The 72,089-nt window shown below is 36.8% G+C and overlaps 3 protein-coding genes across 10 annotated transcripts; 1 reads left to right on the forward strand and 2 right to left on the reverse strand.

Annotated features, from left to right (window-relative positions):
- Window positions 1-7,360: 7,360 nt before the first annotated feature.
- Window positions 7,361-13,886, reverse strand: LOC145799718 (uncharacterized). The gene is made up of 5 exons (XM_082889351.1): window positions 13,232-13,886; window positions 13,109-13,184; window positions 12,400-12,735; window positions 11,997-12,165; window positions 7,361-7,495 (listed from the first exon to the last, which is right to left on the reverse strand). Exons 1-5 carry the CDS (start codon window positions 13,884-13,886, stop codon window positions 7,361-7,363), a joined length of 1,371 nt encoding a protein of 456 aa, XP_082745477.1.
- Window positions 13,887-38,804: 24,918 nt separating this feature from the next.
- LOC114305813 (organic cation/carnitine transporter 3) lies at window positions 38,805-41,080 on the forward strand. The gene has a single exon (XM_082887549.1). It carries the CDS (start codon window positions 39,060-39,062, stop codon window positions 40,791-40,793), a length of 1,734 nt encoding a protein of 577 aa, XP_082743675.1. The 5' UTR covers window positions 38,805-39,059; the 3' UTR covers window positions 40,794-41,080.
- Window positions 41,081-41,720: 640 nt separating this feature from the next.
- Window positions 41,721-58,967, reverse strand: LOC114305814 (hydroxyproline-rich glycoprotein family protein). 8 transcript variants are annotated; one of them, XM_082887550.1, is made up of 8 exons: window positions 58,797-58,967; window positions 58,594-58,647; window positions 55,860-55,956; window positions 55,578-55,621; window positions 48,398-49,622; window positions 48,146-48,295; window positions 43,305-43,490; window positions 41,721-42,139 (listed from the first exon to the last, which is right to left on the reverse strand). In XM_082887550.1, the coding sequence occupies exons 5-8, from the start codon at window positions 49,460-49,462 to the stop codon at window positions 42,059-42,061; spliced, it is 1,482 nt and encodes a 493-aa protein (XP_082743676.1). In that variant the 5' UTR covers window positions 49,463-49,622; window positions 55,578-55,621; window positions 55,860-55,956; window positions 58,594-58,647; window positions 58,797-58,967; the 3' UTR covers window positions 41,721-42,058. The 8 variants fall into 8 exon arrangements, with proteins under 8 accessions (XP_082743676.1, XP_082743678.1, XP_082743681.1 ...); XM_082887552.1 differs by having other exon boundaries at window positions 55,578-55,644; XM_082887555.1 differs by having other exon boundaries at window positions 55,578-55,713.
- Window positions 58,968-72,089: the final 13,122 nt, after the last annotated feature.

Below are 72,089 nucleotides of genomic sequence, written 5' to 3' on the forward strand. Positions count from 1 at the left end.
TCGTGGATATCACGATTGGCTAAACTAAAGTCTTCGGATTCGGAGCCCCCTTTGGTGCATGACACCTTAGGGCCAATTAAGTCTGCGGATTCATAGCGCCCTTCGTGGATATCACGATTGGCCAAACTAAAGTCTCCGGATTCGGAGCCCCCTTTTGGTACATGACACCTTAGGGCCGATTAAGTCTCTGGATTCGGAGCGCCCTTCGTAGATATCACGATTGGCCAAATTAAAGTCTCCGGATTCGGAGCCCCTTTTGGTGCATGACACCTTAGGGCCGATTAAGACTCTGGATTCGGAGCGCCCTTCGTGGATATCACGATTGGCCAAACTAAAGTCTCCGGATTCGGAGCCCCCTTTTGGTGCATGACACCTTAGGGCCGATTAAGTCTCCGGATTCGGAGTGCCCTTCGTGAATATCATGATTGGCCAAATTAAAGTCTCTGGATTCGGAGCCCCCTTTTGGTGCATGACACCTTAGGGCCGATTAAGTATCCGGATTCGGAGCGCCCTTCGTGGATATCATGATTGGCCAAATTAAAGTCTCCGGATTCAGAGCCCCTTTTGGCGCATGAGACCTTAGGGCCGATTAAGCCTCTTAAGGCCGATTGAGACTCCGCATTCGAAGCGCCCTTCGTGGATATCACAATTGGCCAAAATAGTCTCCGGATTCGGAGCCTTTGTGAGAGATGCATTCAGACCACTTAACTCGCCGAGTAAATATTCACTGAGAATTGTTCTTAATTTGAGCCGGTCAATGCATGTTTAGACATTTGCACCACGCAACACAAAACTTGCTAGTAAGTTGAAATAATACGTTTAATTAAGCACATAACATTTCAAGACCAAAGACGAACGTTGAAAATAAAAGAAATTCTATTTGTTCAGCGCGAAGTCTGTTCTCGCATTCCAAAGTCTATTTATTCGGCACCCTCATCGTCGCTATTCTCAATTTCGAAATCGGAATAGGGTAAGTAGTGACGATGATACAGCAGCAAAGCCGAATCAATGCCCATAGCTTCGAGAGCTTTCTCGATTTGAAGGGCTTTGATCCAGCCGTGCTTGAATCCACGATTTTCATATCGGCAGACCTCCTCGGCAAGGTCTCGTTTGGTCTTCTCTATCCCGACTTTCAGGCCGTCTTGAAACCCGTTTTGATAACCCGAGGTTCGTTGGGTCACTCTCTCCTCAACGACCAATTTAGATTGACCGGCCGCCACCGACGCGCTCGTTTGAACATTCTTCAACTCCCGAAGCTCACGCTCAGCCTTTTCCGCGCTAATCTCCAGACTGCCATTCCTTTCGTCCTTTTTCTCACTCTCACGTCGCGCTTCCCACAGACGCATGCCGACTTCGTAAGCAGTATATAGTCCTTTCACGGCCCCATGTATGCCATCTCGAAATGCTTCGAAATCTTGACGTCCGACCATCGATTGTTGGACTTCCGGCGGGAAGATCTGTCGAGCGAACTCGACTGCCACACCTGGCTCTTTGATGATAGAATCCGCCTCCATCAGTGGTCTATTCCTCACAAAAACCACAAAACTCAACGGTCGTGGTGTCGCATCGGGCTCGATTCTCGGTCGCAAGCGTGGAGAACTTCCCCGTTGTTGCGTATCCTTTCGGAGCGATCTGCTTCGACGACTAAGGGGCTGCTGTGTTTCTCGATCCTTGGACGTTCTTCTTCCCGTACGCATAGGCTCGCTACTATGACTCATTGCGGCGTCTAAATTCAACCAATCTTCGTCCCTCCCAAGTTGCCTGAATAGAAATAAGTAGGGCCTCTGGCGTGCACCCGCGCCATTTATCCTTCATTGTATGCAGCTCTCCCGAAGCAACGTCGGTAATCCCAAACATCAAAAGACGGATGAAAATTGTCCAGCTCACGAGTTAGGCCCATTCTCCCCAGCTCGCGTCCTGGCTAAGGCAAGGGCAGATTTACTAATTTGGTCGGCCATGTTTTCAAGCGCAAGCGCCGATCAATCTGTGCCTCAGCCAGCCCACGAGTTAGGCCCATTCGGCTTCCCAAGCTCCCGCCCTGGCTAAGGTAAGGGCAGATTTACTAATCTGGTCGGCCATGTTTTCAAGCGCAAGCACCGATCAATTTGTGCCTCAGCCAGCCCACGAGTTAGGCCCATTCGGCTTCCCAAGCTCGTGCCCTGGCTAAGGCAAGGGCAGATTTACTAATCTGGTCGGCCATGCTTTCAAGCGCGAGTGCCGATCAATCTATGCCTTAGCCAGCCCACGAGTTAGGCCCGTTTGGCTTCGCAAGCTCGCGCCCTGGCTAAGGCAAGGGCTGATTTACTAATCTGGTCGGCCAAATACCTAAGCTAAGCAGCCGATCTAACCATAACAGAAAGCAATATCATTCATCAACAACATTTTCCTTAGCAAGTTGAGCACAACTCATGAAATTTTATATACGCAAATTACTAAACAAAAAGCTACAAGCCCGCATGAAAATGCCTAGCAAAAACAAATGACTGTAGCAACACATGAAAAATACCAAATTAAAAACTGTAAAAATACATTCGACATCCTAAAAACTATGTTAGTCGCCTAGATCAGTCATCGGAATCAGACTCCAATGGCTCAACATCCACTTGCTCATACGGTATTGGCATAATCAATGAAACCTTAGCAGCAGCAAGGGCTTTGTGCCAGCCATGTTTAAATCCCCGATTTTCAAACTTGGGGACTTGGTCCAAATACTCAGCGAGTCCAGCATTTTTCCCGGCCTCGAATACTTTGGAAGCCTTCGAGTCGGCTGTTTCCTTCGCCGCCTTCATTTCAGCCAACTCAGCTTCCAGTTTGGAGACCACCTTCTAGGCCAATTTGAACGCATCTTCGCTCGCGTCCGCCTACTTCTCGACATCCAATCTCAATTGATCCGCGCTACGAGCCCTCTCCACCTTGGCGTCGGCTCTTGAGGCTTCCTTGTCCGCCCTCAAAGCTTCGACCTCGGCCCTTAACTTTCTTTCGTAAACGACCAATCTGTTTAACGACGTCGCGATGGCGACGGCCCATATCGGCTATCCTTCCGACAGTCTGCAAAACAAGAATTTAAAACCATAACTTCAACAGTATTTGGATCAAGTGAAACAAAGTCCGAATATGTACCAAAAGTGCCGATTGGGCGGCTAGTGCTGTCGCATTCAGATCTGGTTCCATCCGGAAAGCCTCCCTGTCAGACGGCAACGACACGGACGTAGCCAAGCTGAATGCGATTTCTGGATCTTTAAGCACCGAAGTGTCAGAAGAAACCGGCATGTTTTTTTATCATCGGCTGAATGACAAAAGGAACGATCACATTCGATCCCTCTAATCGAGGACGCTTGCCGCCTTGTTCTTCTGAGCCGGCCTCAAACTCGGCAAGGCATTTCTCTGCCTCTTCCTCAACTTCTTGGCCGGCCTGTACGATCAGAGTAGATTCGGCATTCCAATTTTTTGCCGTCTCCACCTCAATAACGCGCAAGGACTCTGATTCGCTAATAGACAGGGAGAGTTGAGATTCGGTGGTGGGTGGTACTTCAAACGGAACAGCCTCCGCTCTTCACCGCGTGGCCAACCTTTCCGCATTCACCTTCCTGGCAAGTTTTGTCAGGCTTAACTCGGCCATGTCTTGGGGGCCTGCGGCGGAAAGATCCTCTAAGCCGTGAAAAACACCGTCAAGTGAAAGGTCCCCTCGGCCCGAAGTAGATGGAGGATCGGCCGAATTCAATACCTCGTCAGACTCGGTTTCATAATGATCTGATTCGGTAACATTAGCCACATCCCGCTCCGAATCAGACCCTTTAAAACCAACCTGCCTCAAGTTTTTGAAGTCGGACAAAATAAGAGCGATAAGAGAATCTTCACCCTCCAAAACTGTGATATTTTCTGCCGTCGGGAAGGTCGTATATGTCGGCTCGTAATGAAGCAGAACGTGGGCCGCCCTCCCGTGTTTCTGAAGACTTCAACGGCCGAAATACGTGAGTGTGACTTTGATATCTGAAAGAACGGCGTCGTCAGTCGAAGACAGGACTTTCTTCAAATTGCTCCCTGCATAAGCCAAGCCGTAACATTTCAAAGAAGAGGCTTTACAACAAAAATGAACAAATAATAAAAGCGTGAAGGCAACTGGCCACCTGGCTCGCCCCTCCGTCTAGGTATAGGGTTGACGTGATCCTCCCCTTCGCCAAATTCCCAGTTACCTTGGACAACGACCATAACATCATCAACTCATTTCCCGGAACTGGAAAGTATAGTAATTAGCTGATGGTCGATATCCTTGGCCCTAAGGAAGAAACGCCCGTGCTGACCAGAAGACTTAGCCAAGGCGTAGCAATGCCGGATGGCTGGAATGCCGAGGTTAATTCTAAGGCGACGGTTGAGCGCTATAACCCCCATTATAATTCTAAAGAAATTCGCATTGAATTGGGAAGAGATTAAACCCCAATGGCGAAGCACAGTCCTAAGAAACAGGTGAAGGGGAAAACAGACTCCACCCTCTGCGATTGACAAAAGAGGGAAGACAATTGTGGTTTTGTCCTCCTTCTCCATATCAAGAGTGCCGTTTGCCACAAACAACAGACGGACATCATCAGAAATGGAGAAATGGCATTTAAAGCCGGTAATTCGATCTGACGAGAGAAGGTTTGTTAAATGTTTCGCCATACCCTACGGTTTATAAGAATATGCCAAAGAAGGAATAAACCAGAAAGAGTCTTCGAAGCAAGGAATGAGAGAACTTACAAAGGACGCAGAGGATATCGGAGAAGAGAGTTGCAAAGGACGATTCAAAAGGCAATCCAACGACGAGCGTCATAAATTACATACTCGAAAGGACATCAAAATTTTAAATTGCAATAAACAGACACGTACGAGGGGATGGGAAGTCGACACGACAATCGAAAGGGGTGCCCTAAGATATCCGCATGAGGATGAGGCCAACCGCTGAATTTTGGCTCTGACTTTTCAAAATCCGGAACCAAGCACTCCAGCCAAACTGTCGTTGGTAAAGTGCTTGGGGGGCAATTGTCGGAGCCGAATAAATAGAAAAGTCAGAAGGTGCGTACCCCAGAAATCAGATATTATTTGGCTCCATATTGCGTGACTAGGATGCCGAATACGTTAGGAAGGTCGAATAGCCGAAGATCAGTAACAAGAAGAGATCCCTGTCAGAGTAAAGAGGTTTACCGCCACTCACTCGATGAGGTGCTTTCTAAAGTGCCGCTTTGTCTGTTTATTGCATTCCCTAAACATTATGCTCTACATTGCTTATAACATGTACTGTATCATCGCACTTAGTGCGTTTATTTGCATCTTGTGTTATCTTGTATCATTTATCCTTTTACGTCGAGCTGCGTTTAGGATCGTTGTCCTCCGGGACTTTCTTAGGTTGCACCGAGCACGCACCTGATAGTTTGTTTCGGACCACTTCTCACGATTTCAGCGTGGTTTGAGCGTCTCATTCCTTATGCAATTTCAGCGTGTTTGGAATTTATCTCAGGATGCCTGATGTGCGGGCCTGGGCAGGTTTTATCTCAGGTTGCGTTGTAGACGCACTGGGCGCGTTATTGGACCTCCTCTCACGATTTCAGCGTGGTTTGAGTGTCCCGTTCCTTACGCGATTTCAGCGTGTTTGGAATTTATCTCAAGACGCCTGATGTGCGGGCCTGGGCGGATTATATCTCAGGTTGCGTTGTAGATGCGCTGGGCGGGTTGTTGGACCTCCTCTCACGATTTCAGCGTGGTTTGAGTGTCCCTTTCCTCACACGATTTCAGCGTGTTTGGAATTTATCTCAAGTTGCGTTGTGTACACACCTGGGCGGTTGTTTTCGGACCTTGTCTCACGATTTCAGTGTGGTTTGAGTGTCCCTTTCCTCACACGATTTTAGCGTGTTTGGAATTTATCTTAGGTTGTGTCGTGTATGCACCTAGGTGGTTTGTTTCGGATCTCCTCCCACGATTTCAGCGTGGTTAAGTGTCCCTTTCCTCACACGATTTCAGCGTGTTTGGAATTCATCTCAGGTTGCGTTATGTATGCACCTAGGCGGTCATTTTCAGGCCTCTTCTCACGATTTCAGCGTGGTTAGAGTGTCCCCCTTTCTCACATAATTTCAGCGTGTTTGAAATTTATCTCCGATTGCGTGAAACGCGCTCCTGATTAGTTTTCTTTGTTCTTCTTCCTCTCACGATTCTAGCATGGTTGGAGTGCGTTACCCCATTTGCATCTATTGCTCTATCCGTTACATCCATTGCATCATATCTGTTTTATGCTGGTCTAGGAGACCTTAAATCCTGCATCTTTATTCGCACTGTCTTTTGCACTTTCCGGTCTAGGAGACCTTAAATCTTCTAAAGGTGCAATTTCTTTGGTGTTTGTCGTGCCCGAACGACTTCTAGTGGTCTGGTATAGCCACCTGCCAATGTTAGCGGTGAGTTCCTAGGAGACCCACTGAGACGGTGGAAACTAGAGTTCGAATGGCTCATGTCTAGAACGCAAAGGTTCGGGATTTTCGAGACTAAAGTCTGGTTTAAATACCCAGGGGTATATCCTCGGCTTGAAATCTGTATGGCAACCCCATAGGTTGAGATAGCATGTGTATGCGCCTCAATTCTGGATACTGAACCAACCTAATCTGTTACTCTATTAGAGAATAAGGAAAGCTGTGACCATAGTCAAGGAGAAAAGTAGTACCTATGGTCTAACCGAGAAGAAAGGAAAGATCCCCAGCAGCATAGGGTGAGTCATCACCAATTGCCCCTGCAAGGTACTTCCACTTCCCAGCTACATTGCATTTTGTACATCTATTACATCCATTGCATTGTACGTAGCATTTATTGCATGCATTCAGCTGCATTGTCCATCTATCGCTTGTGCCTTTCCATGTTAAGCTTGGTCTGGCATGTGCCCATACTTTTCGTGTTAAAGCATGGTTATGTGATTATGTGTACGCGCCTATTCCACTAAGGGAATTATGGTTTGAGGGTGACGGCACCATTTCTGTGTTAGACGTGGTTTGTTTGTGTCCATGCCTTTTCTAGGCAAGGTATGGTTTGGCCACGTGCCTTATTCAATTCATCCATTGCATCCATTGCATTGTACTTTAGTCTATTGCATCCAGCATTTAGGATCACGATCTTTCCTCAGCAAATCATTCCTCACTTATATCATGTCACCCACTTACTTGTATTTTGTGTTTAGTCTACGACACACATAGTTCTGCATGTGTACGCGCCTATTCCACTAAGGAGATTGTGGCTTGAAGGTGTCGGCATCTTTTCTATGGTAGGCACAAAGTTCAATCTTGCATCTCCATCCCTCCATGATATTTGCGTGGTTTTGTACTGCTTATGGTTTGATCATCTCAAATGCTTACTTGCTAAACTGCTGCTGTTGTTGCTGCTGTTGTCTCAAAGTTTCTGCCATCTCCATAATCATCATTTCCATTCTATCCAACTGTACGGTAGTAGCATCTTCCAGATCATCTATTCTGGTTCTCACCATGATCTACATAACGATTAGTTAATGCATACAAAATGCACAAGTAGACATGAATCATGATCATTACCAATGTAAATATCTCGGATTATTGTATATGCACTGAAAGTCACATGCAAGTATGACTTAAATCTTTACTAGATGCCCTAAAGCTCAATGAACTTGTGCGTAAGATAGCCACTCATGATCTGATACCAACTATCACGACCGAAACCTGCCCCTAAAGGTTTGGGCAAGACCGACCCAACTCGGGGCCTTAACGTAGTTATTTTAAATGTTATTCGAACTTGGGGCCTGAACGGAAGCAAAATAACAGAAGAACAAGCATTCATTTAGCTGTGACTAAATGCCAGGATCATGTTGCATTAGCATTACCATACTTACAATACATTCCATATACCATTCCCATCACTGAAAGCAAAAGGGAATCAACTTAGGAGTTAAGCATCAACAACTTCTATACACATGTCTATTGTTCCCAAACTTACAACAAAACATGTTATCATAGGGATTAACCAAAATGAGACAAAAGAGTCACTTCGAGTGACTAAGCAAAACGGGTTCAGCTACAGGCTTCGGGGTTGACCTAGGGTGGACCCGCCAGCTGGTTACCTACAACACATTCAGAAAAGTAAAGTGAGCAAGGCTCAATGAATGATAGTAGTATAAACAAACTAAAAGCACGAACATAAATTACAGTGCATTTTCTCAAATCATAAGCTTGGTCATATTTCTTTTTTCTGAACGGTCTCGGGTTCACATAAGACAGAACGACCTCAGGCCCAACCGAGTACAGAACGGCCTTAGGCCCATCATAGTAACAAAACGGCCTTAGGCCCAACAAAATACAGAACGGCCTTAGGCCCAATACAATACAGAATGGCCTTAAGCCCAATACAAAACAGAACGACCTCGGGTCCATATCTTGCATGTCTAGGTTCAAACATGTATATATATATCAGACACATTTCATATAACATAAGGTACTCACCCAGTGAATTGGGTCTTAAATAGCATATATAACGCAGAACGCGAACAGAGCATATTAATAGGCTACTATCACTCACTGTGATGTGGGTGAATGTTGGTTCCCTCCTGCGGATGCCCTACACAAAGCACATAAATCATAAGCACATTACCTTTTCTTAATTTCCTTTAATTTCTCATTATTTAATTCGCTATGCCTCACGTAATTAAGTGCATCATTGGAGCATTAAATGGACATAATCACATGTTTAAGAAGTCGAGAAAAGCGACAGAAGATTACAGAATTTTCCAACTTGGGCTGCACGTGCGGAGGTCATTGCACACGTGCGGGAAGGCGCGCCGCACGTGCTGGCCGCACGTGTCTTTTTAGCAAAATGCTCCCAACTTTCTTCCCTATTTTCTGCACGTGCGGCTGTGAGCCCCACACGTGCAATCGTTTACTCTGTTTTTCAGTCCGAAACTTCACAATTCTAGGGCACAAGGGGATAGTCATATAGCTAAATTCAAGGCCAATTTTACCCTAAGAATAGTACATATAACCATGTGAACATGTAGTTTTAGCCAATCAAAATCAAGACTTGCTTCATTTGGGCTTTTACATCTTCAATCCCCCATAATCCCCTCATTCTCACCATGTACCTATATGTATAAGTATACATGCTTATATATCACACCAATTCTAACATACAAAAGAGTATGGAGGGACATATCATAGATACACACTTAAAAGGCACATGATCATTTGTGCAATTGATTACCATCAATCAAACTCTAGTTTTCATGGAGGATATTTCATTTCAAAATTTTATTTAACCAATTGAAGAGGAATAAGAATTAGCTAGGGATAGACACTTACTTTAACTTGTATTCTTTAGCTCCCCTAGCAAGATCTTGAATCCCCAAATTCTTCTCCTCACTCTCTTCCTTTTCTCTTATTTCTCTCTCTTAGGAGCCCTACAGGATTTCCACTCAATGTATATATATCTATAAAGATGAGTTCAAAGGGAGGTGTATATGACATATAAATAGGTCTTTAATTTCTAGATTTGCCAAACGAGCCCTAGCGAATCAGACGAAATAAATTTTCAATTAAACCTCCTTAGTAGCTTTAAAAATTCCCACTAGCATATTCATATGTTCAATTTCAGTTTATCACGCCTCTACAGCTTTTAATTTTGAAGTTAACATTTTAATTTTAACAAATGTATTCCAATAATTAACAGATAGATGAACATAATTCAACAATTCCCACATGTAAGCATAACTTGCATAAAATTTCACATTAATCATATAATTTCTCATAGAACTAGGGATGTAAAGCATATAAGAGGGTCGGGTTATTACACTCTCCCCCCCCCCCTTAAATAAGTTTGGTCCCCAAACTTGATTTACCTTAGGTTGTAAATAACTCTGGGTACCGCTGCCTCATTTCCTCCTCTCGTTCCCAAGTAGCTTCTTTCCCATAATGCTCTTGCCACTCTATTTTTACCATAGGAATCACTTTACTTCGTAATTGTTTCATTTGGCGGTCCAAAATCTGAATTGGTTTCTCTACATAAATCAACTTATCGTCTAAGGAAATTTGCTGATAGTCTATGACCTGAGTTGGATCTTGCAAATAACTTCGTAACATTGAGACATGGAATACATTATGCACTTGCTCCAGATTCAGCGAAAGAGCAACATGATAGGCTATCGGACCTACCCTTTCCAGGATTTGGAATGGGGAGTGCCAACTTTCCCTTTTTACCAAACCGTGAATGCCCTTTTATTGGCGTGACCTTTACAAAAATGTAAGTACCCACTTCGAACTCCAAGTCTCTTTGCCGATGATCTGCAAAGCCCTTTTGTCTACTCTGTGCAGTCTTTCATCTTTCTTGAATAATCTTAATTTTCTCGGTTGTTAGTTGCACAATCGCTGGCCCAATCAACGATTTGTTGCTGACTTCAGTCCAACATACAAGAGAGCGACATTTTCTTCCGTATAGAGCTTCATAGGGTGCCATTTCTATACTTGAGTGGTAACTGTTGCTGTATGCAAATTCCACCAATAGTAGATGAGTTTCCCAACTCCCTTTGAAGTCTAAAGAACACATCCGAAGCATGTCTTCGAATGTTTGTATGGTTCTCTCAGATTGTCCATCAGTTTGAGGGTGGAAGGCTGTACTGAATCTTAATTCTATTCCCAAGGCCTCCTGCAGACTTTGCCAAAATCTCGATACGAACTTCGGATCTCTATCGAACACGATTGAAACCGGAATACCATGTCGTCGTACAATGTCACCCACATATAAGGTGGCCAGCTTATCTGCATTGTATTGAGTCTTTACAGGGAGAAAATGAGCTGACTTGGTTAATCTGTCAACAATAACCCATATGGAGTTCATACCCTAGGGAGTTCGCGGTAAGCCGGCAATAAAATCCATAGTTCAGTGTTCCCACTTCCATTTTGGAATTGGAAGGGGTTGAAGTAGACCTGCCTGTTTGTCTTTGGTGCTCTACTTTTACTTGCTGACACTGTAAACACTTGGAGACGTATTCTGCAATTTCTCTCTTCATACTCGATCACCAAAAACTTTGTTTCAAATCATGGTACATTTTTTGTGTTACCAGGGTGCATTGCAAATTTGGAGCTATGCGTTTCCTCCATAATTCTCCTCTTGATTTCTGGCACATCTGGAACACACCATTTACCCTGGAATTTCAATACCAAATTTTCAATTATGAACCCGGGCCTTGGTTTTGTTTCCATTTCATCACAAATTTTTTGTAGAAATTTATCTGCCAGTTGTCGTTGTTTAATTTCTTCTATAAGTGCCGGTTAGGCTGCTATTGCTGTCATTATGGCATTTTGATCATGTAACTCAACTCCCTCATTCTTTCTTTTCAAATCACGTAGCAATTCCCTCTGCCTCGCAAGCAGAATCGCCAAATTCCCCGTACTCTTTCGGCTGAGGGCATCTGCAACTATGTTAGCTTTACCGAGGTGGTAATGAATTTGCAAGTCATAATCTTTAATAAGCTCTAGCCACCGTCTCTGACGCATATTCAATTCCTTTTGAGTGAAGAAGTACTTAAGGCTCTTATGATTGGTATAAATCTCACATCTAGCCCCATACAGATAGTGACGCCATATTTTTAAAGCGAAAACTGTTGCAACTAGCTCAAGATCACGTGTTGGGTAGTTCTTTTCATGGGGTTTAAGTTGACGAGAGGCATATGCAATAACCTTTCCATTTTGCATAAGTACACAGCCCAAACCTTTATGAGAAGTGTCATTATAAATTTCAAATCCCTCACTACTAGATGGTAAGGCTAGAACAGGTGTTGTAGTTAATCTTGTCTTCAATTCCTGAAAGGCAAATTCCCGTTGCTCCGACCATTCAAAAAAAACACCCTTCTGGGTCAACTGGGTAAGCGGCACCAAAATTTTGGAAAAGTCTTTAACAAATCGTCGGTAGTATCCGGCCAAACCCAAGAAACTACGCACTTCTGACACATTAGTATACATCGGTCAATTCACAATAGCTTCTATCTTGTGTGGATCAACAGCAATACCCTCCTTTGTCACCACATGCCCCAAAAATCGCACTTCTTGTAGCCAAAATTCATATTTCTTCAGCTTTGCATATAGTTTCTTTTCCCGAAGAGTCTGAAGAATTAACCGTAGATGATTCTCATGAGCTTCCACACTTGTCAAATAAATAAGGAATCATCAATAAACACAACTATAAAGTCATCCAGGTAGGGCTTAAAAACTCGATTCATCAAATCCATAAAGGCTACTGGTGCATTAGTGACCCCAAACGGCTTAACTAAAAACTCATAATGTCCATAACAAGGCAGTTTTCTTGATATCTTCAACTTTAACCTTTAGTTGATGGTACCCAGATCGTAAATCTATCTTAGAGAAAACTTGTGCACACTATAATTGATCGAACAAATCATCAATCCGAGGTAAAGGGTATTTATTCTTTATGGTTACTTTATTGAGCTCTCTATAATCCACGCATAACCGAAGGGTTCCGTCTTTCTTTTTCACAAAAAGGATTGGTGCGCCCCATGGGGAAATGCTCGGACGAATAAATCCTTTATCAAGGAGGTCTGGCAACTGGATCTTCAACTCCTTCATTTCGGCGGGTGACATTCTATAAGGGGTTTTGGAGCTAGGCTGTGTTCCTGGCACTATATCAATTGTAAACTCAATTTCACGATCAATTAGCTCCCCCGGTAACTCTTTCTGGAAAAACATCCGGAAAGTCCTGCACAATTGGAATTGCATCTATGCTCCCATTCACTGGTTGTTCATCCAAAACACTACACAAATATCCTTGACACCCCTTTTGTAGTAACTTACACACCTTTATTGAAAAAATCAAATAGGGTGGGGAAACTATTCCCTGGTCCTTAAAAACAACCGCAGATTGTCCTGGGGGTTGGAAGGTGACTTGTTTTGACACACAATCTATAACCGCACGAAACTTGCTTAACCAATCTATCCCCAAAATTATGTCAAAATAAACTATAACAAGAGGCAACAAGTTGGCATCTACCCAAACATCCCCAATTAGGATTTCACATGCAAAATAAATAGACGCACACACCATGGACTCCCCCAAAGGTGTAGATACACACAAAATATAAGATAGTGGCTCCACTGGCCTATTTAAATGTCTAGCAAATGCTTTTGATACAAAAGAATGAGTAAAGCCTGAATCAAATAACACATGTGTGAATGACCATTAACAAAAAGTGTACCTGATACCACAGCATCGGTATTTTGCACGTCACCCGGAATTAGTGCAAATACTCTTCCTTGTTTGGTGGCGTCCTTAGCGTTGGTGGGTTTTGTAGTTGCCTTTGTAGTCGGGGTTGGGGTTAACCTAGCTGAACTTGCGGTGGTTCTGTTCCCATTATGTCTATTCTTTTGTGGACATTCTCTGGCCAAATGACCGGTCTTGCCACACTTGAAGCATGCCCCTATTACCCGGTAACAGATCCCATGGTGTCTCTTTTCACAATCCGGACAAATTGGTGCAGAATCGCAGGTAGAAGCGGATGTGCTAGAAGCTCCTGAATTCAACTTCTTACTTGGTGGTGTCACCGAGCCCTTAGAGGTTTGAGTATTCTGTCGTTTCCCTCTCCATTCCGAGATTCGGCTTTGGGCAGCAACATTACCTTCAACAATCACTGCCATTTCCAACACGTCAACATACGTGGGTAGTTTCAACACATTAATTTGGTCGACGATAGCAGTTTGTAACCCACCTTCAAACTTCCTTGCTTTCTTGTAGTCCGTATCCACCATATGTGGTGCGAAATGAGCCAATTCGGCAAATTGAGCCTCATACTCTGCAAAAGTCTTGTTTCCTTGTCTCAAGGTCTCAAATTCAGTCACCTTCTTATCTTGCATACTTTAGGGAAAATACTTGTCATAGAACAGCTCCAAAAATCTATCCCATGTTGATCCTTGATGTGCAGTTCTCGTGAGCATCCACCACCTCCATGCTTCATCTTTGAGAATAAAGGCAGCAAGTTGTACTTTTTGGGCTTCAATACAAGGAAAAACCTCAAATAACTTTTCTATACCCAACACCCACGCTTCTGCTTTCATTGGTTCAATTCCTCCCTTGAATGAAGGCAGCTTCATCTTTTTGAATTCCTTCGTGAATGTAATTGTCCGATCCTCCGCTTGGTAATCTCATGCCTCTGGCGGTGGTACAGGTATTGGTAGTGGTGGTTGTTGCTGTTGCTACTATTGTCTCAAAGTTTCCGCCATCTCCATAATCATCCTTTCCATTCTATCCAACCGTACGACGGTAGCATCTTCCGGATCATCTATTCTGGTTCTCACCATGATCTACATAACGATTAGTTAATACATACAAAATGCACAAGTAGACATGAATCATGATCATTACCAATGTAAATATCTCGGATTATTGGATATGCACCGAAAGTCACATGCAAGTATGACTTAAATCTTTACTAGATGCCCTAAAGCTCAATGAACTCGTGCGTGAGATAGCCACTCGTGCTCTGATACCAACTGTCACGACCTAAACTTGCCCCTAAAAGTTCGGGCATGACTGGCCCGACTCGGGGCCTTAACGTAGTTATTTTAAATGTTATTCAAACTTGTGGCCTGAACGCAAGCAAAATAACAGAAGAACAAAGATTCATTGAACTGTGACTAAATGCCAGGATCATGTTGCATTAGCATTACCATACTTACAATACATTCCATATACCATTCCCATCACTGAAAGCAAAAGGGAATCAACTTAGGAGTTAGGCATCAACAACTTCTATACACATGTCTATTGTTCCCAAACTTACAACAAAACATGTTATCATAGGGATTAACCAAAATGAGACAAAAGAGTCACTTCGAGTGACTAAGCAAAACGGGTTCAGCAACAGGCTTCGGGGTTGACCTAGGGTGGACCCGCCAACTGGTTACCTACAACACATTCAGAAAAGTAAAGTGAGCATGGCTCAATGAATGATAGTAGTATAAACAAACTAAAAGTACGAACATAAATTACAGTGTATTTTCTCAAATCATAAGCTTGGTCATATTTCTCTTTTCTGAACGGTCTTGAGTTCACATAAGACAGAACGGCCTCAGGCCCAATCGAGTACAGAACGGCATTAGGCCCATCATAGTAACAAAACGACCTTAGACCCAACAAAATACAGAACGGCCTTAGGCCCAATACAATACAGAACAGCCTTAGGCCCAATACATTACCGAACGGCCTTAGGCCCAATACAATACAGAACGACCTCGGGTCCATATCTTTCATGTCTAGGTTCAAACATGTATATATATATATATATATATATATCAGACACATTTCATAAAACATAAGGTACTCACCCAGTGAATTGGGTCTTAAATAGCATATATAACACAGAACGCAAACAGAGCATATTAATAAGCTACTATCACTCATTGTGATGTGGGTGAATGCTGGTTCCCTCCTGCGGATGCCCTACACAAAGCACATAAATCATAAGCACATTACATTTTCTTAATTTCCTTTCATTTCTCATTATTTAATTCGCTATGCCTCACGTAATTAAGTACATCATGGGAGCATTAAACGGACATAATCACATGTTTAAGAAGTCGATAAGAGCGAGAGAAGATTACAGAATTGTCTAGCTTGGGTCGCACGTGCAGAGGTCATTGCCGCACGTGCGGGAAGGTGCGCCGCACGTGCGGGCCGCATGTGCCTTTTTAGCTGAATGCTTCCAACCTTCTCCCCTGTTTTCCGCACTTGCGGCTGTTCCTCCCACTCATTTGCTCTGTTTTTCAGTCCGAAACTTCACAATTCTAGGGCACAAGAGGATAGTCATATAGCTAAATTCAAGGCCAATTTTACCCTAAGAATAGTACATATAACCATGTGAACATGTAGTTTTAGCCAATCAAAATCAAGACTTGCTTTATTTGGGCTTTTACACCTTCAATCCCCCATAATCTCCTCATTCTCACCATGTACCTATATGTATAAGTATGCATGCTTATATATCACACCAATTCTAGCATACAAAAGAGTATGGGGGGACATATCATAGATACACACTTAAAAGACACATGATCATTTGTGCAATTGATTACCATCAATCAAACCCTAGTTTTCATGGAGGATATTTCATTTCAAAATTTTATTCAACCAATTGAAGAGGAATAAGAATTGGCTAGGGATAGATACTTACTTTAACTTGTATTCTTTTGCTCCCCTAGCAAGATCTTGAATCCCCAAATTCTTCTCCTTACTCTCTTCCTTTTCTCTTCTTTCTCTCTCTTAGGAGCCCTCCAGGATTTTCACTCAATGTATATATATATATATATAAAAAGATGAGTTCAAAGGGAGGTGTATATAACATATAAATAGGTCTTTAATTTCTAGATTTGCCAAACGAGCCCTACCGAATCAGACGAAATAAATTTTCAATTAAACCTCCCTAGTAGCTTTAATAATTCCCACTAGCATATTCACATGTTCAATTTCAGTTTATCGCACCTTTACAGCTTTTAATTTCCAAGTTAACATTTTAATTTTAACAGATGTATTCCAATAATTAACAGATAGATGAACATAATTCAACAATTCCCATATGTAAGCATAACTTGTATAAAATTTCCCATTAATCATGTAATTTCTCATAAAACTAGGGATGTAAAGCATATAAGAGGGTCGAGTTATTACATTTGGACTCTTTGATGTTTTTCAATTTCACATTGCACTTGTGAGATTAGATTCAGAACTGAAGAAGTCTGAACTGTAGGGCTTTCTTTTCAAACTCCTGAAAAGGGGCGCGAAAAAGCCGAGCTACAAGTAGGCAAAAGATAATATCTTAATTTCATTGCTGCAAAGTACAATGCCAGGCACAGCTTTTCTACAGTTGAGTATTTATATTTACAAGAATTTAAAAACCTATTAGGGTAGTAAACTACTTATTCCTTGCCTTCTTCATTATCCTAAGCCAAAAAAACTCTCAATGAATCTTCTACTGCAACAATGTATAATTTCATGGGTTTATCCCTCTTCAGTGGCATTAACACTGGAGGCTTAGCCAAGTAGGCTTTGATTCCTTCGAAAGCAGCTTGATACTCAACTTTCCACACAAACTCTTCTTCATTTTTTAACTTTAACAAAGAAGAAAAAACTTTAGTTTTCCCTGCAGTATTAGAAATAAATCTTTGAAGGAAATTAACCTGACCAAGGAATTTTTATAATTCTTTCTTACTTGATGAAGGTTTAGCCTCAATGATGGCTTTGGCTTTATTCTGATCAATCTGTATTCCTTTCTTGTGCACTACGTACCCCCAAGAAGTTTCCAGCTGATGCACCAAAAGCACATTTGAGAGGATTAAGCTTCAACTTGAACTTTCTTATTCTTTCGAAAGCTGCGGTCAAGTGAACCATGTGTTCCTCCATAGACTGAGACTTTATAACAATATCATCAATGTAACACTCAAGGTGTCCTCCGACAAGATCATGAAAGATAGTATTCATTGCCCTCTGATATGTTACCCTAGCATTCTTTAAACCAAATGGCATCTTCACCCATTCGAACGTGCCAATATTCGCAGGACACCTAAATACTGTCCTGTGGACATCCTCCTCTATAATGCAGATTTAGTTGTAACCAAAATGCCTATCCATCATAGAAAAATCCTATGCCCTGCTAAACTGTCTACCAATAAATCAACTATAGGCATGGGGAATTTATCTTTTGGAGTTGCCAAATTCAAATTTCTAAAATCGATGCATATCCTCATCTTGCTATTCTTTTTAACCACAGGCACAATATTAGATAACCATTCAACATACTTGGTTGTTCTAATGAAGCCTGCCTTAAGGAGCGTAAGAATCTCCTCTTTCACTTTTTCAACTACTTTAGGGCTCATCCGTCTTGGTTTCTGCTTGTGTGGCTTGAAATTAGGCTTCATAGGGAACCTATGTTCCACTAATGACCTGTCCAATCCAGGCAGTTCATTATAAGACCACGCAAAACAATCCTTATATTACTTTAGGACTACCAACAACTGGTTCCTATTAATGGGACTTAACCAAGCACTGATGTATGTGGGTTACTGTTCAGAACCTTCCTCTAAGTTGACTTCTTCCAAAGGGTCTCGTACTTGAGCACTTACTGATGCTTCCCCTTTGACTTCCTCTGCCTTCGAGGCAACTTCTTCATTTTGTTTTGCTTCCATCTTCTCTGGCTCAATATCTTTGCTTTCTTCCTCATAGACAAAATATATCCATAAGGCTTCTTCTTCCTGTATTTCCTGAACTTTTGTATCGATGTCCAATGCATAGTACTTATCAAGGGCCAAGGGCCTAGCCTTTTGTTGCTCCTGATTACAGCCAATCACCATGGCTTTCCTCTCTTGTTCTTATACATTCTACACTATTAACTTTACGTCCAATGCTGAAAACTTGATTAAGGCCAAGGATCTGGCTTCTTGGTTCTTATCTTCTTGCCTACAACCAGGCATCATTGTTATCTTTGGTGACGAACTCTTCATCAGCACTCTCCTGCACTGAGTGCTTCAGATGTGCTACTTCTTCATTAGCCATCACTTCAGTTCTTCCATCAGGCTTTCTCAGGACACTGAGCAGTACAACTCCTTTAGTGTATAGCTTGGCCTCAGCAAAATTAGCACAAGCAATAAAAGGTTGTGGATCCGCATTGATTTTCTCTGTTTCCCCATTGCACAAAGCTATCATCATCTTCTGATGTAGAGAGGAAGGCACACACTTGTTGGTGTGGATCCAATCCCTGCCAATAAAAGGTTGTGGATCCGCATTGATTTTCTCTGTTTCCCCATTGCACAAAGCTATCATCATCTTCTGATGTAGAGAGGAAGGCACACACTTGTTGGTATGGATCCAATCCCTACCAAGCAAAGCATTATACTTGGCATTACTATCTATAACAAAGAATGCCATCATACAATCTCTGGTTTCCACAATTAGGTTGATAGGCAAAATACCCTGAGCCATTTGCTTATCCCTAGCAAAACCAACAATGGTTGTGCTGGTTGGAATCAACCTAGGATTTCTTTTCCCCAACTTCTTCAAAGAGGACCTTGGAAGCAAGGTTACTGCTGCACTCTTGTCCACTAATACCCTATTCATTTGTATCCCATCAAAGTAGGCCTTGATGTATAGGGGCTTAACGTGCTGGGCCATAGATATTGTAGGGTACTCGAAGGAATATGAAAGGTTAATGCTCACCTCCTTACTTTCCTCATCAGTTTCCATTAGCGTGGCCACTTCTGACTCATCTTGAACCATGCTGGCATGTGAATCTTCACTAGAAACTGGAATGGGGTCATCTTCCTGACCGTCTTGGTTTTCCCTCTTCAGCCTGGAATTCCTGTGGCAGCATATATACCATATTCACTGGCAATGGGGAGAATGAGCCAAACTGAACTACTGGTTGTACTTGTTTCCCTTCCAAGTTAGCTTTCCCGTTGTTTCAAAAGCATCTTCCATGCTGCATTCTGGTACCTCTATGCTGGCAGGTTCTTTCGAAGCAACCTGTTGGTGATCTGTCTCTGTTGGCTTGTCAACTAAAAAGGTCCGTTTAGCGATGAAGGCCTTAAACATTTCATCTTCAGCCACTGTTCTCTCTTAGCCTAGCTCAATCCCTTCATCTGTCTCTCCATCACTTTCCATTAAGGCCTTCTCGAGGCCTGCTAAACTAGATTTTTCTTTCGCTCTCAGTTCAGCATGAACTTTAGCCAAATGCTCCATGCTGGCACTCATCTTGATCTTAGGAACAGGCTTTGAACCTATCCCCTTATCTGCCTGGTCTTTTTCTTGTGCTATGGAAGTGCTCTCTCTACTTTCTTTCAGATCCCTCTGATACTAGGTGTATCTTCATTAGATCTTCCTCCTTTGAGACTTGGAAATCATAGGAATCACATCTAACTCCCTTGTTTTTGGATTTTTCAATAATACACAATTGTTTGGAGCCACCAAGAGACGTTTGATCATTCTTCCCTGGTCTTCAAAAGCCTTTCTTTGGGTAGGCATTTCTTTAGGTTCGTTCTATATGACAAATCAATCTGGAACTCCTGGGACCCATGAGCCCACTGGTCTGGCTGCTGGATCTGTTGTCCCACTCTTTGAAGCAGTCTTTGAAGCAGTCTTTAGGGGCCAATCAGCAGTCCTGGTCCCATGCCTTACACTGAATCAATGCTTCCTTTCAGGCTAGTTGTCTACCTTGTAATAATTGGGTGGCCTAGCTTCATACAAAGGCCTCTTACCCCTTGATTGTATCCCAATGTCTGGTGGACCAGCCAAAGATGAATGTTGTTTAGGACCAGTTGGATATGGCCTTTTGTTATAGGTGTTGGCTGGTTTTCGATCCTTCTGTACATCTTTATAATATTGTTTCATATCAATTAGGAGCCCCTTCAGCCATTTGTAACTCATCTTACATCTAAGACATATCCTTTGTACTATAACTACTAGTCATCATCCAATTCCTCTTCAGTAGAGTCATCCCTTTGGCCTGCAGAGTTCTGTCCACTTGCTGGTGAACTTATGGTGCCCTTTTTTAAGGCAGCATGGCTAGCTACATGCATTTGCACATTGACTTCCTCGAATTCCTTCAAGGATAGGTTTTGGAAATCTGGAATGCTAACATTGGCTGGAGAGCATGCACATTGACTTCCTCGAATTCCTTCAAGGATAGGTTTTGGAAATCTGGCATGCTAATATTGGCTGCAGCCTCTCCAATCTCTAGAAATGGGTTGGGGTCAATTCCCATAGCTTTCTCAGTCTTGGCTGGAAACTTTAGCCTCTCCTTTCGAATTTGTTCTTAGATCCTGTCTTGAAAAACAATACAGTTTTTAGTTGAATGTGTCCAAGAATTGTGCCATTTACAGTACAGTTTTCCTTTAAGTTCTTCAAGAGTAGGGATCTTAACTCCCTTTGGTAACTTTAGGAAATTTGTTGCAAGCAAATTATCAAAAATGTCATCTTCTTTTGTTAAATCAAAAAAGTAATTCCTATGAACGTCTTTCTTTTTAAACTGTTTGTCTATTGTACTGCCTTTTTTAATTAATGCTTCACAAGTCATAGGTTCTTTTCCTACGATCTCTGTTGCATCAATTTCATAGTTAGGGTCTCTATAATAAGTCCTATATGATGCATTACTTCAATCTTGTTCTTCCTTGAGTAAAGTTTCATATTTGGACACTTTATAGGTTAATTCCACTAAGTCTCGAAACTCAGTTGAATCAAACTTGTTTCAAAGCCTAAACTTCAACCCATTTTGAGCCAATCTCACAAATTTAGGCTCGGGTGGCATGACCCTACATTTGTTTCGTGCCCTTTCAAATCTGGCAATAAAATGAGCAGCCTTCTCATTAGGTCTTTGGCTCAATCTTTCCAAGTCCACCACAGAAACCTCAGGTTCTGTTTGGAAAAATTGGGCATGAAAAACCTCTTCCATTTACCGCCAAGTTTGGATAGAGCCAGGTGTAAGGTTTATATATCATATGAACGCTGCTTTAGTTAAAGAGTTTGAAAAAAGTCTCAGTTTCATGTAATCATTATTGGCGAACTCACCATACTGGCCTGTAAACCTAGCAATGTGTTCCACTGTTGATTGGTTTCCATTCCCATAAAAGAGGGAATAGTATGGTATTCTAAACCCCCTTGGATACTCATGTACTCTATCCACCCACTCTGGGTAAGGTTTTCTGTACACTGGTGTCTGGACTCACCAAGCCATAGGTTTACATATTTCTCTAATGATATCAGCAATTTGGTCCCTTGGAATCATATTTTGTATTGGTTGAACCACTACTGAAGAAACAAACACAGGGTTTGGAGAAACTCCATGTGCTTGAGGGCCTCTTGGTCTATATATAGGTACATTCAAGGCTGGTTGTCCTTGTTGTACTGGTTGTTGTTGGAGGTATGGCTGACCTCTTGGAATCTGTCCTGGGAAAGGCCCTACAAAAAGTGCTACAGGAGAAGGAACATGTGTTGTTTCTCTTCCAACCGCAGGAAATCCCTCCAATCCCCTGGGTGCAAATTCAAACACAGGATTAGTGAAACCCTATGTGCCAGGTGTGGCTTCGAACATAGGATTTGAAGCACAGGATTAGTGAAACCCTATGTGCCAGGTGTGGCTTCGAACATAGGATTTGAAAACATCCTCATACGATTCCCTTGCACTGGCCTAAATCCACCAATTTGCATGGTTTCGCTAGTGGGCAATGGTACATTTTGGTTTGCTAGTGGTCTTAAAGGAGCTTCGTACCATGACTGAGGCATAGGTGACATTCTCTCATGGTTTTGATTACTAGATTGACCATTAGTTTGCCCATTATTTTGCATAGGCTGTTTTTCTCGAGCCAATCTATGCAGAAGGGAATTCTCGCTCTCTTCAGCCTATCTTGCAATAGTTGGTTTATGAGAGTTCATTCGATCCAAAAAGGATGTTGCTCATCTTTCCATTGTATACATTAATTGCTGTCCCATTGCATCTATAAACCTCTCCATGGATTTATTGGTTAGGTAGAAGAGACAGTTAAACGTCCAATTTCATGGCCATGACTAGTATATTGGACATGTGTGTTGTATATTCTGAAGTGTTGGTCTATTCGACCATTTGCGGATGATATGATGGGATAGGTGCATCCATTACATTATCTTCTGGGTTAGGTATTTCTACCTCTCCTTCCACACCCTCTTCTAAGAGTTCGTTTTCTCCTCTTACTCTACGTCTAGCCATTTTTATAGTCCCACCGAGCATGCCAAAAATAGTGTAAATTTAAGCATGCCAGCAAGGATCAATCAGTCCTTGCAGAATTTTAATTGCCAACCAATTATCAGACGATTGTGTTGAAGTTCTTTCAAGCTCAATGAAAAAGACTTTTACTGGTAGCTTGTTTTAGAAGAAATTTATAAGAAATAACAAGTACAGAACAATTCAGAAACTGAATTTCATTGAGTAAATAGGAACTTACAATGAAATGACTCAGTCTTGAAAATGTTTACAGCAACGACTACTTCAGAACTACTCCTAGGAAATGAAGTGCAGTATAGGAATTGAAGTGCTGAAAATGTAAAGAACTGGAAATGTAAATAATATATTATTTATATTATACTAATATTTCACCTGTGCTAATTATGAAATAAAATAATATATTATTTATTAAAAATATAATAATTATATTTAATTTTTTATATTTTATCTTTCATAAATAAAATTTTATATGTAAATTTAAGAGTCTTATTTCAAATATTCTTTTACTATAATATATAGTATAGACGGATTAAAATTATTGTATTGACAATTAACAATTAAAATTATACTTTGTTATAAAGAAATGATATAGTTCTAATACTTCACTATTTTAGATTAAAAATATATAAATTTTAAAAAACTGTTATATTGGTTTTTGAAAGGGAAATAGTTAAAGAAATTTTAAAAACTTAATGAGTAAGAAAAAATTATCGTAACATGTAATTTAAAATATCACAAAAATATGATAAAAAAAATGAATAAAGACTTTAAAAAGATGTTATTACGATTAAAACTAATGCCATATTTATTAATAAGTATAATTTTATTTGGATATCTATTTATACTTTAACATGCTTATTTAAATCAAAATAAAAATATTAATAATTTTGAGTTATAAAATATGATTTTGTAGACTTGCTATATTAACTTTTGGAAAGAATATATGAAATTCTTTTATGAAAATTGAATATTAGTCATTGAGCAAATCTTATAAGATTTAAAATAAAACTTATAATAGAAAGAAATTAAGGGGGATGCACCAATAAATCCCAAATTAATAACTTATACACTGTTTAGTCCTAAAAGTTTTCTTATAGACTGAAAGGTCTCATTACAATGTTTCAAACATCAGATTAATGTTTCGAACATTAGATTTCGAACATCAGATTAATGTTTCGAACATTAGATTTCGAACATCAGATTAATGTTTCAAACATTAGATTGATGTGCAAATAGGACTAAATGGAGCATAAGAAAACTTTTAAGACTAAATGGTTCAACTTTTCAGAAACTAGGACTTATGAGTAAATTTTCCAGAAATTAATGATATTGCAACATATGCATTTTAACAAATTTAAAATTTGAAAAAAAAAAATAGATTAGGACTTTGAACTTTAATTATCGTACAACATTTTTATTTATATAATAATATAAATAGGGATAGGTAATAGATAGATTAAAATTTATTATAAATTTAGCTATATTTAAAAGGATATGGTTTTGTATAGCTATATTTCAAAATTCAAAATTTATTTTTCAACTTCCTATATAAAAAGATTCAAAATTTTAAATTACATATGATTTTTTTTCTAAAAACATATGAACTCACAGTGGAGTAGAGAGAGGAGTACCACAAAGGAAGAGAGAAGTTGCACATATTAAAGATAAATAATTGGCTAACACCTTTAATAATTTTGAAAAAATTGATTAAAATTAATATTTTCTTTTTATAGCTTTGAAAAACTATTATATGCCATTGAAGTAATACTTTGCACCAACTGTAAATTAATACCATGATACCAAAAAAATATTTAAAGGAATTTTTTTTAAAAAAAAATAATGATTTACAAACATAAAATCAATACAAAAAACTTACTAATAATGATTTTGTTTAAATGACCCTATCACGCCATTTTAGTATAAAAATTCTAGTAAAACAATATTAAGCAACAAAAAATACTCATAAAACAAAAAAACAGATAATGGTTGGTAGAGGGAATGGAGAAATGACACACAAAATATAAAATACAAAAACAAAAAAAAAATGATCATAGATCAAAAATAAAAATAAAAAAGAAGAAGCAATAATGTACCTAAAGAATAAAAGAGGATGTTTAAATAACACAATAGATTATATGGGGGTGCACCAATAAATCCCAATTAATAACTTATAAACTGTTTAGTCCTAAAAGTTTTCTTATAGACTGAAAGGTCCCATTACAATGTTTCAAACATCAGATTAATGTTTCGAACATTAAATTTCGAACATCAGATTAATGTTTCGAACATTAGATTTCGAACATCAGATTAATGTTTCGAACATTAGATTGATGTGCAAATGGGACTAAATAGAGCATAAGAAAACTTTTAGGATTAAATGGTTCAACTTTTCAGAAACTATGACTTATGGGTAAATTTTCCTTAAATATAAACTATTTCATAAAAAGAAATTTTAAAAATAATGAGTTTCATCGTTTTATGAATGTAATATTTATAGGGCGAGAAAGACATGAATGACTTGGAAAAAATATAATGAATGATGGTTAGAATTTTTTGATAGATTAAAGAATTGGTTAGAAAAAAAGTACACAATTGCTTGGTTCCATTTTTTCAAAAATACTTTTCAGAAATTTCTACTTTCTTATTTTCTGTATTTTTTTTGTTTTTCTTGAATTTTTTTTAATAATTTAAGAATTTTTTTTTTTACTTTTTAGACATCCCTAACATAAATATACCTAAAAAGTAAAAACAATTTGTGAAAAAAACTTTTTAAAAATTCATTAAATACAAAAAATATAAAAAAAAATAATGATAATACGAGAATGCAGTATATTTTTTTTATATTTTTATGTATTTATTAATTTTTGAAAATATTTTTTTACAAAATTTTTACTTTTTATATACATCTAAGTAAGGTACATCTAAAAAAATTTAAAAAAATATTTAAAATTTTAAAAATATTCACTAAAAACACAAAAAAAAATACGAAAATCAAAAAATTCAATTTTCAGAATACTTAGCCTCCGTTTGGGAAGTGGGTTGACTTTTTGGCTTTTTGACTTTTTTGGCTATTTTAGTCTGGGCTAAAAAGTTTGGTTTGGGAAGGGCTTTTTGGCTTTTTGGCTTTTTTGGCTTTTTTTGTGAGAGAAGAATGTAATGATTATGAGTTTGATGTGATATTTTGTTTTTTTGACTAAAATAGTCTATTTCATCTTTTGTGGCTAAAATAGCCAAAAAAGCCCCGTTTAACTCTTGCCAAACGGAGGCTTAATCCAAAAAACTCAAACCAATCACACTAAGGCCTCGTTTGGCAAGAGGCTATTTTAGCCAATTAGTCAAAAAGTTACTAAATTAGCCAAAAAGCCAACAACTCATACCAAAAAGTCAAAGATTCTATTTTCTCTCTACTTTTTGCACATCTTTTCATAATTAGCCAAAAAGTCATCTCAAACATACAAGTTTTTTTTACCTACTTTTTTAATCAAATAACCAAAAAATTACTAAATTAGCCTGTTCCCAAACGAGTCCTAATAATGTTTTTCATCTTTCATTTTCCAAATCTGTCACCAAGTCCACTCTTTCCATCTCGATCTATTCACTTTCTCTTACCACTTTTCTTCTGCCGTTGCTCCTTCTCCGTCGCTGCTCCTGCTCAGAGATCCAGATCGTCTTCTCTCTCTCTCTCTTCTCAAATTTGATAATGGAAGATTGCAAGTCGGCGGCTGGGTCACAAACGGCGAGCCCATCAAGTACGAGTTTCTGTTGGCGAGTCTGAACGCTATGGGAATTTTGGCGTTGTCATCGGTCTTCGATCTGAGGAAGAAGATGATTGCAAATCTTGAAATCGTCGTCAGTCTTTGATCTTTGGGGTCATCGTCGCCGGTCTTCTTATTCTTCCACTCTCGTTGGTGTTGGATCCAGTCGGGCAGAGTTGCATTTCACGTAGATCATCGAAGAACTGAGGAGAAAATGAAGGTTTTAGAGAAAATCAGAGAGGCTGAAACAGGAGACAAAGTGGTGTTCTCGTTTGAGTTCTTCCCACCGAAGATGGAAGATGGAGTGTACAATCTGTTCGAAAAGATGTAGAGAATGGTGATTCATAACCTATCATTCTGCGACATCACATAGGGTGCTAGTGGATCTACAGCCAATGTCACCCTCGAGATATCCAACATAATGCAAAACATGGTGTGCGTGGAGGCCATGATGCACCCCTTAGACAGAGATATGACTTCTTTTTCTTTTTTTTCTCGAATCTGATCTGTTTTTTTTATTTAGGTTCCTTGGGTTTGAAACGAGTAGATCTGTGTGGTGGTTGTGGTGGTGGTGGTGGTGGTGTTCAGTAGTTTTCTCTTTCATCTTTTTTTTTTTTTTTTTTAATGATAATTGCAACAGATAGTGGCTTGCCCGTTTCTTAGTTCCAAAAAAAAAAAAACAGTTGTTGTATTTCAACGGATCATTCGCTTTTAACAGATAAAATTCAATACATAACAAAATTTCAACGGATTAGGCATTAAATTTCAACATATAAAAAAATTTTAACATATTAGAGCGAGAGAGTGAGAGAGGAGAGAAAAGAGGTATAAAAATTTAACAGATCATGTGGTGAATTTTAACATATAGCAAAATTGAACAGATAATAAAATTTGAACAGATAAAAAGAAAAATTTGAACATATGGTTAAAAAAAATTTAAACTGATAAACATAAATTTGAACAGATAGTTAAAAAAAGTCAACAGATAAATTAAAGGGTAAAATTGAAAATAAAATATTCTTCAAAACTAACAAAATGATTTCTCACCAAACTATTTCACAAAAGGTTACCTCTCATCAATAAAAAAATATCTACTGAATCTAATGCCTTATACTATTTTTTACCTTGAATTTTTCAACAAGTTTTTTTGTTAAAAAATTAAACAAAAATAATGTAATACTAGTATTTTTAAAATTATAAGTCACAATAATAAATTTTTAATTTAAAATAAAATCATCACAAAATGTTATATCATATATTTTGTATGTAAATTCTATATATAAATTATACTTGTATGTTATTATCCACTTTTTTGTCATTGACACCAGTGGAGCACCCACATTGACAAATACGCGTAATCTAATAGCAAAGAAAAAAGTCGGACGACAATCTATATACCTACGGAGAAATGCCATTTATTGAACCAGAATAATATTATATGTATCAATTAATATATTAATTAGTATATATTAATAAATCATGTAATATAATTTTAAAAATATTGAATATTTATAATTTGTATAATAGTTAAGGTCCATAATAGTGACATTACACTAATTAATATACAAGTATATATATTAATTAATACATATAGTACCACCGATCAAACAAAATATGTTGTTCACCATTTTACTTAATTTCTTTTGTGTATTCATTAAATAAATGCCATGTATATATATAAGATGAATCACATTTAATAAATTTAATAAATGGCGAAATCCATTATGTCACCTGAAAAGTCATCATATGAGGTAAAAAGTAAGGGTGCAACTCGGGCGGGTTCGATCGGGTTGGAAGGTTATTCAAGCCCAGTTTAAGTTGTGCTAAAATCTGCCCAAGCCCGCCCAAGACCGAATTGTAACCCGAGGATGTTTGCCCTAGCCCGATCCTATTTAAACCCGAATTGCCTTTGTAAATGAATTTTAATTTTTTTTTTTTGCAGCTACATTATTAAATTATTAAAATTTGACTCTATTTATAATTTTTTTTATTTATAGAAAATCATTAATACCATCAAAATAAATAATTTATATAATATAAGAGAGATGCCACTATAATAGTCCTTACAATTTATAAGTGAAAAAAAAAAGAAAAAAAAAAGTAAGATTTTATGTTATTTGTATATATAATATATATATTCGATATGATTTAATAATATAAATTACTTTAATATCATGTAATGGCTAATAATGTATATGTATATTTAATATTTTTATATATTTATATATATAATTCGGGTTTCGGGTTGCTCGGGTTGTTTGACGTCTTTGCCCAAACCAGCCCAAATTTAATTCGGACTTTTGAATTTTTGCCCAAGCCCGTACTGAATTTGAAAATATTTTGCCCAAGCCTTAAAAAAATTCGGGCTGAGCTCGGGTTGCTCGGGTTGAGCCCGCCCAAGTTGCACCCCTAGTAAAAAGTGTTGGCGAAATATTTACGTGATATAAAAAAAGATTTAATATTTTTTTTTTTAAATTGCCATCTCAACTTAAAATAGTATTTAGACTTGGGAGGGTTATTTTCACATCAATTTTGATGATTTAAATCGTTCACTTTCAAGAACTCGTTGAGTAGAATATTCATATAAAAAATTAAAATGATTAGATATCGACAACTGTATATTTGAATCATTTTTATTTTAAAAAAAATTGACAAAAAATATAATTTTAAGAATAGTCATTTATTTTTTATAAGACAAATATAATTTAAATATATAATTATCGATATCCAGCCATCTTAAGTTTTTTTATAAATATTTTATTTAACAAATTTAAAAAGTAAATGATTCAAATTACTAAAATCGATTCTAAAAATGGGCCTACCAAGTCGAACATATTCTCCCAAACTAAAATGGCCAAGATGAAAAAAACAAAAAAATCAAACCCCATAAAATATTCCTTTCATACCTATAGCATTTTCCTATAAGTTAGGCGGAATTCGACATCTTAACATTAATTTAATGGAAAAAATATTAAAAACTTTCAAACTATTATACAACATTGTCTACATTGCACATTTAGCCAATGAAAAAGGCTCACTAAGTAGGTTATTTTTTATCTCTTCACCATCTTACAAATGTGAGTTAGTTGGTAGGATGAATCCTTCAGATTTGTATGAATTATATCCAGTATTAAGAGTGTGAGTTTGAATTTCCACTTGTATGCGAGTTTGTGACTTACCGTTACATGGTTGAATAGTTCTGTTATATAACAATCCCTTAAGAGTATGTTTGTTTAAACGGACTGGATAAGGGGGGATTGGAATTCATTGAACTGTTAGTCATGGGATACAATGTTCCCGGATTTGTTTAGTCATGTGATTAGATGTCAGAAAATGACTATTTGGTTGGATAAGATATGAATCCAATGTTTGTTTGGAATATTATAGAGAATGATAAATGTTCAAATGACTATTTTACCATTTTCAAATATTTACTAAGTAATAGCATTATTAAATATATTTTTAATATTTTAATTATTTTTAACTAGATTAAATAAAAATTTATTTTATTTTATTTTTTACACAATTAAATAAATTTATTTTTAAAAAATTAAAAAAATAAAATATCAATAAAAATATATGTTATTTTTTTAATTAAAATTTTAAATAAATTTATTTTAAAAAAATAATAATAATTAAATAATGAAATTACATAAAACATCTATTAAAATTTAAATAATGAAATTAAATAAAATATAAACAAAATTTTAAAAGAAAACATCAATAAAATATCTATAAAAAATTATTTTAAAAAATTAAATAAATAAAACATCAATAAAAATTAAATAAAATTATTTTATTTTTAAATTGAGACATTTAAATTTTATTGAATTTTACTAAATATAATACATAATTAAATAATAAGGGGTCAAAATGGTCATTCCACCACTTAATTCCATATTCTCTTATCCCTCCATTTGTGTCTCACCCTCCATGGGATGGAATAGGCCAATAGATTTAGGACTACTAGTCCGGTGCAAAAATTTTGAACCAAATAACAAACTATTAGTCCAGATAGACTAATAGTCTAATCCCACCCCTCAATTCCTCAAAACAAACACTACCTAATAGTGACCTATGAGGTTTCGACACCTTCTAAGGTTTAACTCCTATTACCCTTATGTGGTGGGCCTTTTGAGTCAATATATATTACATAACTAATTTAAAATATAAGATGTATAATATCATATACAACTCCAAAACTAATACATAATTAATCAAGTTATAGGGTCATCATTTTTTATCGAGGTTGGTCCAAATGTCAAAGCAACACGAGATGGGAGAACCAAACTGATAGAAATAGTTAAAAAGTTGCATTTTAGTTGTATCGGGAAGGGGTGGGTGCGAAACGATTGCGGCCACGAAACCTCTAATCTGCTATTCGTTCACCAGATTGGCAGATTAGAGAAAATTAATTTGTATTTATACGTTAATTCGGCAGATATGGATTAAGCGGATTGACAGATTAGCGGAAAGACGTGAATAGGTTTGGTGGTTTAAAATTTTATAAATTTTTAATATAATTCAACTTGTGCACTTCCTATAAATAAGGCTAAGTTTGGCAAGTTCATAAAAAGCCAAAAAGTTAAAAGGTTACTCAAAAAGTTAAAAAGTTATCACTATTCACCAAAAGTTAAAAATTACGGCTGCACAACTCTAAATTCCAATTTTTTCCTACACACTGATTTATACAATTTTTTAATACACATTTTTTCATAAAAAGTCAAAAAAATTAACCCAAATATCCATATTTTTTTCCTCAATTTTTTAGTCCAAAAAGATAAAAAGTGCACTAATTTAGGACACTCCAAACAATCCCTAAATAAAAATATATTATAGTTAATGACTTAAAAACGTATTACAATCATTAGATGTCTCATCCAAAAAAAAAAAGTTTAAAACTTTAGAATATTATAATCACTGAATGTCTCATCCACATATTACAATCACAGCATGTCTCATCTACATAAAGTATTACAATTTGTGGTTCTTAAAATATAAAAATAATTCAAACCACCAAAACCATGAACAGAACAGTAGTAGAGATTGTATACCTCTGTATTATTACATCTATATCTGTTTTTTTTCAAAACTAAAACCATTATTTTTAGAGTTAGATTTAAAAACAAAAAAAATATATATAAATAAATAATACATTTATTTTTTTTCAATTCAAAAAATATATCCAAGTTGAAAGCTCTTTTTCAACTGAATATATTTAACATAATATTTAAACTCTTTTTTAATTGAAAATACAAATAAAATATCTAAATAAATTGAAAATACAAAATCTTATAAAATATTAGGGATACTTGTGATTTGGCGCTTCGGTTACGGCCAAAGGAATCTTAAACCCACCATCTGTCCAAAACTAGGCGGATTGGAAAAAAATCAATCGCAACCGTCCGCTCGTCGTCACGCATCCGTTCAAAATGCGACCGATCGATTCGGTTTGGACAGATCAGTATATGCACTGCTCACCCCTAGTATAGTGAGAAAATACTTTTATTTTTTGGTGGAGGATCCTCTCTTGTCTAAAATCTAAATTAAAAGATTTTTGTTTGAGTCTTTGAAATCCATCACAGATTCAAATTTAATGATTTGAATCCTCTATTTTGTTAGATAATTTACGAGATTAAGAGTATCATTAACCAATTCTGCAGGTCCCTAGAATTGATAAATAAGTTGATCTATGATCCGTTGGGTGGTTTTTGTTTTTTTGTAATAATTAAGTTCATTGACACTGATGTTTAAGTCAATCTATTTTCAGTTGGATAGTTTTTGTTTTTTCGTAATAATCTATTTTCAGTTGGATAGTTTTTGTTTTTTTTAATAATTAAGTTAATTAACACGGATGTTTAAGCTATTCTATGTTCGGATGGATGGTTTTAGCTCGAATGTTTAAACTTTAAATTTTATTTTTTGGTTGTGCTTTATTCAATACCGATCTATTGTCGTCACAGACTAAAGCCCCTGACTTAATATCATTATATTATCAGTAATGTTAGATATTATGAGAAGTCTTTTATAAAAATAATCATAAAAGATTTATGATCTTTACATTATATTTAGAATAAAATATTATACATTAATCAAGATAATTTAAGAATTATAAATTTTTCATTATCATTTTCATAAAAAAAAATTATAATCCCTAATATTTCTCTTATATTATAAGAAAATGATATTATTGTATGATGATCAGTAATGCTGCAGGTCCCAAAACAATGACCGAATGAATGACCAAAGATCTACGTGGACTGCCAGCTTAAAAAAATGGGTCCCACGCTAAACAACTCACCATCTCTCACCAGGCACAAGTTCGGAAAGTGGTTTTGTAATGCCCAAAACGTGTCGTTTTGGGGAAAATTCTCGAACAAAAAAACAAAAAAAAAACACAAAGGCAATCTATTCCTCACGCTCCTCCATAGCCGGCCACCTCTCCACCAGCTTTGGCAAACCGCCAACCCCTCAATTCTGTGTCTTCCTCTTCTTTCTTTCTTTCATTCTTCTTCTGCTTCTTCTAGATCTAGAAGAAACCACACCCAACTTTGCTATTAGAGAAAAAGGTTTCAAATTAACCATTTCCAATCCATACAAGCAATACTGCTTTTCAATTCTAGCCACCTCTAGGAAACTCCAATAGAATATTTCATTCTCTCTCTAACTTCTCTCAATTAAACCCACTTCTTTGTGTATTTAACTTTCATTATTCAAACACATTTTTAATTAAAATTTTAAATAAATTTATTTTAAAAAAATAATAATAATTAAATAATGAAATTAAATAAAACATCTATTAAAATTTAAATAATGAAATTAAATAAAATATAAACAAAATTTTAAAAGAAAACATCAATAAAATATCTATAAAAAATTATTTTAAAAAATTAAATGAATAAAACATCAATAAAAATTAAATAAAATTATTTTATTTTTAAATTGAGACATTTAAATTTTATTGAATTTTACTAAATATAATACATAATTAAATAGTAAGGGGTCAAAATGGTCATTCCACCACCTAATCCCATATACCATCTTTTCTCTCCAGGCAAACCATTAATTAATTTTTTTTTATTACAATTTTAACCTTAAGTGAAATGACTATAGAGGACAAGTTATGTTACACACCATTTGTGTATTTACCATAAAGGACAAGAATGAATATAATATAAATCATCAATTTCAAACTTGTTCGTTACATATCTTTTTTGTCAAGAATACAAAAACCTTAAAATCAAAACCAAAAACTCTTCAACAAATAATCAAAAATATAGTATTATTGAAGATTTTGAATAGATTCAATGAAGGATGCATCTGGCAACTTTGATTGGCAACAATGGAGCAAGGAAGAGGTTATTTTTTTGTTGTTTTTGTTTTCGTTTTCGTTACTTGTTGAGTGGTAAATAGTTGGTACAGTTCGGGTAACCAGAGGTGGATATTATATCATTGTTCAACATACTACGGTCGAACAAAATGCCTTTGTTCAACATACTACGGTCGAACAAAATGGCTTTGTTCAACATACTACCGTCGAACAACATGTCTTTGTTCAACATATTACGGTCGAACAAAATGGCTTTGTTCAACATACTACCGTCGAACAACATGTCTTTGTTCAACATATTACGGTCGAACAAAATGCCTTTGTTCAACATACTACCGTCGAACAAAATACCTTTGTTCAACATACTACGGTCGAACAACGTGTTCAACGTACTACAGTCGAACTTTATTCTTATATTCGGTTAACAAAAATCGAGCAATTTCATTTAATTCGACTCTGTACTACCGAACATTTACAATTTATTTTTTTGTTTTTTTTTTTTTTTTTCAGAACGGATGCTCCGTGGAATGCAGTAATGTTGTGTTTTCAGCAATGGAGATAAGTGCATAAAACCCTAAAATAAATAATAACTCACCTACTAAATCTCCAATGTAAAGTTCCAGCTGTGTTGAGCAACACCACAGACGACACGTATTTTCAGCAATGGTGTTCACCAGTTTGAATAGAGAATGGAGGGGGAGATGAATATCGTGGGTGTGGGGTGTGTGGCTATGTGGAGGCAAAGATGGAACTTTGTGTGTATATTGTTGGGGTTGTTGTGTGAGTATGGATAAATATATAAATTTGTGGTGTGTGATGAGAACAATATTTATTTTTCAAATTATTTTTGGTGTGTGTTTAGAAATGGTTTGCCTTGAGACAACTTATGGTGTGTATATAGAGCCTCCCCCCTTATCTCTCCATTTGTGTCCCACCCCCTATGAGACACAATAGTCCAATGGATTTAGGACTAATAGTCTGGTGCAAAAATTTTGAACTAAATAATAAACTATTAGTTCAGATAGACTAATAGTCTAATCCCACCCCTCAATCCCTCAAAACAAACACCACCTAATAGTGACCTATGAGGTTTCGACTCCTTATAAAGTGTAACTCCTATTACCCCTATGTGTTAGACCTTTTGAGTCAATATATATTACATAACTAATTTAAAATATAAGATGCATAATATCATATACTACTCCAAAACTAATACATAATTAATCAAGTTATAGGGTCATCATTTTTTATCCAGGTTGGTCCAAATGTTAAAGCAACACGAGATGGGAGAACCAAACTGATAGAAATCGTTAAAAAGTTGCATTTTCGTTGTATAGGGTAGGGATGGGTGCGGATCGATTGCGGCCATGACACTTCTAATCTGCTATCCGTTCACTAGATTAGCGGATTAGAGAAAATCAATCCGCATTTGTCCGCCAGTCCGGCGGATGTGGATTGAGCGGATTGCAGATTAGCGAAAAGACGTGAATAGGTTTGGCAGTTTAAAATTTTATAAACTTTTAATATAATTCAACTTGTGCACTTCCTATAAATAAGGCCAAGTTTGGCAAGTTCATAAAAAGCCAAAAAGTTAAAAAGTTACTCAAAAAGTTAAAAAGTTATCACTATTCATCAAAGTTAAAAATTACGGCTGCACAACTCTCAATCCCAATTTTTTCCTACACATTAATTTATATAATTTTTTAATACTCACTTTTTCATAAAAAGTCAAAAAATTAACCCAAACATCCATGTTTTTTTCCTTAATTTTTTAGTCTAAAAAGATAAAAAGTGCACTTATTTAAGACACCCCAAACAACCCCTAAATAAAAATATATTATAGTCAATGACTTAAAAAAGTATTACAATCATTGGATGTCTCATCCAAAAAAAAAAAGTTCAAAATTTTAGAATATTGTAATCATTGAATGTCTCATCCACATATTACATTCACAGCATATCTTATCTACATAACGTATTACAATTTGGGATTCTTAAAATATAAAAATAATTCAAACCACCAAAACCATGAACCGAGTAGTAGTAGAGATTGTATACCTCTGTATTATTACATCCATATCTGTTTTTTTTCCAAAACAAAAATCATTATTTTTAGAGTTAGATTTAAAAATTAAAAAAAAATATATAGATGAATAATACATTAATTTTTTTTCAATTCAAAAAATATATTCAAGTTGAAAGCTCTTTTTCAATTGAATATATTTAACATAATATTTAAACTCTTTTTTAATTGAAAATACAAATAAAATATCTAAATAAATTGAAAATACAAAATCTTATAAAATATTAGGGATACTTGTGATTTGACGCCTCGATTAGGGCCAAAGGAACCTTAAACCCACCATCTGTCCAAAACTAGGCAAATTAGAAAAAAATCAATCGCAACCGTCCACTCGTCATCACGCATCCGTCCAAAATGCGACAGATCGATTCGGTTTGGACGGATGAGTATATCCACTGCTCACCCCTAATATAGTGGAAAAATACTTTTATTTTTTGGTGGAGGATCCTCTCTTGTCTAAAATCTAAATTGAAAGATTTTGTTTGAGTCTTTAAAATCCATCACAGATTCAAATTTAATGATTTAAATCGTCTATTTTATTTGATAATTGACGAGATTAAGAGTATCATTAACCAATTCTGCAGGTCCCCTAGAGAATTGATAAATGAGTTGATCTATGATCCGTTGGGTGGTTTTTGTTTTTTTTGTAATAATTAAGTTCATTGACACTGATGTTTAAGTCTATTTTCAGTTGGATAGTTTTTGTTTTTTCGTAATAATCTATTTTCGGTTGGATAGTTTTTGTTTTTTTTTAATAATTTAGTTAATTAACACGGATATTTAAGCTATGAGCATTGATTGGCACCCGCAGTACGGGGCACCCCCAGCACCCCCCACCTCCACGTGGGGGGCTGTGGACCAAGGGAGAGTAAAAAAAAAAAAAAAATAAAAAAAAAAAAATAAAATAAAATTTCAGCCAATCACATGTTGTCACATCACTGGAGTCACTGGGGATCCTTCAAAATTGGGGTTCCAAAGCATTTTTGTTAAGCTATTCTATGTTCGGATGGATGGTTTTAGCTCGGATGTTAAAACTTTAAATTTTATTTTTTGGTTGTGCTTTATTCAATATCGATCTATTGTCGTCACAGACTAAAGCCTCTGACTTGATATCATTATATTATCAGTAATGTTAAGTATTATAAAAAAAAATTTATAAAAATAATTATGAAAGATTTGTAATTTTTAAATTATATTTTAAATAAAATATTATATACTAATCAAGATAATTTAAGAGTTTTAAATTTTTCATGATAATTTTCATAAAAAAAATTTATGATCCCAATATTTCTCTTATATTATAAGAAAATGATATTATTATATGACGATCAGTAATGCCACAGGTCCCAAAACAAGAGCAAGGATTCTCTAAAGTAGTTTTTCTCTAAAATATCTTAGAGTGTTACATTGTGTGGTTGAGATTTACTGACAAGTCACATCTTAAGAAATTCTCAACCAATGTAACACTCTAAAAAATTTTAAAAAAATTTCACTCTAAAAGGATTCTTGGTGCCAAAATAATGACCGAATGGATGACCAAAGAGTTACGTGGACTGCCACCTTAAAAAAATGGGTCCCACGCTAAACAACTCGCCATCTCTCACCAGGCCCAAGTTGGGAAAGTGGTTTTGTAATGCCCAAACGTGTCGTTTTGGGGAAAATTCTCGAACGAAAAAAAAAAAAACACACGAGGCAATCTGTTCCACACGGCCCTCCATAGCCGGCCACCTCTCCACCAGCTTTGGCAAGCCGCCACCCCCTCCCTTCTTTGTCTTCCTCTTCTTTCTTTCTTTCATTCTTCTACTGCTTCTTCTAGATCTAGAAGAAACCACACCCAACTTTGCTATTAGAGAAAAAGTTTTCAAATTAACCATTTCGAATTCATATAAGCGATACTGCTTTTCAATTCTAGCCACCTCTAGCAAACTCCAATAGAATATTTCATTCTCTCTCTAACTTCTCTCATTTAAACCCACTTCTTTGTGTATTTAACTTTCATTATTCAAACACATTTTTCAGAAGTAAATATCGTTTATGGGATTGAACAAAATAAACATCATTTATGCTGTGAAATATATGGAACAAATGAATTTATTGTATATAATTTGAGTATCATAACAACATCAACAAAGATCAATATTTGGAGAACTATTTCCTCACCGGAACTTGGACAAATCAAGTAAAGAAACCCACATTATTCTATGCTCTGTTTCATGCTTAGGAATTAGAATCATAATAATTCCACAAAAATTAAACCATGATTTCATGTTTTGTTTCATATATTGCTTATTTATGTATTTGTTTGTTTTGATTTATAAATATATACATATATATATATATATATATATAGACACTGAGAGAGAGAGAGAGATATAGAGAGAGAGAGAGTGACGCCAAAGGGGCGAGTGTAGTCCTCTCCCTCTGTTTTTTTCTAGATCTAGAAGAAGAAAGAAAAGAGGAAGCAGGGTTGAGGGAGTCGTCGGAGTTGTTGGGGAAGATGGTCGCCACCGGTGATGATTTTTCCTTTTCTTCGGTGATGATTATTCTACTTTCAATGCACTGAAATGAGTTGAGGGGGTTTTGGCAGCTCTTTCTCCTCTTCTTCTTCTTTTTTTTTTTTTAATTTTTAATTTTTATTTTTTTTTTTCAAAAGTTAATTGATGTTAGAGATACTAAATATTCTATCAAAATTTTAACAAATGTCTCATATGAGTGTGGGACCCACACAATATCTACATCATATAAGACATTTAATAAAATTTTTGATAAAAGACATTTAATAAAATTTTTGATAAAATTTTTAAGATCTCTAACATTTTGTCAAAAGTTTCTTGAGAGGGAAATAAATCAGAGTTGTTTAGTTGTGGGATCCACTCTTCTTAGGTGGCAGTCTAGTAGGTGTTTGGTCATTCATTCGGTCATTGTTTTGGGGCCTGTAGTATTGCTGTTATATGGTTTTGGGGCCTGCAGCATTACTGTTATATGATAAGTTAGAGACCTCTAGTTGTGATCATGCGCTGTCTGTCTGTGTCTGTTTTCAGTATTTAGAGAGGAGGGTAACAAAAGAGAGGGACGCAAGCAAAGCAAAGGAAAGAGTGTAGTTGAGAGAGAGAGAGAGAGATGGCTGATCCAACTCCCCTAATTCTATCACGAACCGAGTCAGAAACTCCGAGTGGTATTAGGAGGGTAGAGGGTGATGAGAAATACATACCCCCCTCATCCTCCTCCTCCACCTTGGATGAGACTATAGAACAGTGTCTAGGAGATTTCGGGTGGGCTCAGTTCTTTCAGGCTGCCCTCGTATCAGTCGCGTGGGTCTTTGACGCACAACAGACCTTCGTCAGTGTGTTCACGGATGCCCAACCGACATGGCACCTTACTACTACTACTGGTGGTGGTGACACGATGATGATGATCTGCCAACTTCCGAGGAATTCATGGGCTTGGGATATGCCCATCGACACCTCCATAATCTCAGAGTGGTCATTGGAGTGTGCCGGTTCGATATTGACAGGGCTGCCGGCGTCATCATTCTTCATGGGTTGCCTTGCCGGTGGATTCATCCTGGCCACACTTGCAGACTCCTCATCACTGGGTCGCAAGAACATGCTACTCCTATCCTGCCTCCTCATGTCACTTGCTGGCCTCTCCACAGTGTTCTTCTCCACCAACATCTGGATCTACTCAGCCCTCAGATTTGTTAGCGGCTTTGGCCGTTCCACCATTGGAACCTGCGCTCTCGTCTTATCCACGGAGCTCGTCGGGAAACGCTGGCGACCCCAGGTCGGTATTATTGGCTTCATTTGCTTCACCCTTGGCTTTCTATCCTTACCAGCCATCGCTTACTTCAATAGGGGCTCTTCATGGAGGTTACTGTATCTGTGGACATGTGTTCCGGCAATCTTCTACTGTGTCTTATTTCATTTCTTAGCCCTCGAGTCTCCCAGATGGCTCTTCCTCCGAGGACGTAAACAAGAATTCCTCGCCACGCTTAAGACTCTTGCAACCCCTGCAAAACGTAGTAGCATGACGACGTCCATTGATGATGATGATGATGATATTGAACAAGTTCAAGTAGTAGAAGAGGAATCATGCAAGGACAAGGACAAGGCCAAGGACAAGGACGACGTCGTGGTGGTGGTTGGCGGCGTCTACTTGTATTCGGCCATGAAGATGCTGCTGGAGAAAAGTTGGGCTTTGAAACGATTGTTGGCAGTTATGGTGATTGGTTTTGGGATCGGGATGGTGTACTATGGGATGCCGCTGGGGGTGGGAAGCTTGGCTTTGAATCTGTACCTGAGCACTACATTTAACGCCCTGTCAGAGCTGCCTGCGTCGCTGGTCACATTCTTATTAGTAGGGAGACTGAACAGGAAAGGCTCCCTATTAGGGTTCACCACGTTGAGCGGCATGTGTAGCGTGATGTGCTCGTTCTTGGTAGTGGTCATGAGGAGCAGCGATGATGATTATAATAATAATAATAATGGACAGGGACAGGGAGACAAGATGATGACGTCTTCGTGGTGTTGGTGGTGGAAAGGGTTCCAGATTGGGTTGGAGATGATATCATTCTTCAGTGCGTGCACTGCGTTTAACGTGCTGCTGATTTACACGATAGAGTTGTTTCCGACGTGCGTGAGGAACTCGGCCATGTCTATGGTGAGGCAGGCGTTGGTTTTGGGTGGGGTGTTCAGCCCTGTTTTGGTCGCAGCTGGAAGGAATAATTCAGGATTGCTGTCATATGGGGTGTTTGGGGTGACGATTGGGTTATGCGGGTTATTCGTCACATTTCTGCCGGAGACAAGGGGCCACACCATTTGTGATACAATGGATGAAGAGGAGCCACAAACTTAAAAAAGAGAGAGAGCGCAAGAGCAAGAGCAAGAGCAAGCATCTACCAGCTGTCCTACTTCAAGCAATTGAGATTGTCTTTTGTCGTACGTGGTGATTTTTTCTTTTTTTCTTTTTTAAAAGAACCAAGGTCACGTTAAGCAGGCCTGTCAATTATTAAAGCCAATAAATATTAGGTAGAAATATCTTTTATGAAAATTCTTCTTTTAATTAGTTTGTAATGTTTTGTTATATATTATGTAATTATCTTTAATTTAGTTTCATAAAATTTTATATGATATTTATTACAAGCATGTATCTACATTTCAAGGATGTGTGAATCCCTCTTTCACGGCCAACCAATTAATTAGTGCCACCTCAGAAAAATTGCAAGTTGTATCAAAGGCTTTAAATCCTCGCACCTAATTATGTCCTCTCTCTCTCTCTCCCCTTACAGATCTGCTCCTCCTTTCCGCCCCCTGTTACAATCCACCGACAACCGTCCCTTGCCCAGCCAGCATAAGCGAGAGAGTGTTTTGGTCCTTTGGAGAATGAAAATGACTTCTGGGCTAAAGAAAATCCCATTTTTACATAATTTTAATACAAAATTCTCCATTAGTAACAATTTTGTAATTCAAAGGCTTTTGAAACTTAAATGCAACGAGTTAATTTTAGTGGGATATTCGGCAATCAATCGTTCCCTAATTATAAATGAACACTTCTACGGAAAAATAAATAACAAAAAATAATAAAGAATACTACTGAATATTAAATGTAATAGTTAATAAAAGATGTATCATCTAAAGAGATATGCAAGTTTTGGCGATTAAAACAAGACAAAAACATGAACAAAAGTAAGTGCTCTGTTGAATTTATTTTTTTTCCACTACTGACATTAGCATACATTTTTAGGGATGAAAGTGCAGAAAACAAAATAGAGCCAGCCACAAAGAAATAAAAATATATGAGTGTATATTATGCACAAGGGTACAAATGAGTATAAAAGTTTTGCACAGCCATAAATAGAGCTAATCCCACAAGCTAAGCATTATTGAAGTAAGAAAGAGGTTAAAAGGAAGGAATTGTTGTTTGTGTGACATTCATGAATACAACTTGATTGACACGGTAATTACCCAACCCCCAGTATTCAACAAAGGAAAAAGTAAGAATGTAATTATTCCTCAATGAACCAGCAGCAGCACTCGAAATTCCCTAATGACAACCACCTCTTCAATGATCAAAATTCAAAATTGTGAATCCATTTCACTCCTGTCTGCAAATTCCAAAGCTTACTTGTAATGCTGTGCGACCTCCCACACCAGCTTATCCATAAACTGGCATTTCCTATCAAATCCCCAGCCTGGGTTGCTCTGCATTATATATATCATATTACAAACAAATTACAAAGTCTTCCCTGTGCAGAATTTCAAATCAAAGAGGAGTCATAAACATCAAGGGAGTTCTTTCAAATTTCTTTTACCCACTCATAATTCCTTTCAGATTCTTTTCTGTAGATTTATGCAAGTTGCTTTAATATTTTTAGCAAGATTTTTTTATATACATATATATAACAATGAAAAAAATGAGGGAGATAAGCATATCAACAAAGAGGAAATTATCCAAACATAATACACTGACATCAACAAACATTCCCTATATACTTTCTTTAGTGTTTCATTGGTAACACTCCCAATTTTACACAGGAATCACAACGAAAATCAAATTTAGTAATACATGTCTCATTTACAAATTAGGGTAAACTACAAATACACCATCTGAGGTTTGCTTAAAATACAAATTGTCTCTTGTGGTTTGAAAAATTACAAATACCTCCATGTCGCAATTTTTTATTTAACAAAATTAATTAAAAAAAGTGAAATTTCTAACCGTTCACCTATACAATAATAAAATTATCGGAATTATTAATTGAAATAAAATTTTAACATTATTAAAAATTGTTAATTAACTTAATGATTTATTAATAAAAAGACCTATTTGTTATGAAATTAGAAACCTTAGGGGACATAATGTAATTTCTAGAACCACAGGGGTAATTTATAATTTAAGTAAACTCAGGGAGTGTGTTTGTAATTTACCCTACCAATTAACATGGGTAGAGATCAGGGCAATCAGATGATTTAGCAAACATCAAAGAGGTATGTGCTAATGCAAGCCATATCTTTTTACCAAGGTTTACAGGTAATTTAGCAAATCACACAGCTTATTCTCTTGCTTCTACATTTCCTATTTTGTTTCCTTTTCTCTGTTAGATGAAATTATTTTGTATTCGGATACTTTCCCCAATATGTGTATATATATATAAAACAATCTCTCACATAGAACCAATGGCACCCATCTTCGTGGTTGACCACAGCAGGTACCACATATCTAGCAATGGTGCCACAAAACCCCCCATACCAGGATTAAAGCTTAAAAAGCCACAGAATCAACAAAATATGTAGAGCCTGTCAAGTTTAGCACCATTATGTAAACCATAATGTAGAATTAACATAAAGCATTACAAAGAAGCCCCACCTGGAGAGAGAGAATAGCACGATCAGTAAAGCGCTTAACTGAAGCAGGTGCACTTTGAGGAAGAGTTTTTGCAACCCTTTCCAGCTCTTCCTGTTGTTTCTTAGCAGTTACTCTGTCCGGTCCACTGTAGTGATCCACAAGCTCTTTTATAACAGGGACTTTCTCCATTGTTTCTTTCACAACTTCCTTGAAAAGTTGAAAAGATAAAAGTTACAAGCAACTGGTGAATGACAACAGAATATTATATATTTAAAAAATTACTGCTATAGTCCCTATCCACAACAAAAAGCAATTTAATGCATTTATCTTTTCAAAGTGCACTAATTTCAATCTTTTTGCATTAGATGAGTATTGCATTGACGATATGATAATTTTTAGAAACATTAGTGAGTTTGCACATTTCTAGAGACAAGGGCTTGATAAACGCTTGAGCCTTCATGCGCACTTGATAAGCACTAGAGCACCCAGTAGAATAACAATCGAGCCCATTTAAAAGTAATCAATCACCATTGTGCAGACATTGATTTTGCTATTGATATTTCCAGATTGGAGCACTCACTTAGGGCTCGCTTAGAGATCAAGCGATTGAGCCTATTTTTTATTGGTTTTTCTTCCAATAAGCAGTGCTCATGCAGAAATTGACCTAATCTGACTTGCTTTAGCTTTCTAATTGCTCTTTTCATATATAGAAGGACCCTATGAAGCATGGACATGGACATGAGACACCGCAATTTTCAAAAAATGGGGACAGAGACACAACATGGGACATGGAAAAAAATTAATAAATAAAATAAAAAATTTCAACATATTTTATTAATACATTTAAATAAATAAATCTAATATATAAATATAATACATATAAATATAAACAAATATGTATTATATAAATAAATACATATATAATATATAAATATAATATAGATTATATATATAGATCGTAACGTGAGAGAGAAAGCCAGACAGAGGGCTAGTGAGAGAGAGAGAGTGACAAGCTCGTCGATGGATCACGAGGTGAGAGAGACAAAACGAGCAAGCGAGAAGTGAGAGAGAGACACTGGATGGAGTTCGTTGATCGATCGCGACTGTAGATGAGAAGACGAGAGGCAAAGAGATTGACGAGAGGCGAGAAGACAGAAAAAGAGAGACGAAAGGCGAGAGGACCAGAGACGAGAGGCTTACCAAGATAGAGATCAACTGAGATGGAGCTTAATGAAGATGGAGATCGACTTCGGACTTCAATCGATGACCAGGTTCAATTTTCTCTTCCCTCTTTTTTTTCTTCTGATTTTAAAATTAGGTCTCTTCTCGTCCCCGCTGTGTCCCACACTAAAAACACAAAAAATAAAAAATAAAAAAAAATAAGGGACACCGCAAATGGCTTGTCCCGTACTTGTCCGTGGCATGTCCCCGGTGTGTCCCTACGTCCAACACCACTACGGCACTGATTTTGCCATGTCTATGCTCATAGAAATGACCTAATATATTTTAAGGCTTATGCCTCTGAGTTTGAGTAGCCCTATGAGTTCTTGAGAGAGTTTCAAGTGTTCTTCAACCTTTATATCCTTAGGAGGGTTTCATCTACTTTAGAGGTTGTAAGGAACCCTATGACGGCTTGTTCAGACAAGGGTGGCAATTTTTCTATTGGAGGGGTTCTTTTAGGAGGTCAAGATGAGGTAAAAGCTTGATAAGATGTTGCGGTTGATGTTGGTTAAAAGGAAGAGGATGTATTAGATTTACATAAAGTGTTGAAGTTGCTTCAGTTGGGTGACATTGGGTTTGTTAAAAGTACTCACATTCCTTGGAGGGAGGTTTAGATTATAAGAAGGTTGTGGTTAAGCTTAATTCTATCGTGGAAATGCAATCTGTGGCGTCTCCTTTGGCTGTGATTCCTCCTTGTGGAGTTGAGGTGGAGAGCCTTGACGATTCAAATGATAATCCATTTTGTAGGTTCCATCAGTGTTTGAGATAGGATCTAGTAAAGGAAGGATTTTGTTTCTAAGGGTTCACTTCAGACTGATGATAATGGGTCTTTAGTTCTCATAACAATTGATAAGAACACTGGTAAATTTAAGAAGTTTACCCTCACTAATGATAAAGGTGGTAACCTAAGTCAAGTACAATTTTGAACTAATGGTTAGGAAGATCTATGATTGTACTTGTCTTGACAATGATAAATCAAGAGCTATACGGTTTAGATGAATAAGGGAAGGGAAAATCATCTGCTAGGAAGAACAAGAAATTTAAAAAGTTTTAATGTATAATTGATTACAATGGAAAGAAGGTAAGGGGAGCTTTGGTGGGGCAGCGCGGAAAGGAGATCAAGGATGGGTGTTTGGTAGGGGATAATAGAGTGGTGAAGCCTCCTAATGTGTTGGAACAGTCCCATTTTGGAGGGAAAATTTTACCGAAGAATCCTCTATTAGTGCTTTATTTAATCTTCATGAGAAGTAGTTCAAATCAGATGCATCCGGAGATTAAATATGTTGTTATTGGTAAAGCGGGTAGAGTCTAATGGAAATCAATGTCAGAAGCCGAGAGAGCTCTTTTTATGAAATTGCCACTTTATTGAAGTATTTTAATAGTAGGGAGAGGTTGCATGTTTGGTTCTATGAAGAGTTTTAGGATTACACCGAATCATGATTTTAACAACCACACCATCAATATGGAGTGGAGCATCAACCATAAGAATCCAAATCCAGCTATAATCAGGAAAAGTAATATTGAGCATAGCTGAAGAAAACCCTATGCCATCCCTAGAAACAGCATTTATAGAAATATGGGAGACATGTTGTGTACATCTTGCCCTTCCCCAACTTTACTTTAGTAGGAGTCTTGTGCACTAGGTCGTCCTATTTAGCTGGAGGAAATCTAGAATATTATTACCTCTTTGGAGCATCGAAAACCAAGACACCTTATAAATAACGAAGTGCTACTGAATGAGACCATATCTCCAAATAATCAAAATCCAGCTATAAATAATCAAAAAGAAAAAAAGGTGAAATGACTAAATTTTTGTGATGAAACAAGCATAAGCATATGTCTCCCAATGTTGCGACCTTAAAGTCAGGAGAGAAAATACAATCACATTATGTAGTTAATCAGCAAGCAAGAAAAAAATGACCTTGCATAACTCAAGGTTGGATGCAGAAAAAAAGGAAAAAGAAAAAAAATATCAAAAACGACTTAAAGTTTCTAAGTTATAAGATGTCAAAAGTCAGTGCATGTGCCTCAACATAAAGACTAATTAAAAATAATGACATGCTTTGATTATGGATTAAGGCAGCACTGACCCAACAAGTTCCATTACTATTGTAATAAAGGAGAATGAACACAGCAGTGGTGAACCAGTAACAAATTGTACAGAGGACAATAAAGAAAATACAGAAGAATGCAGCATCAAGTATTGAATCATGGTGATAAAGAAACTAAGTAACATTCCTTTTCTAGTCTGCAACTGTGGACATAATCTTGAGAGTTGAGAAAATTCTATAATGCAAGCTCTTCAAATCACATTTAAAACCGGTCAACCATCTCTTTTTAGCATTCCTTGCTTTGTGATTGATCAGTCTAAGCCCAACATACATGTTTGATGAAGCTTATTGTAATCTAAAAGCTAATGATCAGAAAGCAGAGACTAAAAGCAACCCTCCCCCAACTTTCATATAATTAGCTTTTTTTAGCGTATTTAAGTTATTTCTACCTAATAAGTTCTAAGCAAAAAACTGCACAAAACATTCTGACACAGACTCCTAGAATACAAAATAAAAAAAGAAAAAAGCTATAAGCAGCTCAGATAAGCCGCACCAAACAGACCCATGGAGGAAAATTGTGGCTAGTTTGTAATGCCAACCACATGGCATAGAAGATTTTCCATAACAGAGTAGTTTAAGTTGCAATGTTATCAGCTATTTAAAAGAAAAGAAAGCAGGACTACTTTGCTAATTAAAGATGCTTTTATTTACAAGACTATTAATGATAAAGAAAGGGGAGCAGAAGATGTGGTTATTGGGAATATTTCACATGGTCGCTTCTTTGGGCTTGTGCTTGGTCCAACAAAAAAGAACCCATGTCTTAGAAAATTTATTTCTAGATTTGTTAACATTGTGTGTAAGAGGTGTTTCTTTGTTTCAATGTCTCTTGGAATTGAGTGCAACCAAAAAGTTCAATGAGCCCAACCAATACAGTAATTAGGGTCCATAGTTTAAGCATAGACGCTAATACAGTTAAGTCTATAGATGCTAATCTTCACCAAAAAAATCTCTCCCAGAACACCGTTTCTTGTTGGAAAAACATGCCTAAAACAAAAGGTTGCCAATCATCTGTCCTTTACGAGCACAATTTCCTAGCTTAGTCAACCGAATATCACAAGAAAGGAGAGATTGATCAGGATGTAATGTATGTTATAGAGACAACACTAACTAGGTTATAAATACCAGTGGAAGAGTGAATTATCACCGACTATATATGATAGGCAAAATAAAATCAAACATACAGCACTGACTAGACTAAAACATAGGAGCAAGATGGTCAAAGAAACACTAACAGAGAAAATATCAAAAAAAAATTACCACGATTATGAGTTACAAAAACCTAAATATAGTTCAAGAAGGGTATTAGCATTACAAGATATTGTTCATTACACATTCTGACATAGTAATTTTTTAAATAAAATAACGAAGAAGAAGAAGAAGAAGAAAACAACCATTTAAAAACATGATTATGACCTATTGCCTTTTTCGAACCAGCAACTGTTAAGTTGTAAAAACCAATATTTAGTGCCTCAAAAGAAAAACAAAATCAGCATAAGAAATATGATAGGAGAATATAGGGTTTAGGCATACCTCCCACTCTTCTTGGCTCTGAATTCCCTCATAAGCCATTAGGAATGGCTTCATCTTCTCAAGTGCATCCCAAAGAGGAATGGGCGGCTTCTCGTCAATATCTGGGTTTGTACCAAACTCCTCCATCAAGTACTCTGGTTCGCATTCAATCTTCAAAACCACAAAGTATATGAAGAAGTAAGATGTCAGATAACTATTAGCGAAAATTGCCTAGTCTGGTACTAATTAATAAAGAAATACAATATGGTTTACCATGAAATTAGTGTGGAGAGCATCCAAGTAGGCATCATCCATAGGAGAAGGCAACACACTACCGCTCATCTCTTCGAATCCTTCCACCAATTTATTCATATTCTCGGGCCCAATCCTCTTAGCCAATTTCTCACCATCAGCATTGTCACCAAGATAAAGGCCAGCTCCATAGTCATCGTCCGCATCTTGAACCCCACGGCCTCCTCTTCCTGCGCCTCTTCCTCTACCTCTCCAGCCCCTCCCTCGGCCACCACCGCCACGAGTGCCTCTCCCTCTAAAACTGCCTCTTCCCGTCCCACCGTCCTCTACTCTATCTGCCACATCAACGCCGCCTCTCGACAATATCCCCACGGCCTTCTTCACAGCGTCCTCGCGGCTCAACTTTGGGGTTGCACTGCTCTTAGTGTCAGTGGATACTTGGCCTCTCCCTATAGCAGTATGACGGGACCTGAGGTGGCGATTTTCTTCCTTAGGCATGTCGTCGGGAAGCAATTGTTTAGCGAGGGGCTTTCCACGGCCGGCACTAGACAAGGCAGATAAAATACTGGAGGGGAGGTTGCTGTCTAGGGAATTTCCAATTTGGATTTTAGAGGGAGTGGTCAAATCAGTCGCGTCTTCTTTGCTAAAGAAAATGGGTCTCTTAAGCTCATGCTCAGATTGCGAAGGAGGGGCAGGGGCTCTGCCACGTCCAGTAGTAGTGTTGTTGTTACCACTACTACTAACAACGGAAGAGATGAAGGAAGAAAATGATGGAAGAATAGGGGTACCAGGGAGGGGTTTACCTCGGCCGTGACCCATCCCAGATGGGAAGCCTTTTGGATCATCGTCATCACCATCACCATCACCAGGGGCAGGCGGGGCGGGGTTGGTGGAGGCAGGAACGGTGAATTGGAAGTTGGAGGAGCCTCGTCCCCTACCTCTACCTCCACCTCCACCTCCCCCTTCACCTTCACCGCCACCGCCACCGGCAAAGGTGGAAAAAGCGGAGGAGGAGAAGGCGATCAAATTGTGTTTGGTGGCATTGCCGATGGTGGGACTTGAAATTCTTCCCAAGCTTCGTCTCATGGCAAAAAAAGAGTGTACGTATCTAAAAATCTAAATCGCTTCACCTTCACCTTCACCTTCACCTTCACCTTTACCTTCACAAGGATTTCAAGCCTAGTTGAGAGTTTGCTTCAGCTTCAGCTTCAGCTTCAAATTCAGACATCTTCAATCCTTAAAAACTCTGGAGAACATAAAGCCATAATATACTAAGAAAGATAGAAGGTGTAAAATCACATAGAAGATGACAAATCATGTAAAATACTCTCAAAGTAAGAACGGGAAAAAGGTATTAGGATCATCTACTATGGATAAAATCATGTAAAACTCTCAATTTTCTAAACAAAATCATAAAGAATGATAAGCAGAATCTGCTCCCATAACATTCTATCTCTAAACACTCAAACAATTTCACAAGTGAAAAATTAATGACTTTAATAAAAGAGAAAATTCTAAAGCATTAATAAATACTTGAGGTATCTATCAAGCTTCCAGATTATCAGATAAAAAATAGAGAATTTTAGTAATCATGTACAGATTTAAGTGGTAAGAATAATTACCACAACTGACAGTTATGCTAAAATACTTGGTAGTCTCGACAATGTGCTTAGAGAGTGCAAGTGATCCTATCAAAAAATTGAGAAACTCAGCAATCTTTTGTGCATTCTTCTCTTGCCAAAGTAATCATTTTAAAAAGGACAGGCATGATAATAAAATAATAGCAGTCACATGTACAATATATCTAAAAGTTAATGAACAACTTCAAGCAAATCTTTGAACCAAATTCAGCCCATGAGAAGAGAGCCACTTCCACCAATTTATTTTTGTTTTACAGCCCCAAAAACCAACAAAAACCAAAGAAGATGACTTCCAAACATTTAAAAAAAAAGAAATAGCAAGTCGAACTCGAGTTATTCAACTCAATTGGTTTACAATCCTTATTTAGCCACAACATTATATTTTTTTTTTTTTGAAGTGACACATTTTGCCAGCAATTTATGCATGCATAACATTACCAAAATTTATACATGAATATGGCGGTGTTTGGGAACTTGGTTTTTGGGTTTTTTTTTTTTTTGGATATTTTTCACTACAAGACAAATGTTTTACAAAACCAAAAAAAACAAATCCAAACAAAATATCACATCAAACCCCATAATCATTTCACTTTTTCTCTCACAAACATCACATCCAACCACAAAAAAACCCAACTATCTCCCCAAACACAAAAAAAATTTCTCCAATAATATCCTACAACCAAAAAAACTAACAAAAAAACCCACTTCCCAAACACCCACTATATACCTCAGTGAAAGAATTACACCTAGAATTATTATATAGAAAGTCTATGAACCCAGAAGCAGAGACAATAAACAGAACCAAAAAATTAGTGTCACTCACACATGAAATCAATTGCAATCTTTCAATATATTTTCTCGATATTTTTCTGATTTTATATTTTAAACAGTAGAACTGCTCATTATCATAATCTTATAAACTTATTCCCCTAATAAAATGGGATCCATAAACCATTCAGAATCAAAGGGTAGTGTCTATGTTTACTTGTAAGTTGTATGAAAGACTTTTGAAGGGCAGTCTCAATCTTAGTTAATAGAATGTGCTCTTTTACACATGAATATGAACCCCCATAAAAGTAAACAACTTGCATAATATTAGAGAGAGAGAGAGTGTTTAGGAACTTCAAAACAAACCCTCCAGCCAAATAGGCCTAAGTGTAATCATCTATTAGCACAAGTGCTTCTACAAACTATAGCAATTGTATTGTAAGTATTGAACTTTCATGAAACCACAAACCCAACTAGCAAAAGCAAATTAACCCAGAAATAGAGGTTTCAATTAAAGCTATTAACAAGTTTTGCGAACGGAAATGAACCCAAAAAACAGATGAAAAGGGAAAGGAATAGAATAGATTCAGATGATATATATAACCAACTAATAACAAAATATACTGTTAGAGACAATCACACTATCACATGTTAAAGAGATGAAACAATTAATGAAAAAGAATTGAAGAACAGGGGATAAAAAATTACCAACCTTTTCACATTTGGATCACAAAAAAGTGAAAACCCTAATAAATAGAGAGAGAGAGAGAGAGAGAGAGAGAGGACTGTTATTTTTTAAGCTTATCTCTACAGATTACAGAGCTTCTTCATTATATACATACCACACTAAGTATTTGAAAGAGAGTGAGAAAAAAGAAAAAGAGAGAGAGAAACTCACCAGGCCGGAGAATCACCACGGTCAGCGCTACTGGAGGAGTGAGAGAGAGTGACATACAACAGAAGCGAAAGCCCTAACTGTATCAAAACACATAGAGAAATGGGGCCGGTACCCATCCCGATGGGGATTCAATGGCACCGGCCCGACCCTATAGGTGGAAAACAGGGAAACACATACCCTATAGGTGGAAATGGGCATTCAATGGCACCGACCTGACCCTATAGGTGGAAAACGGGGAAACACATACCCTATAGGTGAAAAACGAGGAACCACCCCGTTTTTCACCTATAGGGTCGGGCCGATGCCATTGAATCCCCATCGGGATAGGCACCGGCCCCATTTCTCCATGTGTTTTGATACAGCTAGGGCTTTCACTTCTGTTCTACGCCACTCTCTCTCACTCATTCAGCAGCAATGACCATGGTGATTCTTCGGCCTGGTGAGTTTCTCTTTCTCTTTTTCTTTTTTCTCTCTCTTTCAAATACTTAGTGTGGAATGTATATAATGCAGAAGCTGTAATCTGTAGAGATAAGCTTAAAAAATAACAATCCTCTCTCTCTCTATTTATTAGGGTTTTCACTTTTTTGTGATCCAAATGCGAAAAGGTTGGTAATTTTTTATCCCCTGTTCTTCAATTCTTTTCCATTAATTGTTTCATCTCTATAACATGTGATTTATCTCTATATATATCAGTGTGATTGTCTCTAACAGTATATTTTGTTATTAGTTGGTTATATATATCATCTGAATCTATTCTATTCCTTTCCCTTTTCATCTGTTTGGCTAAGAAACTTGTTTACTTATCCACCATAACTTTGATTCACTTCTCACTGTTAAGGTTTGCCAAGAAATTTCTTGAAACTTGTGTTTTTTGGGTTCATAGTTTGCACAAGCACTTGTGCTAATAGATGATTACACTTGGGCCCATTTGGCTGGAGGGTTTGTTTTGAAGTTAAGAAGCACAGGTGCGGGTACGGGTACGGGTACGCCAATACGGCAAATTTTTTAAAAAGTAGGGTATGGGTATGGGTATGGCTGGGGGTACGCCAAATTTTTTTTTTTTTTAAATTTTAAATTTATAGCTAAACATCCAACATACAAATTAAATTCAATAACATAATTAAAAAGAGAAATTACAAAAAAAAAAAAAAAAAGATGAAACATAAAAATAAAAATAAAAATAAAAAGAGTACAAAAATCTGGAAAAAAAAATGAAAAAAGAAAATTTGTTTCAGTTTTTTTGATAACATGTGAAATGCTGTGGGGGGCACCCTCCATATTTGTGTAATAAAAAATACGGATATAATTCCCCCCCCCCCCTTTTTTTTTTTTATAAGTATAACCAAACCAAACCAAACCAAACGAAGCCTTAAGTCCCATCAAATGGGGTCGGCTACATGAATCCTTCTTCTCCACGCGGCCCTATCAAAGGCCATTTCATTGGTCAAATTAAGTAGAATCATATCTCTATTTATAACGCTAGTCAACGTTAATCTAGGCCTACCTCGTCCCCTAACACACTACACCCATTAGCTTAATGAAATTTTAATATAACTCAGCACAAGTTGTTCACATTGATTCAAAAACCAATCTGTTCTGGTAAGTTTGTTTAGCATGAAAGATTAGGAAACAACAACAAAATTAGTTTTTTCTATACAACACACATTAGCAATGGTAATTGAGTTTTTAATTTCTTGCACAAAAATAAAAATAAGGGGAACTTACTGATAAGTCCCATGTAACAAGTTCAAAACCCAATTAATCCTAAAACAAAATACTTGCACCAATTAGTCCAACACATTTTTAATTGTTACCAAAAAATCCTTTCTTTTTTTTTTAATTTATAGACACTGTTCACATTTTACTACCGTCGGACTTCTGTTTAACGGTCGCCAGAGACTCACCGGAATGTCTAGAATATTGCCGGAAAAAAAAAAATTAAAAAACATGTTATGAAATTGTAAAATTTTACAGTTTTAAAGAATGTTATAAAACTGCAAAATTTTACAATTTTAAACCATGATTCATTCCAGCACCAAAAAAAAAAATTGAAACTGCAAAATTTTACAGTTTTCACCGCCTGCAACTAAAACTCGAAAACTGCTTGTTCAGAATTCGAAAATTTTCGCCATTAGAACAGAAAAACAGAAGTGTATAGCAGAGAGAGAGAGAAAAAAAAAAAGAGATCAAAGGGGAAAGACGAATGTCTAACCAAATCTGTGTAGATCTACTCAGATCTGATGTAGATCTGAGTAGATCTGAGTAGATCTATATCAGATCTAAGTAGATCCATTCATCTTCTTCGTCGGAAAATATATCATCTTCTTCGTCGGAAAATATATCATCTTCGTCGGAGTTGATTTCAATGCTTGGTGGTTATCAATGAACCCCGATCAATGGAGAAAGACATGATCACCGGTGGTCCTCTTCCATGACAAACACGGTGACAGAAAAATGTAGAAAAAAAAACGAGAGAGAAAGGGAAGCAAAAAGCAGAGAGAGAGGAAAGGACTTTTGGGTGTAGTGAAAAAGTTATGGGATTAAATGGAGATCACATGTTTCCCATGGGACCTATGAGTAATTTCCCCTTATGGTTGTAAGCTGTTTCTTTGTTTTAGGCTCTGTTTGATTAGAAAGAAAATTTGTTTGAATGTGAAAGGAAAGGAAAGGAAAGAAAAGAAAGGAAAATATATTTTCTTGTAAACATTTTATTAGGATGAAATTTTTGCAGGAAAAAGATAGAGAATTTTTTTTTTTTATAATTTTAACTATAGGTAACCCCCTTGCATTGCATGGTCAAATTTTGTTTTATTATTATTATTTTTATTTTTATTTTTAGGGGAAATTACTCATAGGTCCCATGGCAAACATGTGATCTCCATTTAATCCCATAACTTTTTCACTACACCCAAAAGTCCTTTCCTCTCTCTCTGCTTTTTGCTTCCCTTTCTCTCTCGTTTTTTTTTCTACATTTTTCTGTCACCGTGTTTGTCATGGAAGAGGACCACCGGTGATCATGTCTTTCTCCATTGACCGGGGTTCATTGATAACCACCAAGCATTGAAATCAACTCCGACGAAGAAGATGATATATTTTCCGACGAAGAATATGATATATTTTCCGACGAAGAAGATGAATGGATCTACTTAGATCTGATATAGATCTACTCAGATCTACATCAGATCTGAGTAGATCTACACAGATTTGGTTAGACATTCGTCTTTCCCCTTCAATCTCTTTTTTTTTTTCTCTCTCTCTGCTATACACTTCTGTTTTTCTGTTCTAATGGAGAAAATTTTCGAATTCTGAACAAGCAGTTTTCGAGTTTTAGTTGCAGGCGGTGAAAACTGTAAAATTTTGCAGTTTCAAATTTTTTTTTTGGTGCTGGAATGAATCATGGTTTAAAACTGTAAAATTTTGCAGTTTTATAACATTCTTTAAAACTGTAAAATTTTACAGTTTCATAACATGTTTTTTAATTTTTTTTTTCCGGCAATATTCTAGACATTCCGGTGAGTCTCTGGCGACCGTTAAACAGAAGTCCGACGGTAGTAAGATGTGAACAGTGTCTATAAATTAAAAAAAAAAAAGGATTTTTTGGTAACAATTAAAAATGTGTTGGACTAATTGGTGCAAGTATTTTGTTTTGAGATTAATTGGGTTTTGAACTTGTTACATAGGACTTATCAGTAAGTCCCCCAACCATAACAACAGAACAAACCTCTCATTTCAACAAACAGTCTAAAAAACCAACTGAATATACTAATATACGCATTCAAACACATAAAAAAAAATAAAAAATAAAAAAAAAACAGAGATTGAGATTCAAAAGAAAGAGCATGCAAAAACAGAACAGCATTCAGAACCCTAGAAACGGAGGGAAAAGTGGGAGTACCTGACGAGAAGAGGAGTCGTCATTGGAGCGGAGGGGGTCGTTTGCTGCCAAGGAGGAGTACAAAAATCTGGTTAAAAAAATGAAAAATGATATGTCTTCGTTCTTCGTTTGCTGCGAAGAAACAGAAAAAAAAAATCTGGAAAAAAAAAATGAAAGAAGTGGAAGAATCGAAGAACAAAGAGATCGAAGATGGACAGAACAAAGAAAAAAAAATCTGGACAGAACAAAGAAAAGGAAGAAGAATCGAAGAAGAAGAGGAGGAAGAATCGAAGATGTACTTACCGGAATGTGATCTTTGAAGGAGAGAATCGATTAGCACCTTCGATTAAACCTCTTCAATAGCTTCGCAGGAAGGAGTTCTTCAGCTCTTGGAGTCTCTCTGTGTTTCAAGAAAAAGAGAGAGCCAATCGAATAGAGTAGAACCTAATTTTAATTTGTTTCATGTTTTGTTTATTACAAAAGTACCCCAAATTTATATAATTTTTTTAAATAGGCCAAAAAATTGCTCCGGTACCCTTTAATTTGTAAAAAGGAAAATGTCTCGTAACTCAAATTTTGTGGCTCAAATGGCCAAAACGACGTCGTTTTGGCCATTTTTATGTTGTTCTGTATTCAAAACGACGTTGTTTTGGCCATTTGAGCCACTTTTGAGCCACAAAATTTGAGCTACGTAGCATTATCGTTGAAAAAAATCTCGTTTTGTACCCTGAAGTACCCAAAACGTACCGTGGCGTACCCATCATTATAGTGATCGTATAAAACGTACCTGGTGCGTTTTTGGCGTACCCGGTACACATACAGCCGTACTGGTACGCGTACCCGCACCCAGTAAGTACCCGATATTTGTACGACAATATTTTTGGAGTACCCGTGCTTCATATCTCTCTCTCTAATATTATGCAAGTTGTGCACTTCTATGGAGGGTTCATATTCATGTGCAAAAGAGCATGTTCTATCAGCTAAGATTGAGACTGCCCTTCAAAAGTCTTTCATACAACTTACAAGTAAACATAGACACTACCCTTTAATTCTAAATAATTTATGGATCCCATTTTATTAGGGGAATAAGTTTATAAGATTATGATAATGAGAAGTTCTACTGTTTAAAAAATAAAATCAGAAAAATATCGAGAAAATATATTGAAATATTGTAATTGATTTCATGTGTGAGTGGCATACTAATTTTCTGGTTCTGTTTATTGTCTCTGCTTCTGGGTTCATAGACTTTCTATATGATAATTCTAGGTATAATTCTTTCATTGAGGTATATATTCATGTATAAACTCTGGTAATGTTATGCATGCATAAATTGCTGGCAAAATGTGTCACTTCAAAAAAAAAAATATAATGTTGTGACTAAATAAGGATTGTAAACCAATTGAGTTGAATAACTTGAGTTCAACTTGCTATTCTTTTTTCTTTTTTTTAACAATGTTTAAAAGTCATCTTCTCTAGTTTTCGATGGTTTTGGGAGCTGCAAAACAAAAATAAATTGGTAGAAGTGGCTCTCTTCTCATGGGCTAAATTAGGTTCAAAGATTTGCTTGAAGTTGTTCATTAACTTTTAGATATACTGTACATGAGATTGCTATTATTTTATTACTATGCCTGTCCTTTTTAAAATGATTACTTTGGCATCTTTGGCAAAAGAAGAATGCACAAAAGATTGCTGAGTTTCTCAATTTTTTGACAGGATCACTTGCACTCTCTAAGCACATTGTCGAGAATACTAAGTATTTTAGCATAACTGTCAGTTGTGGTAATTATTCTTACCACTTAAATTTGTACATGGCATTTCAAAATCTTCTAAACCCAACTCCCTCCACAAATCTAAATGACAGCTCATTAATGATAACCATCTCCGCAAGAAACCTTTTACAAGCATCAAAATTAAACGTTGTTGCTACAACCTCAACACCCTTTTCATTTTGTTTCGGTTTAAGATTTAATGTTTGTTGACCATCCTTATCCTTATTTGGATATTCTTTACAATTGAGTATATGACTCCTCAAATTGCTAGTCCCATGAAGTCTAGACTCAGCCAAATATTCTTTCTTGCAATATTTGTATACGGCTCTACGCTTCCCATCAGTCCCAAAAACCTTATCAAAATGATCCCAAACTGTGGATGGTGTTCTCCCTCCTTCATCGTCATTCTTTCTCCTTGGGGGTTTAAGAGGCTTAGGTTTAGGTTCGCTCGGGTTCAGCTAAGGGGACATTTATTTAAGAATTAGAGGATTCTGGAGGTAAAAGATTCACTGCGGGAGATTCAATAGTATCCTCCATTCAAATTGTACTACAAATTCAATTCAGATTCAAAAAAAAAAATTAGATTCAATTTCATTCAGATTCAATTCAGATTATAAAAAAAATCAGATTCAATTTCAATTCAAATTCAATATCACCCACTCAAAATAAGTAACAAAGTAAGTAATTAACAGAGTAACAAAATAGCGGAATAGCAAATTCAATTCAAATTCATAGATTCAAGTTCATTCAAATTTAATTCAGATTCAAAAAAAAAAATTCAGATTCAATTTCAAAAAAAAAATTAGATTCAAATTACAAAGATTACAAGGATCAAATTAAACAGATTCAAATTCAAAAGTAAACAAATTACAAAGATTCAAATTAAACAGATTCAAAAGTAACAAGTAAGTAATTAAACAAAAATAAGAGAGTGAGACAAATCTAAACAGATTCAGATTACAAAGATCAAATTACGAAGATCATATTACAAAGATTAGATCAGATTAACCCACCCACCAGATTCAGATTACAAAGATCAAACTCCCCCAAAAAATTAAACAAAAACAAAAAACACAAACAAATCTAAACAGATTTAATTTCAAAAAATTCAAACAATTTCAGACAAGAGAGAGTAAAACAGATCTGGAAGGAAGAGAAACAGACAGAGAAAGAGAGAAAGAGAGACAGACAGACAGAGAGACAGAGACAGAAAGAGACAGAGATACAAATCACAGATCGGAAAGAGAGAACGAGATAGAGAGAATTACCTCAGAGTTGCCGAGAGAGAGAGTTGATTGCGAAGGTCGATCGTCGTGTGCGAGCTGCGCAAATGAAAAACGAGACAGAGATGAGAAGATCAAGGTTAATCGATACGAACTGTGTAGATGAAAAACGAGAGAGGGTAAGACAGATCTGATTGCCTAAAAAAAACACAAATCGGGGAGAGAGAACGAGACAGAGAGAGCCTTACTTCAGAGTTATCGGAGAGAGAGAATTGATTGCAAAGGTCGATTGTCATGTACGAGCTGCGTAGATGAAAAACGAGAGAGAGATGAGAAGATTAAGAGAGCTCTCTCTCAGTCTCAGTGAGTCAGTGAGATAAGAGAGTGAGATTAGGGTTTTGTTCTCAATTGGTTTTGTTTGGGTTAGGTGTGCGGGTAGAGTCGGCTAGGGCAGATTGTACAGATTAGATAAGCTTATACTAGCCCTGCTAAAAACCCTCTCCATTAGGCCATGTTTTTTGGCTATCTTGGGAAGTAGGATTGGATTGTTAATGAAGTAAGTCTTGATGACTTATTTGGTAGTTTTATTATTGAGTGGGATTGTTCTCATACCACAATTAGTTTAGTTTAGTTTTTCCTCACAAGAAATGGGATTGAAAAATTAATTTATGAATTATACAATATTGGAGAACAACGAGCTCAAATCTTCAAATTTTTTCTTTTTTTGAGGAATGTGAAACTACTTTGCTGCTTTAACAATATAAAATGAATATTTTATAAAATAAAATTATATGTTTTTGAGGAAAAAAATAATTATATTGTTAAAAAATAGTAAAAATTAAAAAATATTAATTTTACATATTAATACTATAATCCTATGATTACCACCACACTAATAATCTCCTTAATTAATTTTATTATATTCTTAATTCCCTTCTATCCTAATCAACTAAACAAATATGACCTTAGTATCTAATAATAGGTTTTGTTAAACTTTTAGAGCTCCAAGCTCCTTGTTATCATAATCTCTTTTTGGTTTACTTCGGCCAAGATTATTATGTTTCGTTTGTTCCTCACAATCACCGCATATGTTTTTTTAGGTGAAATTATATTAGTTTATTTTTATAAAAATAATAAGTGTATTTGATTTTAATTTTCTTAATTCATTTTTTTAAAAATTGAGTTTTTTTTTCGTATTTTTTTATTTTTAGTGAATATTTTTAGATGCACCTTACTTAAATATATTTAAAAAGTAAATTATTTATAAAAAAAATATTTTAAAAAAATCAGTAAATATACTATAATACAAAAAACGTACTGAATTCTCGTATTTTTGGTATGTTTTTTATATTTAATGGATTTTCTAAATATTTTTTTCACAAATATTATACTTTTAAGTGTGTTTATGTTAAGTGTATCTAAAAATTAAAAAATTGCTTAGAATATTAAAAAAATTCAATAAAAACAAAAAAAAAATACGAAAAATAAAAAATTTCAATTTTCTTAAAAGTGAATTATGAAAATCCAAACCAAACAAACTGAATTGTATTTTAGTGAAAATTTTTATTAATATTAATAATTATAATTATAATTTTTTGAATGACTAGTAATTATTTTTCTGAGAATACACTTGTTGTAATTTTTCTTTTTTTTTTAATTCCCTTTTAACTTTAAAATTATATATTTAAATTATTTATTTATAAATATATATATATATATATATATATATATATGTAAATGCATTTAAAAGTAATGCAATTTTATAATTGGGTGGTCTAATTGTGTTGTTTTGCCGTTGAAGAGTGTTGGCTTTTTTGGCTTTCGAATGTTATTTTTGTAATTATGAGTGTGCCATCAAGGATCAATCAGTCCTTACAGAATGTTAATTGCTAACCAATTATCAGACGATTGTGTTTTAGTTCTTTCAGCTTCAATGAAGAGGACTTTTGCTGGTGGCTTTGTTTAGGAGAATTAAGCAAACAATGATTAAATGAAAAACAGTTGTAGCATTTCATTAAGTTAAAATGAAAGACTTACAATGATCCAATTCAGCCTCGTAGAGGTTTACAGCAACAATCTACTTGAAACTACTCCTATGAACGAAGTGCAATGCAGGAATTTTAAAGTATAGAAATGTAAAGAACAGAAAATGTAAAAACTGGAAAAGAAATAAAGTTGATAAACTAGTTTTATGGATCTGAGTTCGGGAGTTTTTCTGGGGCCTTCTCTGCTATTTATACTTCTCAAGGATAACCATTAAATTGCACTTCTAACCGTCAAATCGTTCCTCCATGATCGCTGATCATTTTGCCTTATAGTTAGCTCCACTATGCCAATACCTGCAGTTAGGCTTCCCTCCTGATTTTGAATTTAAATGTGAGTAACCGTTGAAGCCACATCACTTTGCATCTTTTTGTTGATCCAGTACTACGCAGATTTTATGAAAACCAATACTAACTGCCACGTGTACGATCACGATCGAAGGTTTGAATTGTCTTCTTGTATTACCCTTAACCTGCCACGTGTTGAACTGTGATTGGCCCGTACAAAATATATAGCCAACATTACCCCCCGCACTAATATAATCAATATTGGTGATATTAGTGGATCAAGGCATTTTATCTACGTCTTGGAACGTGCATGGGCTTTTGCATTTCTCAGAAATGCAACTGTCATTTATCATTTGCATTAAAGTCTTGTCTAACCCTTGAACACTCCCACTATATCAGTATTCGAAAAAACTGATACATCTTTTATGGCCAAGCCAATCTTCTCTTACATTGATCATGCATACGAAGAGTTATTTGATGACACTGTTCGTCCTCGAAAAAACCTTCATGCATTGATTAGCCATTTTTATCCACCTCCATTTATACAAGTTATGAAAGCTTTCACAAATCATCGTCCTTTGAACCAAGAACCTACTACTTACAATTCTCTAGAACACAAATTTGCAATCATGGGTATCAGAAGCTCTTCTTTTGGAACGAAACTATCCACGTGGGACGAAGCTGCTGCTGCTTCTTCTTCTTTTTCTTCTACGGCTTCTGGTTGGGAAACTTGGTCCACTACTGCTCAACCTCAGACAAGGGAACGCATTCATCATCGTTTCCTTGAATTCGATGACTCTCCTAACATTCCTCCTTCCAAACACAGTTCAGTAGTATATCCATATGTTTCTATTAATCGTAGCCGCAGCCTTGAAGACAATTTGCTTACATCATGGCATACTTCTACCTTGCCATCTCGGATGGTTCGAAGTGTCCCACATCCCGTTGAAACTCTAGGGATCAGCCCTGCACTTTTAGCCAAAAAGGCAAAACTTTACCCCTCTGATTGGCTAGAATGCGTGACCAGGCCTGAATTTCTGGACTCACCCAGGGAGCCTCTGACTGCTCCTCCTCTCCCTTCTAACCCAAATTGGATTAATGAGTTGAAGCTCACTCTCTCTGAGGGCCAATCCTTTCTCCCTTACAGGGTCCCAGTGCCTCTAACTCCCTATCAGCAATTCAGGGCTCAGATATTGCTTGCTGCATTTTCTTATTTATCCTTCGAGGTCCTTCGAAATGATATTCCCCATCAAAACTTTCTATCGGCTTAAGACATTATGTCTCGAAGCCATCTCCTTAACCCTATGGCCCAAATAGAGCTCTGTACCTTTTTAGACCAACTTCCTCTTTTGCTTAACTGGCACTTCCATGCTTCCATTACCAGTGAAGTTCTGGATGAAGCCAATTCTGCTCGAATCCAGGTTCAGTATGAGGCAGAGAACCTTCTTAATGAATATGAATCCTTTAAAAATCAGGATTCTGAGTATGAGGAGGATGTTATTATGAATGAAGTGCATAAAGAGAGGGAAATGGACGCCACAGATAAAGCCTTAAAGCAAATAAAATTCGAAGTGAAACTCCAACAACTCACTTCTCAATTAAGGGCTTACCAATTAGACAAGCCAAACTTGGATAAGATAGAAAATAGAGTAGGAAAATAATTTTCGTTTATTGAATTTTGCTGGACTAAATTTTATGACCTTGTAACTCTGTCCATTCCGTATTTCTACGAAATCGAGAATGTAATCAAATGAACTTTAGTTGTCACGCCCCAAACTTGCCCCTAAAAGTTTGGGCATGACCTAATCAGAAATGGACTTTAAACCTGTTATACATAATATATGGGGCCTCATCGGAAGCACAAAATATTAAAAGAATACTGAACCAAGCAAACTCTATTGAGCTATTTCTAATATGCCAGGATCTCATACATCACATGCACCATAATAGGCAGATAAAGTTTAAAAGCATACTTTAGCAGTACCTATACACAAACACATATACATACCCAGCCCTATAATCGGGCATGTACAAAACTATTGAAGTTATATACATTCAACCTTAGGTGGCCAATCAAAAGTAAGCCAACATTCAACAAACTTCACAAAATAAGTGGCCTTGGATAGTGCCTGGACATACGAAGGTTGACAAAAGAAACCGGGCGTCATGGGTTAGAACTGACCACCTGGTTGGTTACCTACAGAAACAGACATACAGAGAATGAGCCAGGCTCAGTGAATAGTAATATTTAAATAAAACAATGCTTAACTTGAAACATGACATATATCAATACATATGAAAGTGCAGAGATCACATGGTTAGCCTGATTCTGTGTTCATTTCATAATGGCCTTAGGCCCAGACTTGAACATAAAAGCTTGAAACATCACATCTTAAATCATAATGGCTTAAAGCCCATGAACATGGTGGCATAATGCCCTTGAACATGATGGCATAAAGCCCTTAAACATGGCGGCATAAAGCCCTTAAACATACTTATACAAACTCAAGAGATGTCTCACACGGATTCTAGAGGTGGCTCACGTCGTAGCACTTAGTTCCGTGTAGCACTTTGTTTCATATCATAACAACTCATATTGAATGGCCGTAGGCCCAGAATCTTATAAAAGGAAGGTATTTCATCTTTCCCATTTCTCTTTTGTTTTTTCTTTTTCATACGTACACACTTGAAACATTAACATAGTTGCATATCATGCATAAACAAAATGCTCATAAGAATCATTAGCTATATGTAAAGCGGATAGTGATACTACTACTCACAGTGTTGAGATGACGTGTTACTTCCTCCCGGAGTGTGTCCTGCACACATTCAAAACTTATACATTAGTTCATTTTTCCTTCTCAATTTACCTTCTGTTTCACTTCACTTCGAAGGAGCGTATCAATATCAAAAAGGCCTCAAATATATATTTCGACAATATTAGAGGATTCTACACGTAAAACGGAGCAAACAGTGTTTTTCAGCATGAGCCGCACGTGCGGCTGTGAGCCCCGCACGTGCGGCAAACTCCCCCGCACGTGCGTGCTTTTTAAGCAGAACCAAACCTTCAAAATTCAACATTTGCCGCATGTGCGGCAGTGACTCCCGCACGTGCGGCGATTCCCCTGTTTTGGTCCGAAATTTGCAACAAAAACACAACTTTTGGTATATCATCTCAAGGCTCACTTTAGCATGTTCAATTGATAGTCAATAACATAAAATCCATGTTAATAGAACCCTCAAATACATACATTAATCTAGTTAGAACTAGTTCTTAAATTCTCACCCACAATCTAATTTCCTTTTTGCATCCAAAATCATACAACATCATAACTATATATATATATATATATATATATCTATACTCTTCATGACTTTCATGAGTAAATAAGACATAAAACTAGTTTCTTCACAAACATGCATAAGCAAATCAATTAAACATCAATCAATTGAGGAATTTACTTTCATCTCTACACACTCTAATTTACCCAATCATTCAAAAAGAGATAATTTGAGAGAGAACTCAACAAGAAAGGGATTCCAGCAACATACATACCTTGAATCTTGAATTTTACAATCCCTCACAAGATTCTAATCTTCTCTTCTTGAGGATTTCCCCTTCCTCTCTAGGTTCTTCTTTCCAACAATATTTGAGATAATCACTAGGGCTAAAACAATTGTCTAAGGAGGAAGCATACATATATAAATATAGGTGAATAAGGACGAAATTCAATCGTTTAAGCATTCCAAATTGAAATTTCACAAAAATGCCTAATATTACATAAAAATTATGCTGATCACATACATGAAATCATTTTCAGATAATTAAGCCCTTAAGGCCTCCAATTTCTGATTCAAACCTTCTAATGTAATAGATACTTTTCTTGTTGAACAGATAGACATCCTTAAACATATGGTTCACTTACTTAACTTTAATTCCTCATAGGATTTCACAATAAGCATTTGAAATCATAAAAGAGGATCCGAAAACATAACAGAGGACATGTACGTAGGTCGGGTTATTACATTAGTATTAACAACATTTATCAATAAAACTGAGCTTTCCGAATTTCATTTTTAGCGCTCAAATTATGAACTACGTGGTTGATGTGCTTTAACTCCACTTTGACTCAAACTCTTCTAAAGTGTGAAGTCTTTTCTTTTGAAAAAGCAATTTTTGCCTTTCATACCGACCCTAGGGCTGACACAATTCTTCACCCAATGGCCTCGAATTAACCAACCTTACCCTTTGAAACTTTATTCGACCACATTCAATTTCCCAACATATGGTTAATACAATCAAATGATTTCGAATCAATTAATTTTCTTTCGAACAAACAGTCTACATTTTCCAAAATATGGAAACCTCTGCTAAGTACTGCATTGTTTTATTTGGAAAGAGTAATTTCTTCTGTATACTATCAAACCAGCTATTGGTTTCAAAACTTGGAACAAACAATTTCCAACCATGAGGTATTTCAAACTTTTACTTCGAAGGATTCTATTCTCATTAAGAAACCTAAAACAGGTCTTTAATCCCTTTGAAGTAAACAAATACTTGAGCATTCTTACATCCTTAGGTGTGAAATGTGCTTCGAAGACGGCTTTCCAGTTTTGAAGCCGTTGTTATTTGACTTTGGCACCAAAATCTGGTTTCGAAGCCAAATATTTTATTTCGAAGCTGACATCAGTATCTGAGATGTGTTTCCCCCCAAAAGTATCAATATTGAAGGAAACTCTTCGTATCTGTACTTTTAGTACTTCTTTATGAATTACATGATATATTTTCTAGACACAAAGGTTTTAGAACCCTTTTTATTTCGTGCTTTGATTTCACTCGTTTGCTCAACACACAAACCCTTCCCCTCTATTAACTCTCTCTTCCTTGCTGCTTGCCACCAATGGATTCTTCTTCTCTGAAAGTACCAACTGGCGATCGTATAAGCCCAACAATGGCTTTGAAGAGATGTATTGAGGAAGAGATCGCCAAATTTACAACTGATGGGTCAAGTGACATAGATGGACGCCTCTTTGTTCCTTACCATAGCGATAAACAAGAATGTGTCCTAGGTCCCATCTTTCGAGAAGCTCCCGCTCAACTTCCAGCTTTATACCCTCGTTTGGAGGACCACTTTCTTTTCTATGAAAGGGGGCTCGACTGGGGAAATTGGAGAATGAACCGACCTCACCGTTGCTGGCCGACATTGAGGGCTGAGTGAGAGGAATGGTATGACAGAGTTGTGCCTGCAAGAGAATGTGACCTGCAAGAGCTCTGTATTCTCGACGCCCTTCGTCTTTCTAGGTTTATCATTCCTGAAGACCCTTTTTTTATTCCTGCTACTCTTTGCTTTTAGAACATGGCTTTTAATTTTTTTCAGTTTCGGTGTGGCATGATGGCCCCCACCATTCTTGATAGCTGCCATCTCTTAGGGCTTTCACCACTTGGTACTCCTTTTACACCCAGCTACCCAGACCTTTCTGTTAAGTTTTCCCTTCCACCCTTAAATTCCTCCTTCAGTGATTTTGTAAAGGTTGAAAATAAAATGGAAGGCCCCGTGAGAGATCGAGAACTCTTTTCATTTATTTTATACTGGTTATGTAAATTTCTCTTTTGTACGTCATCTCAGCGTATCATGCCTGAGTTCGCCCCACTTGCGAAGGCCCTTGCTTTGAAGAAATGAATAGCTTTAGCCCCTTACCTTTTAGGCCATGTCTATAGAGCCTGCTCCCAATTTTGTGAAAGACCTCTTGACATCAATCAAGGAGGCCCTCTCTGGGTGCTTCAACTCTGGCTCTTTGCATACTTTACTGACTTGCATCTTAAGTGCTTGAAGTTTTTAGTTCAAGACCCTAGTATTTACGGAGAAAAGTATGCTAGAGTTGTTCTTTATCCTGCTTTATTTGCCTACTACCTCACCTTTTTTCATCAACTTCCTATTTCCCCAGCTGCCACCTTCTTTTGCCCCTTTGATGCCAACAAAGGACCAACTTGGCTGCAAACATTCTTGGCTGATAAGGAGTGTTCCATCCCATCACACAAAGATATGTGGGCTTCCATTTTGTTGCCGAGGGAACTGTTCATTGGTACTTTAAACCCTAGAGCCTACAAGTGCATATCTGAGGTATATTGCCCTTCTCAGTTTGCCAGACAATTTGGGCTTACTCAAGGAATTCCCATTCCACTCTGCAGTCTCTCGAATGTCTATCTCACAGCCAGAGATCTAAGAGTACCCAAATCCAAACTAGAGGAGGCAACATTTAAGCTGTTGAAAGACTTAAGTGAGTTCAAATTTACACCCTTCATCCCCTCTAGTTTAGCTTTAAAGAGATTTCAAAATTGGTGGACAACCAATATGGAAGTGCATCTAGCTATACATCCTCATGATTTACTGATAGGACTAGGTGTGCCTTCTAAGGCTAAACCAACAGCAATCGAGAACATTCCCTCTCTTTCCACAGCTGCCAAGACTGTTCCTGCAGCCTCGCCCCCTCCTGCTAGAGTTACTAGAGCTGCTTTGAAAAAATGTATGTATTTTCAGGTTTCTTTTCTTTTAGATTCTTTTGTTTGTTTCCTTTACATTTATACCTCTTGGTGTAGGGTCTCCACAAGAAGAATCTCCTAAGAGAGCTGAAGCTCTAGTTACTCTCAAAGACAAGCATCGGCAGAAAAAGAAAAGGAAGCTAATACTCACTCCTGAAGAGTCTAAATCTCAGATTGAAGAGAGAGAGATTGAGAAAGAGCAGGAAATACCGTTATAGAGAAAAAAGAGAAAGAAGATGACTGTCTCTCCTTTTGATTTAATCGAAGACCCCACTCATGAGGCAGCTGCCAAAGTAGTAGAGGAGGAACATTCTAAGGCAGTAATTGTTTTCTAGAGAGCTGAAAAAAAGGCGGCAACAACAACTATTAAGAGATGAAGTTGCTGCTGCTGATGCAATCTAAAGGGAAACTGTGAGAAGGCAGCACATTGCTGAGCACTATTCCCTTCGTAGCTCTCCCATCATTGCTATCACTTCTGAAACAAGTAGCTTCTTTCATGCCTCTATTCTTTTATTCTCTTGTCAAATTCTTGGTATTGAGACTTGACATTACTTTGTATTTCTTCTTTTGTAGGAACGATTACTCTGCCTCCTTCCTCTACAAGGACTCCCTCAATCTCTTTTGAAGTTGAAAGTCCTCAAATTACAAAGCCAATTCAAGCAATCCTTCCACCTCTTGGTCCCATGTTCTTCATACCTTTCTTGAGGTCAAGTATTCCTGCATCTCTTTCCTTTGGCTTAACTCCATACTTCCCTCATTTGTCTTTCGATTTTACTCAATTTGATTCTCTCTCGAGCCTTGCTTCTCCTCCTCCTCCTCCTCCTAAGGAAATTCCAACTGTTACTTCATCTTTGATAGTAGCTGATTCCTATATAGAGGGTACTGGTAGCTCTCCAATCCATTATCCATTATCTTTGCCTAGCTTCAGTTCTTCTTCTCTTGACCAACTGGAAGCAAAAACTATAGAGATTGCTAAGGATACTCCACCTTCTTCTCCGATTCTTATGCAGTCATTTCTTCCTTCTACTAAAGCTCTTTCTGCACCTTCCATGTCAATGGATGAGGTGGATATTTTTGATGCTAGACTAGCCAGTCTTTTTGACATACCTTCCATCTCTCCAATAAGTAGCAATGAGACTGAGCCATTAGTTCTAGCTGATTCTCTGCTAGAAACTTTTGAGAGCTCTTCTTCTAGTGGTAAGACTTCCTTGCCTTCGATAGACGTGGACAGCTATCTGGAGGATTCATTTCAAAGCCTTACAAAGGCCTATAATAAAAAATGGCTTCCTCCAGTGTTGCAAGGTTATTGAGCAATCCAGCATGGCTGTCTCAAGTTATTTATCTCAAGCAGCAGCCACCATTGATTTTTATGTCAACATTTGCCATGCTGCCAAGGTTGCGGAGGAGAAATTGGTGAGAGATCAAAGCTTCGTTTCCAAGGTACATACTGAAGTGTCAGAATTGAAGGAACAACATTCCTTCGTCTCCTAATTTCGAGCTCAACTATTGGAGAAGAAAACTCAACTTGAAGAGGAGTTATCAGCAGTCAACCAAGCCTTAGATCGAACTACCACCAAATTGCAGATTACCAATCAAGGACTGGCTGATCGAAAGCAGGAGATGGCTACAGCCATTCAGTTGTTCCCATCACTTCAGAATAGAGCATCTATTGTAAAAGAACAACTGAGACATTGTACTAATTCTGGGCCAATCTATGGCTACATGTACTCAACTTTTTATGAAATAAAAATTCTTATTTATCATTTGAGTGTTCTCATGTTCTTTTATTTAGCACTTATTCTATTCCTTGTGTTTCCCATACGGTTGGCTAATAAGGCTTCAAATATCTGCTATTAATTTTCTTGGGATGTACATATCCATTCAAAATTTTCAAATAATATGCTCTCATAGACAAGACTCTATGAACTTGATACGGTCCTTCCCAATTAGGTGACTATTTGCCAAACTTGTGGCTTTTAATCCTTATTGGGAGTATTGTCTTCCATACCAAATCACCTTCATCAAAACTAATGTGTTTGACTTTCTTATTGTAGATTTTGGCTGCTTTCTTTTTTTGGAAAAGAATGCTATTTAATGCCAGAATCCTAGCTTCATCTATACTTTCTAATTCCAAGCACATACTTTGATGGTATTGCTCAAGATCTAACTGGTCTTGGCATCTCACCCTCAAGGACTTAACATTAATTTCCACAGGTAGCACTGCATCATGCCCATGTACTATGGCATAAGGAGTGATTCATGTGCTTGTCCTTGGAGAAGTCCTATAAGCCCACAATACATCCAACAATAAGTTATGCCAATCTCTAGGATTGTCTTCCACAACTTTTTGTATTTCTTTTTTCAAAGACTTACTGGATGATTCAGCTTGACCATTGGCTTGTGCATAATAGGGGGTGGAATTAATAAGACTAATTCCAAACTCTGACACAAAAGACTTTACCATTTTCCCATCAAATACAGTCCCATTATCAACAGTTATAGTTTGTGGGATACCAAATCTATGGATTAATTCCTTAATGAATCCAATGACTTCAGTCTGGTCTACAGCCTTGTATGGCTTAGCTTCGACCCACTTAGTGAAGTAATAGTGGCCACTAAGATGAAACAATGATGCTTCGAAGAGGGTGGGTGTATTTTTTCCATCATATCCACGGCATATCCTTTAAATGGCCAAGGCTTCACAACTGCATGCAGGTCAGTTATGGGCACGTGCCTTATTATGCCATACTTTTGGCATGCTTAGCAACCTCTTGCATATTCTATGCAGTCTTTAAGGATAGTTGGCCAATAGTAGGAATGCCTTCGAAGCAGCCATCTCATTTTCACACCAGGCTGATGAGCACCACAAACGCCTTCATGAACCTCAGCCATAGCTGTCAATGCTTCCTTTGGGCCTAAACATTCCAACAATAACCCATCCCTCCCTCTTTGTAGAGAGCATTATCATACATTATGTATTGAATAGACTGCAATCTAATTTTTCTGCTGGCTTTCGAAGATGGGCCAGCCAGAGACTACATTATTGGATGCCTCCAATCTTGTTCTTGTAAGTCATTATGATTGACTTCCAGGATTGCATTCCTTTTATTTAAGGGTGGTATTACTTTTTGATATGTTTTTTGGCTTATATCCCTTTGAGTATTATCTCTTTTCTTGAAATTCGAAGCTTTCTGAGCCACATCATTAGCTTTATTATTCAAGAATCTTGGGACATGAGTTACATTTGCTATCTGAAATTGAGAAAGCAGATGTAATGCAACAACATAGTATGGCAACATGCTTATACTTTGACATTTGAAAATCCCTTTCACCTGGTTAACTACCAATTGAGAATCTCTAAATATGTAAACTGCATGAGCTTGTAATCCAATAAGTATTTCTAGTCCCATTATTAAGGCTTCATATTCAGCTTAATTATTGGAACAAGTAATTTCATCCACACTGAAATCATGCATGGTTTCTACTCCTTGTGGTGACTTAATTACTACACCAATTCCAGTTAAACCATTGGCTTTTGATCCATCGAACCACATTTGTCGTGGTTCAACACTAGCCATACCAAGTTCCATTATCTTTTGGCTTTCTGTTTGACATGGATGGTCTACCAAAAAATTAGCTAAAACTTGTCCTTTTACTACCTTTTGGGAACATATTCTAGATGAAATTATGATAAAGCTAGTATCCATTTGTCAATTCTTCCCCTCAACATGGGTCTAGATAACATATATTTAACCAAATCTGTGGTTGCAATTACCAAGACAGTTGTAAGCAAAAGATAGTATCTTAATTTCATTAGAGCAAAATACAATGTAAGGCACAACTTTTCTACAGCTGAGTATTTGCATTCACAAGAATTTAGAAACCTACTAAGGTAATAAATAGCTTGCTCCTTGCTTTTTTCATTGTCTTGGGCTAAGAAAACTCCCAATGAATCCTCTACTGCAGCTATGTACAACTTCAAGGGCTTATCACCCTTTGGTGGCATCAGCACTGGAGGGTTATCCAAGTAGGCTTTGATTCCTTCAAAAGCAGTTTGATGCTCTGATGTCCATACAAACTCCTCTTCATCTTTTAGCCTTAACAAGGAAGAAACTACTTTAGTTTTCCCTGCAGTATTAGAAATGAATCTTTGAAGAAAATTAACCTGTCAAAGGAACTTTTGTAATTCTTTCTTATTTGATGGAGGTCTGGCTTCAATGATGGCTTTGGCTTTATTCTGGTCAATCTGTATTTCTTTCTTGTGTACTACATAGCCCAAGAAGTTTCCAGATGATACGCCAAAAGCACATTTAAGAGGATTGAGTTTCAACTTAAACTTTCTCATTCTTTCAAAAGTTTCTTCTAAGTGAAACAAATGTTCCTCCATGGATTGAGATTTTACTACAATGTCATCAATATAACACTCTAAATACCCTCCAATGAGGTCATGAAAGATAGTGTTCATAGCCCTCTGATATGTAGCCCCAGCATTCTTCAGGTCAAATGGCATTTTAACCCATTCGAAGGTGCCAATATTCCCAGGACATCTGAATGTTGTCTTGTGGACATCCTCTTTTACAATGCAGATTTGGTTATAACCAGAGTGCCCATCCATCATTGATAAAATTTGATGTCCTGTTGAACTGTCTACCAACAAATCTACTATAGGC

The sequence above is a fragment of the Camellia sinensis genome, chromosome 9 (genome assembly GCF_055761805.1).
Source record: "Camellia sinensis isolate YWXY chromosome 9, ASM5576180v1, whole genome shotgun sequence".
Lineage (NCBI taxonomy): Eukaryota > Viridiplantae > Streptophyta > Magnoliopsida > Ericales > Theaceae > Camellia > Camellia sinensis.

Excerpts from the sequence above, each read along its gene's own strand:
- LOC145799718 (XM_082889351.1), bottom strand. The coding sequence starts at position 13,886 with ATGCAAGATAAGAAGGTGACTGAATTTGAGACCTTGAGACAAGGAAAC. Across the intron at positions 13,185-13,231 it reads TACCGATGCTGTGGTATCAG|GCTTTACTCATTCTTTTGTA; the intron begins GTACACTTTTTG and ends TATTTGATTCAG. Across the intron at positions 12,736-13,108 it reads GAGCCACTATCTTATATTTT|GACTTTCCGGATGTTTTTCC; the intron begins GTGTGTATCTAC and ends CCAATTGTGCAG.
- LOC114305813 (XM_082887549.1), top strand. The coding sequence starts at position 39,060 with ATGGCTGATCCAACTCCCCTAATTCTATCACGAACCGAGTCAGAAACT.
- LOC114305814 (XM_082887557.1), bottom strand. The coding sequence starts at position 49,462 with ATGAGACGAAGCTTGGGAAGAATTTCAAGTCCCACCATCGGCAATGCC. Across the intron at positions 48,296-48,397 it reads CTCTCCACACTAATTTCATG|ATTGAATGCGAACCAGAGTA; the intron begins GTAAACCATATT and ends GTGGTTTTGAAG. Across the intron at positions 43,491-48,145 it reads AGAGCCAAGAAGAGTGGGAG|GAAGTTGTGAAAGAAACAAT; the intron begins GTATGCCTAAAC and ends CAACTTTTCAAG.